The 72,089-nt window shown below is 31.0% G+C and overlaps 5 protein-coding genes and 1 long non-coding RNA gene across 7 annotated transcripts; 5 read left to right on the top strand and 1 right to left on the bottom strand.

Moving 5' to 3' along the window:
- Positions 1-1,043: 1,043 nt before the first annotated feature.
- On the top strand, positions 1,044-5,088 carry LOC112420364 (putative nuclease HARBI1). Of its 2 annotated transcripts, none has more exons than XM_024779266.2 (4): positions 1,044-1,188; positions 2,446-2,793; positions 2,885-4,436; positions 4,533-5,088. In XM_024779266.2, the coding sequence occupies exons 2-3, from the start codon at positions 2,449-2,451 to the stop codon at positions 3,467-3,469; spliced, it is 930 nt and encodes a 309-aa protein (XP_024635034.1). In that variant the 5' UTR covers positions 1,044-1,188; positions 2,446-2,448; the 3' UTR covers positions 3,470-4,436; positions 4,533-5,088. The 2 variants fall into 2 exon arrangements, with proteins under 2 accessions (XP_024635034.1, XP_039687297.1); XM_039831363.1 differs by having other exon boundaries at positions 4,528-5,088.
- Positions 5,089-29,075: 23,987 nt separating this feature from the next.
- LOC11445828 (agamous-like MADS-box protein AGL62) lies at positions 29,076-29,474 on the top strand. The gene has a single exon (XM_003599203.2). The coding sequence runs from the start codon at positions 29,076-29,078 to the stop codon at positions 29,472-29,474; it is 399 nt and encodes a 132-aa protein (XP_003599251.2).
- A 3,377-nt stretch (positions 29,475-32,851) lies between these two features.
- On the top strand, positions 32,852-41,605 carry LOC11438274 (serum response factor homolog A). Its single transcript, XM_003599202.3, has 5 exons — positions 32,852-33,438; positions 38,115-38,210; positions 38,260-38,475; positions 38,988-39,038; positions 41,347-41,605. The coding sequence occupies exons 1-5, from the start codon at positions 32,852-32,854 to the stop codon at positions 41,603-41,605; spliced, it is 1,209 nt and encodes a 402-aa protein (XP_003599250.3).
- Positions 41,606-42,735: 1,130 nt separating this feature from the next.
- Positions 42,736-45,816, bottom strand: LOC11446792 (transcription factor ICE1). The gene is made up of 4 exons (XM_024778684.2): positions 45,145-45,816; positions 43,592-43,801; positions 43,258-43,428; positions 42,736-42,810 (listed from the first exon to the last, which is right to left on the bottom strand). Exons 1-4 carry the CDS (start codon positions 45,814-45,816, stop codon positions 42,736-42,738), a joined length of 1,128 nt encoding a protein of 375 aa, XP_024634452.2.
- An 8,205-nt stretch (positions 45,817-54,021) lies between these two features.
- On the top strand, positions 54,022-55,212 carry LOC112420506 (uncharacterized). Its single transcript, XR_003010676.2, has 3 exons — positions 54,022-54,289; positions 54,609-54,797; positions 54,892-55,212. It is a non-coding gene; the product is annotated as an uncharacterized lncRNA (long non-coding RNA).
- A 2,846-nt stretch (positions 55,213-58,058) lies between these two features.
- Positions 58,059-58,996, top strand: LOC11419623 (intracellular ribonuclease LX). The gene is made up of 2 exons (XM_003599194.3): positions 58,059-58,460; positions 58,577-58,996. Exons 1-2 carry the CDS (start codon positions 58,059-58,061, stop codon positions 58,994-58,996), a joined length of 822 nt encoding a protein of 273 aa, XP_003599242.2.
- Positions 58,997-72,089: the final 13,093 nt, after the last annotated feature.

The following is a 72,089-nucleotide window of genomic DNA, read 5'->3' as shown; positions in this document are numbered from 1 at the left end:
TTTTACCATAATACTACTATTTTTATATATTACTAATTTTAATTAAATCAAATTAATTTTAATCAAAATTTTATAAAAACTACTATTCGTAATTTACATCCATTAACACAGTAAGAAAGTGGACAGCCATGCACTTCGTTCCAATCTAAACGCTAGTAATATGTCCTCGTAAGCTTAACTCAGTTGTTTGGGACAATGCAAAAAATATACAAGATTCGGGGTTCAAACCTCCGGCCACATCGGAAAAAAAAATGCTAGTAATATATATATAAATAGTAGTATTTTATATAGTATTTCATTATTTTCTTTATCTTTGTCAAAATATGATATATTATTTTTTTAAAGAAATTTTAGTCAAAATAGTATATATTCTTTATATAATAAAATATATTATTTTTATTTTTTTACGTTAGTGAAAATAGTACATTTTTTTTTTGACAAGAGTCAAAATAGTACATATTCTTTATATAATAGAATATATTATTTTATAAAGTATTATATTTTTTGAAACAAATAAAAATATTATTTTCTCTATCTTAGTCAAAAAGTATATATTCTTTATATAGTAAAATATAATATAGTTTTATACCTTGGTTGTGCGTATATATATTATATATAAACACACGAACTGTGTAACATGTCCTTCACCGTTTCTCAATATTTTCTCCCTCACAAACAGACTTGTTTACTCTTAAATCAAATTTTAACTTCTGAACTTCGCGCTTTTGGCCAAGCTTTTTTGGGCTTCTCTTCTCCTTATAAGGAGAAAGTAGGGCCAAACACATTTCTAATAAAGCTATTTATCCTAAGAAGTAGCTTTTGTTCAATGTACAAAATTGAATAGATTGAGCTTCTACGAGAAGCTATAGAAATGAACTTTTGGAAAAAATTCGGAGCTTCTGTGCACTAGAACACACTTCGAAACTTGCTTGGCACTATTTTTAATATTTTTTTTTCATTTTTTATTTGCCTATATATATATATATATATATATATATATATTTATTTATTTATTTATTTATTTACGTGTTCCAGCATTTTCTTCTTAACTGTTCCCGCATTTTCTACATGCTTATCTTAATTGTTCCCGCATTTTTTATTTGCCTATATATATAAGTTATTCTTCTTAACCGTTCCCACATATCTTCAACCTAGCTGCTGCTGTTGTCAGACTTTTCAGATCTACAGGTACTATTTTTCACTGCATCTATTTTATTTTGTTTGTTTTTTCTTTTCGATTTTGTTGAATCATGTTATCAAATTAATATTCTATGCACTTCTGTTTTCTTTTTTTGTTTGTTATTCAATCAATACCATACTTTTTTATGCTTTTGTGATTGCAAGTTGCATGTTCCTTTATTCATGTCTGACATATGTTTGCTATATATGATATATGACCCAAAATCAACTAAATCAAAGTCAAAGTAATACAACATGTCAACATCGTAAGTATGTATATTAAGAATATTTAATACTACTAAATGCAATATATATGAATATATTCAACACGTCAATCAGAAGTGTACAAGAGTTATATTAACAAATACGAATATTTTTTGAACTAGATGTGTTTTGATGTCAGATATACGTTGGTATTTGATACATCGGTGTTCAATACCGACACATATAATTACATTAAATTATATTATTTTATAAAATTATTATCAATTTCGACGTATATGTGTTCGGTGTCTATGTTTATGTATGTTAGTTAACAATTGTTCTTGTTAAAAGATTTAAAAAAAGAAAGTTTTATAATAAAAATAATATTTTTTTTTACACTTTTAAAGAGTTGGTTAAGCACATCTCAATAAAATATTACTAAACTTATGCCAAACCTGAATACAATTCTTTCCAAGCATGAAGTCATTAACCATAGAACCATAGATATAGCTTGCTTGCCACTTGCAAAGAAAGAGCTTTTTAGAGTAAAGTAAGGATTTCTTAACATTAGCATTTTCCTATATACAATAGTACCAACATCAAAATTGCCAAGAGATTTTTCGTCAGAGAAAAAATGGTTTTAAAGAAATAAAAAGCTTATTCTTCCCTATGTGTGTATATATATACATTAACATGTTTGCTATATGCATAGTTGTGGCTCTCATTTGGACAGAATTTTGGTTGGAATTTGTCTCCTGGTTTGTGGTTAGAGACTTGACTTTGCTTTCTGCGTATGGTAGTTGTAGCAGTGTCTGAGTTATCCTAAGGGATTTAGTTAGCTTGCAGGACTGTCATTGTGTTTGTTTTGGCTTAGCCTTTGTTTGGGTTCTTTTAGCCTCTCTTTTTGTTTCATTGGGTTAAGGCTTTGAGTCCCCCCAATTGTTCTTTGTACCACTTTTTTCTGCAATTTAATTTTCTTTGCCTTTATTAAAAAAAAAATGCTTGCTTACATATTTATGATTCATAAATATACACAAGTTTCTAATATATGTATTGTTGCAGTTCATGGCTTCTAAAGAAAGCCTTTCAAATAGTTCTGAAAATTTAGGAAAAGCAAAGTGGGATACATTTAGTACCAAAATGTTACTTGACATTTGTATGGTTGAGATTCGTAAATGCGGAAAACCAGGTATTGCTTTTAGAAATAAAAAATGGGAAGAAATACGTGACGAGTACAACAAGCGTGCTAATAAAAACTATACTCAAAAACAGCTGAAGAATAGGATGGACACTTTAAGAGGTGAGTGGACTATATGGAAACAATTACTAGGAAAAGAAACTGGTTTAGGATGGAATCATCAGATAGGAAATATTGATGCTGATTCTGCTTGGTGGGATGCTAAGATAAGGGTTAGTACTACGAACTTTAAATTTTATTCATTGAAAATAAATAGGAGAATTTAGATAGCCTAAATTTTATTTATTTTTATTGGTTACACAGGAGAATGTGAAATATGCAAAATTTCGATTTCAAGGTTTGGAATTTCGTGATGAATTGGAATTCATATTTGGAGAGATTGTGGCAACTAGTCAATGTGCATGGGCACCAGCTATGGGTGTGCCATTAGAGTCTATTAGAAAAAATACTACTGCAGATGTGGCTCATGAAATTATTGAATCTGATGATGAACTCAACATTGATGAGTTAAGCCCTGTGGAAAACACTCAATCAAAAAATAAAAGAAAGGTTTCACCAAATATGGATGAGAAAGCAACAAAGAGTAAGACAAAGGTTGGGACTGCACCAGCTATGAGAAAAACATTAGAACGATTAGTCCAAGTAGCAGAAAATCATAATGAACTTGAAAAGGCTGAAATTGAAGCAACATCTCATGTCAATGGAAAATATTCTATTCCAACATGTGTTTCAATATTAAAAAGTGCAAAGGAAGAAGGACTTTTGGATGGGAAACAATTTAGTTATGCTTTAGAAATGGTTAAGGATGAGCAAAACAGAGTCTTACTAATGACCCTGAAAGATTCCATGAAGGATTTGATAGAGTGGGTTCTATACAAGTATAAGTGATAGAGTCTATGGTTTAGGTTAAGATTAAGTTTTATAATTTTTATGTCAGTTGATTTAATGCTTTGGTTGAATTTTAAGGTTTTTTTTTTTATGTATTTGCATTCCATCATTTTAGTTTTTGGATTATATGTTTATGGTTGAGAAATTTATGCATTTGAACTACTATAATGAATATTTATTTGTATTTGATTATGTTGTTGTTTATAAATTGTTCTATAGATGCATTCTAATGAAATCAATGGGCATTCAAGAAAAGTTAAAAAAAGACGATGCTCATTTTACAAAATATATTACGCTGCTGCAGCAATTGCAATTGATTATCATATGAAGTATTTACTAAAGCAAGGTAACAGATTTCTTTATTCACATGGATGGAATTGGGTTCGAGAAACTCTTAACACTCCAGGCGAAAGTTATAACATGTTTAGGATGGAATCTAATGCTGTGCTGAAACTTGAAAAATTATTAGTTAGTAAGGGATGGTTACATCCATCTAATGAAATGACATCGTTGGAGGCTTTGACTATGTTTCTTTGGAGTTGTGCACACAGTGAGACTAATCGAAATGTCCAAAATAAATTTGGAAAATCAGGAGAGACTGTAAGTAGGAAGTTTGGTGAAGTTCTGGATAGTTTATGTTTATTAGCTACCGAAATTGTCAAACCTCCTGATTTTAACTTTGTAGAAATTCCATCCAAAATTAGAGATGATAATAGGTATTGGCCTCATTTTCAAGGATGCATTGGAGCTATAGATGGAACTCATATTCCTGCCATTGTTCCTACTAAAGAACAAATTCGTTATATCGGCAGAAAAGGATTTCCAACACAAAATGTTATGTTAGTTTGCAACTTAGACATGTTATTTACTTTTGTTGTTGTTGGCTGGCCTGGTACTGCACATGATACACGTATTCTTTCAACTACGATTGAAGAAATGAAAGATGTGTTTCCTCATCCTCCTGAAGGTAAGGATATTCTCACTGTTGTAATAAATTATTATATTTTTTAAATTAAAATTTTCATATATATTAACAAAAATTGTTTTATTATTTTTAGGAAAGTACTATCTAGTTGATGCTGGATATCCAAATATGAAAGGGTATCTAGCACCATACAAGGGTGAAAGGTATCACATTCCAGATTTTAGAGCAGGAAGTCAAGCAGAAGGCATACATGAAGTATTCAACCATGCACATTCTTCACTAAGAAATGTAATTGAGCGAACTATTGGGGTTTGGAAGAAAAGATGGCATATATTATCTGATATGAGACCATTTCCATTGATGAAACAACAAAAGATCATAGTTGCAACAACGGCACTTCATAATTTTATTCGAAAGTGTGGTATTGAAGATGAAGAATTTAACAAATGTGACCATATTCCAGGATATATGATTGACCATAGAGAAGAAAGAATCAATCACGAAGACATGGATTCATTTAATCCAAGAAGACTACAAGATGGAGGCTATATGGACAGAGCTCGAAATCGAATAGTAGCCGGGTTGGTTGGAAATAGAAATCGTTAGAGTTTTTGATAATTTAAATTTCTAATCATGAATTATTTTCTAAAGTCTTTTAATATTGTTTATGGTATTTTTTTTTTTTTTACAAGGATATTGTTTATGGTACTGTTAAGCTCTTGTTGGATGATTTACGTTTTATAAAAATATTTTGAGAGATACTTTCATATGACAGTTTATGAAATTTTATTCACATTTGTCTTTTATTTTTAAATATTCACTCATTTATATCTCATATATAGTTTGTCCTAAAACATTAAGCTTTTAAATATGTATTTTACCAAACAACTTTTAGCTTAAAAATCACTTTGAAGTTAAAAAAAATGACACTTACCAAACAACTTTTAGCTTTGCTTCTAAAGCACTTATTATTAGCTTTGGCTTCCAAAAAGCTTATAAGCCCTAAAAAAGCTTGGCCAAACATAGCTAATCTCTTCGGTACGTTACGTTCATTGCTTCTCACTTTAATTTAGTTTTTTTTTTTTATTTTTTTTTTATGATCGTTGAGATCTCAAAGGCTATGAAATATCGACACAAACAAGATACCGAGACCACACTTTGACACCACTAATAATTTGAAAAAATGATAATTTAATGTAGGTGTCGAACAATGACATTATCAAACACGTTTTCGATTAAAAGTGTCGGTCTTCCGAAGCTGAAAAGTTAAAACCACTGTTATTTTTGATTTATTTATTGTTTATGAATTAGAATTAGTTTCTTGAAATTAATTTGAAAATTTGGTGCATGAATTTTGGTTATTGTTTACGCTTTACTACTGTTTGATTTTGAGAAATGGAAACTAGAAATTGTGATTTTTCGGGTACATTGCTTGCTTAGGAGGAATACCAGCCGTATGTTGGTATTCATGTTGGATTGTTTGTAAGTAAAAGTTTTGATAACTTGTTTTTTGATTGTCTTTTTTTAGAATATTGTAGCTAGTTTTGTTTGGAAGTTTTATTTTGGTTCTAGAAATGAAAAATGAAAAAAGTTTAAATGAAAATTTAATAAAGAAGTTAAATGATATTCTACTTAGCTTGAATTATCTTTTGATTTGTTGTATTCATCAAATTTGATGATGTATTTTTGAAGTTGTATGGAAGTCTTAACTTATTCTTGTTTTCAGGTTATTGGATGCATAAATGTGTCTGAACACTCTCATCCTTTAAACTAATTTTGTTAGATAAGATTTAAACGCATATAAAATATTTGGTTTGTAACTTACAAGAAGACATCAAAAGTTTATAGAAAGGGTGGGAATGTGACAAGTTGGGACATATTATACTTCCCCCTTACTTAGCACTAAATGTTTATCGGTTTATTATGTAGATCTAAAACTGTCCCCATAATTGAATTGACTTGTTGCTCGACGGGTTAAATTAAGACCAGATAATCTATAAGACAAGAGAGGGTTGTCAAGGATAATTTGAACAAAATTATAAGTATATACCTCATTAATATTGCTAATAGAATAGTCTCTTTTAATAATCTAATTGAATAATCACTTTTAAAAAAATTAACCTCATTAACTTGTCATTGTTTTACATAATGCATTCATTAACACACACCGGCCACACACTTCAATGGTAAATTAACATTAGAAATGAGAACAATTGACTGCACTTTTGCTGAGACATTGAAAATTGAAGCTAAAGTCATTAAGAGGTAGGAGATGAGATCAACAATGTTCTATATAAAGACACAACTAGCTGCTCAATTTCTTATTCATACCCCCCTTGAAACACAAACCTTGTTTATTATTGATCTAATCTAAATCTAATTATATTTCTTTGATCATTTTGAACTATGGACGGCAAAGGAAATGGCAATGTTGGTTCTGCTGCAAACAATCCAAAGGACAACGTTGGCAGTACCACTAAGGTTGATCCAATGAAAGCACCTGGAGGAGATGGATCCAACATTTCAAGGGAGGAATTTGAGAAAAATCCTAAGGGCTATTTTGCTGATTTGCATGCTGCTCAAAAGGATAGGAAGAAGAATTAGCTAGCTAGTTTATTTCCTTTTTTTTAATATTGTTATGGCTATGGTTTTATATGTTCTATAGAATATATATATTTTGTCATGTGCTAAGGAATAAATAATAATTAATCTCTAAGTTTGTTAGGAGAGTTTGCAATATAACTATTAAATTTGGAAGACATATCACTAAGTTTCGATATTGAGGAGGAAGAGAGTTTTGAAAATGATCCTCGTTATACAATCTCCCTCTCTTATTGCATTTGTCTAATCCTTTTTAACCCTATTGTTGAGTTTCGTTTAGTACACTTTAATCGAAGCCACCAAAAAGGTTGAAAAAAAAGACATTTTGGTTGTTTTTTTATGCCGTGAAATAAGTTTATCAATTTTGTGAAAAATACTTTAGTGTTTTTATCAATTTTGTAAAAAATACTTTATAGTGTTTGTAATCATAAATCAATAGCACTATAAAAGAAACAAACAATAAATACATAAAATCACCAAAGAATTGATCTATTCTCTCCGTTCCAAATTGTATGTCACTTTAGAAAAAATATTTGTCCCAAATTGTATGTCGCTTATTAATGTTACTTTTCCTAATATATCCTTAACTATTTATTATTCTCTCTTCTTTCAATTCCTTCCTTTATCTTTTCCATATCATTTATTGAGAACAATTTTGTAAAACAACTCATAATATCTCTTTCCCGCACAATATTAGTTACATTTCTTAATATGTGTGAAATACCCAAGACGTCATACAATTTGAGACAGAGGGAGTAGGACGGCAATAATTAATAACCAAACATGAGAACTGCTATTTGGTACGGGAGTTTCACCACGAATTTTTACGGACACGTGCTGAAAATTATAAACAATCTTAAACAAACGAGTCACAACCTCTCATTCGGTTGATGACTCTGTGAGTCATAGACTCACCCACCTTCTATTCTCACATTCAGTTCAAACCTTTTTTCCTCTTATAACAACACTGTCCATATCTTCCCATGTCACCTTCATCTTCTTCATAACCTTCACATTCAGTTCAATCCTTATCCTATCTCATTAACAATTCTAATTCTTCGTCCATCTATGTCTCAAATTTCATCTGCTTGCATGTGTTGATAACAATGTTTCATCTAATCCAATGTTATGTCCTCTCTCTTCTAACCTATTACCCATATATGACCTCATTTTTCTACTTTCCCATTTCTTCCACACAGGGTTAATTTATATGAAAATAATTACTCATTGTTAAACCCAGATTATGAATAATTCTCATTGTAAAGTAAAATTCACTTGAATTGAAATTATTTGTTGTGTTGAGGGGAGAATTTAAATTATTTGTTGTGTTTGATCCGATGACTACAGTAATGTTAAAATGGATTTCATTTTTTGGAAAAAAATAATAATTAAGTAACTTTTATGTTTTTTTTGTTGTGAATGAAGATTGTGAAAACTGAAGTTGAGAAAAGAAAGGGAGTAATTTGGACAATTGAGAGAAATTCAACAATAGAGAAGATGTGTCTGTAAAAAGAACATATCAAAGGAGAGAGATGAAGAGAAGACATAGAAAAAACAATAAAGTGGTGATGTACATGATAAGTCAATGTGTTGGATGGTGTTACCATTTTTGCAGCGCGTGGATAACGTATAGATCCACGCGTCCGTGAAAATTCGTGGCAATACTTCGTACTAAAAAGCATTTCTCAACCAGACATATTCAATTTAAAAAAAAAAAAAAAAAAAAAAACATATGAATGATTTTTTTTTTGTGGTCGGAGTTTAAACCCTAAACCTTGCATATGAATGAATTGTAAAAAAAAAATCATAGGCAGTGAACTTCTCTATCTTTTTTTTTATAGAAATAATTCTCAATCTCTATGTTCAAGCCATTCCTCACGAATCTATAATCCCTCTCATATCTCTTTATCTATGTTGCTGGTATTTTAAATTCACAGTGTTGTTACCTTTTATTATTGAAATATATTATAACCAACTTCAAATTCCAACCGGTCGATGTTATTGTATATTTGATCAATGCATAAATTTTTCTTGAAGTGTGCAAACATTCAATAATATGTTATTTTAACGGTGTAGAGAATAAGTGATACTTCTCATCAATTCTTCCTTTGTCTATCTTGCTGAGTAAGCAATTATATGTATGTGCGAGTTTTGATATGTCCGTTGAGAACGATTGAGTAGCAACGGTGGTAGAGAATGCTCCGATGCCTGCAGGCACAACACTCAAATCAGTAATGTAACTGAAAAAGAGTGTGTAAGAAGTGTTGTGAAAAGTGATGTGTGTAACACCCTAAACTCTTCAAACGATAAGTCACACAAATAATATAATAATACAAAGGATTTAGATGTTACTTCTTAAATAAGTCCAAACATTCTCTCAGTAGTTCTATAAACAGGCATTCCTATCAGCGTTTACCTTATCAAGGGTTTAAGAGAATGGTCCTACTAGGCTACAACTTATTTCCTTCAAGCAAGCACTTGTTCCCTTAATTATAACTAATTACCTTTTAGGTTCAACATATTTTACTCGGTATTAGTAATGTCACCTCCTAAGTACTTACTACTAGAGCCAACTCGCTTTCGGTATCTTTCGCTAGCTATAACTAATTAATTCCTAGACAGTTATATATTAATATCAACATATAAGCATCAGGAAAGTAATATCAATATTAGGCCATGTCACAGCCTAAATATCTAGTCTAGTATCGCACTACTACAAAAATAAAGTAAATTCCTAATAAAACTAATTAGCGAAGAAAAAGTAAATAAATATAAACGACATTAAAATTAAATAAATATCCAACAAAAATAAATAGAGGTTCATCTTAGAACTCTAACCTAAAAAGAATTAGTTACATATGGTAACTAAAAATAAATTACTAAAGCTAAAAACATACCCTAGAAAATCAAGGAGAAGATGGAATCCCCTGCAAGTCCCGAAATCATGAAGAACATTTTGTTAGTTTTTTAGTATCATTTGATTATTTTTTTAAATTAAATTTTAGTTATTGAATGTCATTTATTTTCATGCTACTTTTTCTATTTAACCTCCATTATTTTAAATATCTTCAGTACTTTTGGTTTTTTTGGTGAAATGTGACAATAGAATAATTAATGTAGATGTGTTATGTTGAGTTAACAAAATGCATGCTTATTAAGAGTGGCGTTACCAGAAGCTTGGCTTAGGGGGTGCAAACTTTTAAATTATGATTAATAATTACTTGTAGTATATCTTTGTGTCATTTCGTATTTATAAACTAGTTCAACCGTTAATTTTACCAAACATTACAAATCCAATCAGTTAACTTATCAACTATCAGGTAAAAATTAAGTTATTTACTATCCACTATACATTCATTTGCTATAATCTAATTTACTTGATATCCACTATTTTTCACGAAACAGAGTCTAAACAATTATTGTCAAACTATAACATAGTTATTGTATAATAAATAAATAAATAAATGTGGTGAGAATCAAACACATCCACCACTCTATTTTAGTCATAAAGAAATGTTACTCTCTCCGTCCCTAATTATAAGACCCTTTTGAAAAAAAAAAATTTGTCCCTTTTTATAAGACTCCTTTGTTATTTCCAACTACATTAATTATTTCTTTACATACATGCCCCTATTTATTATACATATTTTTCTTCAATCAGAAATAAATAGCATATGGAAAACATAAACTAACTCTCTCTCTTAAGGATAATATTGTAAAAACAATAATAATTACAAACAACTTTAATACAAATATTCACTTTCTTAATTCCCGTGATTTTAGCAAAAGGGTCTTATAATTAGGGACGGAGGGAGTAATATGTAAACCAAGTTACATGTTCATTCCTCCTGTGCCCCTTTTATTTGTTGAAAACAATTAAGGTACATGTGGAAAACAGTTAACAATCAAAAAAATTGAAAAAGAAGTGACTGCAAGCGAAAAAAACAAGAGATGGTGAGAGAATTTGGTTATACAACCTTTGAATGAAGTGTGACAAAATGTGAGAAATTGAGCTGAACTGGTGCAATGGTAATTATCCAGGCTATGCAAATTAGAAATAAGTAAAAAATTTGGTATAATGTTCAAGAAGTCAGGGTGTGCAGCTGCACCCTCTCAAGTACATGTGGCTCCGTCACTTCTTATTAAAATATTTAAAAGATGAATCATGTTTTTATTGAGTCTAATTTTTTTGGTAAAATAATTACCTCAAAATCTCTAACTCCATCAACAAAATTGTAAAATTATCAGCAACTCACTATATTTTTTTATATTCTCATAGATAGAACACACCGTCCTTTTTTTCTTTATCATATCTTTCTTCTTAAAATTCTTTTTTCATCTTCTTTCTATTTATAATTTGTTTTCTCTCCTTTATTATAAGAAAGAAACATAAACCTTTATCCATAAAACCACTATCAACCCACATGTTTTATCATGTAGTGATCCAATCTGATATTAGTTGCCAATGTCAACAAATCACACATGCGGAGAATCCCACACTTGAGAGAGATATTCTAATGTGTCATATGTGAATTTATATTACTATCTATTGGATGCAAGATTAGATGGTGAGAAAAATATAAGTGAAAAGACTCGTATACATAATGTCAAAAGATTTTTTGGTGAATTAGAGTGGTGGCAATTTATATCTTAATTTTATTTTTTGAATGCGCTATTTATTTTTATTCAACCTCCATTATTTTAAAAAGTTTCAATTTTGAACTTTCATCTCTTTTTTAATAAAGAGCAAGAACAACATTGTGTATGTTTGGATTTACAATGTGTTTGATTGAATCATAGTGCGCAATTGTGTTTTTGTTAAAATCCTAGCTTAATAAAATAACAATTTCAACGTAATTTTGTTAAACTCACTACAATTATTTTTTTAAGGAGCTTGCTGTGAATCTAAATACTATTGAATATGTTTTCGTGAGCTTAACTCAGTTGATTAGGACAATGCATAATATACGCAAGGTCCGGAGTTTAAATTCCAGATAAAAAAAAAAAAAAAAACTATTGAATATCATAATGTGTGTGTTTGGTTTTTCTTTTGTTAGCTTATACATTGATAGCACCAGTGTAACTAATTTCACATGTACTAATAAGTTAGTTTAATGACCTTGAGTTTATGTATGTAAAAATAAATAAATTATAATGACTAAATATTTCTCTTACTTGTAAATATTAACCCGTCTCGCTATATTTAACCTAATTTTTTCAATATTTTCACACGTGATTCATTCATATCCATAATGCATTAGTTAACACACACCGGCCACACACTTCATTGGTAAATTAACATTAGAAATGAGAACAATTGACTGCACTTTTGCTGAGACATTGAAAATTGAAGCTAAAGTCATTAAGAGGTAGGAGATGAGATCAACAATGTTCTATATAAAGACACAACTAGCTGCTCAATTTCTTATTCATACCCCCCTTGAAACACAAACCTTGTTTATTATTGATCTAATCTAAATCTAATTATATTTCTTTGATCATTTTGAACTATGGACGGCAAAGGAAATGGCAATGTTGGTGCTGCTGCAAACAATCCAAAGGACAACGTTGGCAGTACCACTAAGGTTGATCCAATGAAAGCACCTGGAGGAGATGGATCCAACATTTCAAGGGAGGAATTTGAGAAAAATCCTAAGGGCTATTTTGCTGATTTGCATGCTGCTCAAAAGGATAACAAGAAGAATTAGCTAGCTAGTTTATTTCCTTTTTTAATAATGTTATGGCTATGGTTTTATATGTTCTGTAGAATATATATATTTTGTCATGTGCTAAGGAATAAATAATAATTAATCTCTAAGTTTGTTTCCTACATTACCTGCACTGCTGATCTATAATAAAACACTTTTCTTTCTTGGTCACTCTTCTATACTTGTTTTGTCTCAAACTATTAGTTTTTATGTTGAATTGATACTTTGCAAGCGTAATGATAATTTTTATCTTCTCTAATCAAGAACAAGAATAACTATCCAATTTCAAGCTGTTACTTTTGAATTAGATGCCTAGCTTATGGTAGTGTATATGCATATTGTGATTCCAAATATTAAAATGTAATTTAATTGAAGGTCAATAAAATTATGGTTAATAGTTCTTTACTCCATGTAATATAGGTCATTTTCGGTTTTCCTCCTGGTAATTTTTTTTTGAAATCTAACCCCCTGTAATCTCCCTGTAATATCGGATATTTTACTATTTTTATTCAACTAAGATTTTTTTTGATAAAGTTTTTTTCTTAGTAACGTTTTAATGATACATATTATCGATGGACATCCTAGCGGGAGCGTTATGAATAATAAAATTAGTGGATGTCCATCCTTAATCTTCCATATTCTTATAACTTCAACTTGTAAATGAATTGTTAGTGGTTCATGAAATTAGTAGCTTTGCAACCTAAAGGATAAATTACAATGTGATTCTCTGTGAAATTATGAACAATTATATGTGATGGATATGGAGTGTATACAAAAAAATCTATGCTCAATGATTGATGAGATTTGAGAAATTGAGTGGCAAGTGATTTTGTGCATTTGATAAACAATGAAGCTTATCTTATGGATCTGGGTATGTATGTGTTGCTGGATTTTTTTTCTTCTTCTTATGGGGATGAAGTTGGAAGAAAAGGAGAGATGATGAAGATTGTTGGTGATTTTTAATTTTAGGAAATTTAAGACAAACAGAGAAAGATAATATAAATTATCATATGTTGTGAATCCATTGTAAATTTGTGTGTGCTTTCAAATCCAACCTTTGATCAACAATCCTAAATGACATGTGGCAAGGGTTAACAGATGTAGCAAAAAAACTAACACAGAGGACTAACTTGATTGACAGAAGTAGAGATAAGGGACCAAATTGAGACGTTTTCAAGTTATGTGACTATTTTGAAATAAAGAATTAAGTTAAGGGACTGGGTGATGAATTAAGCCTTACATTTCATCATTTACTTATTTATTTGCATCATATATACCATTTACTCTTCTCCATGTTTAATCTTGTACTATAGCATCTTATTTTATTAACAAAATTGTTAAATAATACTTACTTCAGTTGACTCTGTTACATATATCAATGAATAATTTTTATCTTTAATATCTTCAATTATCTATTAGAAAAAATAATGAAAATTTGATTTTTTGTAAATATATTCAGCGAGACAAATCAAAGACAACTTATATGATACCTTTTATTTTTACATATTAGTAGAAAAATATGATGAAAGATTGTTAACTCTATAATCCACATTAAGAGATATGTCATCTAATATGGGGCGACCAATCTTAATTTGTCCACACAATGAATCAAATAGTCACCAAGGCATTGGAATGAACCAAAGGAAAAACACAGTAGTTCTTGAAATTCGGGAGCATTTATTTTGAGACTTTTCTGATTTGCATTAATGTAGTGCGGCCCTCAAATTCCAATCTCTCTTTTTAACCGGCGGTTTTCTTTCAACCGTAGCACCCTCGTCGGCGCTCTTTGCACTCTCTCTAACCGGCATTCTTCTACTCAGATGTATTCATTCATATCCCTCTCGTTTGATTTAGTTATTCAATCTCGTAATTTTTTTTTTTAATATGAGGATCAAAATGAGGGACCAAAATTTCTTTTTCTTTTTTAAATACTGAGAATCAAAAATGCATTGAGGCAAAAAAAGAAGAAAATAAAAAGTGAATCCTATGTTCCCACTGGTGCTTTGAATTTAAAATTAAATGATTTGTATTTCTTTTTGGGAAATGCTAACTTGTGTCGATAAGGCACAAGTTAATGTGTCAAAAATAAAAATATTTTATTGTAGTTAATGCATTTGAATTTAATTTTTTTTACTTTTGATTAATTGAATGCACATAATTAAAAAAAAAAAAAATTCTATTTTTACGTTGCTTAATTGAATACACAGTAGCTCAGTCAAACACAATGATATCCACTCATAAAGAATTCAGTTAACAGAGATTGGGAGGGATACATATGCAATTGCATTTTTGTAACAAATTGAGATTCAGGAGAACAAAGAGTGAGTGAGAACCTTTTGAGCACCGATTCAGTGAGGGAGTGAGAAGATTCTGAGATTGGGTGAGTTGAGTTCCGTGTGAGCACCGTTTGAGTTCCGATTCGACCGTTTGAGTGAGTGAATTCAAAACACGATTGAGTGAGCAACGATTGAGTGAATCCAAAACACGATTCAGTCCTTGTGATTGTTGGGGGTTTTGGGGGTTAGGTTTTGTGAATCTCATGTTAGGTTTTGTGAATCTGTCATTCTGAGATTGAGTGAGCAACGATTGGGAGTGAGCAACGAGTGGGAAAGATTTGGGGGAATCTGTGAATCTGTCGTTAGATTTGGGGGAAAGATTTGTGGGAATGAATATTTGGGGGAAAGATTTGTGGGAATGAAGATTTTGGGGAAAGAATAATGGAAACGATAGTTTTTTTTTTAGAAAGATTTGGGGGTTTTGGGAAAGTGAGAAAGGGGGGAGTGAAATTTTGGTTAAGCGGGGAATGAAAAATTATAACGCGCCTTCTAATTAATCATCAAATAAAACTCGCGACGGTTCATCAAACAGCCGCAACAACTATTGCAAAAATGCATTTTGAGGCGGTTGTAAGTTAAGGGTCGCAGATGAAGTGTCGCAAAATGCAGTTTTCTTGTAGTGATGTGCCCTAAGGATATAAGTTAGCATGACCACAAACAAATATCTTTTTTAACAGTAAGTACGCAAAAATATGATAGAATTCGAAGAATCTACCATATTCACTTGTATTTCTTTAATAAAGACAAGAATATGAATGTAGTAATGCAAATCCTGAAAATATTTAGGCACATACAACCTAAGTGAATCTATTTTCAAAGTTATTTCACCGTTTTTCAAATGAAATAACAAGTATTAATCGAAGGACCGAAATGTGAAGTTTAATAGTTTTATTTCATCCTCACAAATATCAAGCGAATGATCGAAAGATAAAATTTGATATTGGAACAAGTGAAATTAGATAAGGATTGTGAAACATGAGAATAGTCTAGTAAACCTTGATGACATTAAGGTTTCATTCTTAAAGAGTTTCAATAGCAATCAACCATGAGAATAAGTGTGGGTTCTATTGAAATACATTCATTGAGGCCGAAAGGAGATATGAAAAGCCAAAGAGAAACTTGTCTTTAGAAAATAGATCCAACGTAAGATTTAGGTTTAGGGTTTGGTTTGTAAAGGATTTGTCACCAAGATGAACCAATACTCCCAAGACGTTTTTATTATTATTATTTTCTATAAAAAAAAAATCCAACTTTTTACCTTTGAAACTTTAATTTAATCATTGTTAAAAGTGAATCAAATTCATAACTCCCTGTCGGAACGATAATCGTTATTACTACAGCGGTAAACCGTGCACTTGTGAATTTACGACATCATTACACCACCAAAAAAATATATTACAATTAGAGGATTGTTAGTGAGACTCACTTCACTCTCTCAAACATCTATTCTTTTATTGATTTAAATTAAGGTGGGTCTCACATTTTGAAAATTGGTTCCACTTAAAGTGGTGGGACGTACATTAATTTCATCCAATAAAAAAATAATGTTAGAAAGAGAGTGTCTCTAGCATTCTTCTTACAATTATTACACATGACATACTTTTTAGAGGACACCTGACACACAATTGTTCACTTATGATTTTCCATAATAAATTGAAAGAAAAATTGTTAAACAAAGAAAACAAAATTGAAGGATTTTTCAAAAACAAAAATAAGGGTATATATTTTGTCGTCAACCAAAATTTGTTTAAGTGTATAATTGAAATAACTAAAAAACCAGGCCAAAATCTTCCAAAATATGAGCTATTTTCTTTATATATAGTATAGATAATATATACATACATCTAGAGAACAAAATAATACAACTATTGTAGCCTTCAGGCTGTTCCTTTCTCCTGAAGGATGTGGTTTTGGAATCATGCTACTATATATATACATGTAACGAACTAATTCAGACCGTTAGGAATCAGTTTAGGCTGTTCAGGATTTGGTTTGGTTCTCGTGTTTCCCTATCCAACCCTCGCACACATATATATCCTACAAAAAAAATCAACAAATGTCAGGTTATTTGGACACTTGGGCATTGTTTGGGGTTTGGAGGGAAGGGGAAGGAAATACTTTGGGAGGGAGAGAAATATAGGGGAAAATTGAGAATTTTTCACATCTTTTTGAAAGAGTGTTTTTATGGAGTGATAAATTAATGCTTATGATTAATATTTTTAATTTGGGTTAATAGTGTTTTTCGCCCCTGTAATATAGGTCGTTTTTGGTTTTCACCCCTCTAAAATTTTCGGTTTGGATTCCGTCCTCATAATTTTAACAAGTTTTCACCGTTTAATCATTAATTCTACAATTTTGACCTAGTTTTCAAATTCTCTAAAACTCATCCTACATCATGTTAAACCTAACCATTGAATCACAGACTTAATAGAATTGCAAAGTTAGTCTCACCCTTACCTTATAACTCAAAATCGCAGCCTCTAGGTCTTCTTGCTCTTCTCTTGGCTTTTTCTCCCTTTTTCCAAAAATTGATCTTACGTACGTTTTATTTTTCTAATGAGGTCTTTCCTATTTATATCTCTTCCATCTATCTTATCTTATTTCTCTTTCTCCCCCAAAACTCTCTAAAATCTCAAAACAGCCCCTAAACTCAATATTTATTTTATTTTCAAATCTTATTTTATTAAACAATAAAATAAGTCACAACTCCTCATAAAATCACATATCATCACTTCAATCACATAAACCTCTTAAATCACACATATATCATATAAATATAATATAAACTCATCATAATAAATTCTAGACTCAATTAAATAATTAAATAATTCAAAGAGGGCATTACAAATAATCGTTAACTCGTCTCGCTATATCTAATTTTAACCTAATTTTTCCCTCCAAACTTTTGCATTTAATGTTTATCTAAAGTAAAATAAAATTATGTTTCTAATTAGATGCTATTTTTTGAAAAGAAATAACCGTTAACCCGTCTTGTAACACCCCGTTACCCAAAAGCAATTAAATAACAAATATTCATCAGAGTGATTCCACAACGGGCTTGCTACACTACATTTCAAAAATTCTTAAATAGAAAATGAAACTATTTAATTCAACATCTTTCATAACTTCAAAATCATGCAGCGGAAAGTTTGCATTTCAAATAACAACAACAACGGTTAAATTCTCCAAATAACAACTTGGCATAAAGCCTAACACAAATCCAACCATCATAGGGCCATAACAACAAGTTCCAAAATGAGATACATAGGAAAGAAAACAATAATAAGAATATTTCTCATCCCACGTATCAGAGCCCTAGACACGACATTGAGCCACCACCAACTACTCAGGATCACCTGCAAGTCACCCATAGGAAGGGCAACATTTTCAAGCAGAAGGGGTGAGATTCACAACAATAAATATAGATATTAAAATCTTCAATTGAATCTAACACCCTAATCAACAAACACTTCATCTTGCAAATATAAATATATAATTCACAAGCAACAACAACATCATCAATATACATCCATCACAATAAGTATATAAATACATATTCATCAACAACATCAATCATCAAGTGGCAACTACAACCAACAACCAAGACTCATGCAAACGACATGACGACACTACTAAGACAACACCTCAGACTCCTCAAATATGCAATATGCATGTGGTACCAAACAGGACCGAAGCCCTCACCGCTTTTGAATGGTTAAAACATTCATCAGGGCCGAAGCCCTCATCGCTGTTGAGCAACTAGTACTCCAGGACATGAGTCCTCTCCGCTGTTTTATGCATATGCAATGGACCTACTTGTGTATATCTACATACAACTGACCATGCAATGCAAACTCCATGTGACTCCACTTAAACAACATGTATGATAAATAGTTAAAACATACATTTCAGTCCTCAACATCAATCAACAGAGATTCAACCATCCAGAAATATGCACAATTAAATATAATTATGCTTAAACAACCACACTCAATCATAACCATTCATGCAAGCAAAACAACACTCAGGAGCTGTGCAACTCGCCTCGCGAGCACATCTACTCGCGATGGCGAGTTCACAAAACTACTTGCTCGCCATGGCGAGTTCAAGGCGAACTCGAGGCGAGTGAAAATTAGGTGCTCTCGGGAAAAATGACATTTTCTCACTCAAATCCCAATTCTAAGTTCCCTATTCATCTTTTTAACCTAAAACTTGTTCCAGTCTTCATTAATATCATCTGGGTACCTTAAACCATCCCCAAAACATCTTATAACAACTTTTCAAAAATCAAGTTTTGATCTGGGCTACTCGCCATGGCGAGTTGGTATGCTCGCGAGGCGAGCTATGAAGTTGCTCACTCGCCATGGCGAGCAAGGCTACTCGCGAGGCGAGCGATGAACTTCTGTACGGGCAGAAAACTGGTTTTTCCCAAAAATCTCATTTTTCTTCCAATCACTCCCCAAATCAGTTTACAGATACATACTTAAGTGTTCTATGCAACCAGAAACTAATTCTAACATCAAAATCATGCTTACAACTTCAAAATCCTCATTTTATCATAAAACCCCAAAATCCCCAATTCCTCACCAAAACCTGTTAAACTCAAAATCAGAAATCAATAACAACACTATTGAAGTAAACCTCACCCTTACCTTAGAATTGCAGAAAGAAATGCACAACAATTTGGTTTCTTGAGTTCTACTTGCTCTTCCCTCCTTTCTCCCAAAACTGTCAGTTTCACGTAAAAGTGTTTCTGACTCTATTCTTTCTATCTTAACTGCCTTCTCAACTCCCCATTATTACACTTAACTCCCTTTAATTTTAATAAATTCTATTAATTCCCCAAACACCAAAATAATTATTATTTCATACTTATTCTAATTATTATTAAATAAACCATATAATAAAATGATACACCACATAAATCACCCAAAAATCACACACACACACACACACACACACATATATATATATATATATATATATATACACACACATACACACTCCACATAAATCAACATAATTAAATATAACAACTAGGGCGTTACACGTCTCGCTATATCTCTTACTTATAAATGTTAACCTGTTTTGCTATACTTAATCTAAGTAAGAGATTAGGTTAATTATACTGAACCTAAATATTTTGTTACCTATTACCGTTAAATATCACCTTGAATGGTCTAGTTTTCCTAAATTACTTATAACATTGCCAACAAGGCAATAGAAGAGTTGAAAACATAAATCTCCTTAAAAAAAGAATTTTGATTGATCATCTAAATTGTCCATTTCGAAGGAAGCCTAAACCCTAATGTTAAAACTAAGCAAATGTGTCTAAGTCAAGGTGATAGCTTCGGGACACCTACAAAGGAAGAATTGGTTACCATCTTAATTAGGCTAAAATTTAAAAAATAGGAATCCAAATGGAAGCATCAATACAATTTTAACCATCTAAAAATTATAATTAAAAAAAATAATAATCTATTTTCTCAATATTTTCGCACGTGATTCATTCATATCCATAATGCATTAGTTAACACACACCGGCCACACACTTCATTGGTAAATTAACATTAGAAATGAGAACAATTGACTGCACTTTTGCTGAGACATTGAAAATTGAAGCTAAAGTCATTAAGAGGTAGGAGATGAGATCAACAATGTTCTATATAAAGACACAACTAGCTGCTCAATTTCTTATTCATACCCCCCTTGAAACACAAACCTTGTTTATTATTGATCTAATCTAAATCTAATTATATTTCTTTGATCATTTTGAACTATGGACGGCAAAGGAAATGGCAATGTTGGTTCTGCTGCAAACAATCCAAAGGACAACGTTGGCAGTACCACTAAGGTTGATCCAATGAAAGCACCTGGAGGAGATGGATCCAACATTTCAAGGGAGGAATTTGAGAAAAATCCTAAGGGCTATTTTGCTGATTTGCATGCTGCTCAAAAGGATAGGAAGAAGAATTAGCTAGCTAGTTTATTTCCTTTTTTTTAATATTGTTATGGCTATGGTTTTATATGTTCTATAGAATATATATATTTTGTCATGTGCTAAGGAATAAATAAGAATTAATCTCAAAGTTAGTGGTTTTTAGTGGTTTTTAATTACATTTCAGGCTTAATTGACCACCCGGTCCCTTAACTTAATTCTTTATTTTAAAATGGTCCCATAACTTTAAAACGTCTTAATTTGATCCCTTAACTCTACTTCAGTCAATCAAGTTAGTCCTCTCCGTTAATGTTTTTGCTAAAACTGTTAACACTCGCCACGTGTCACTTAGGATTGGTGATGAGAGGTTGGATTTGAAAACCAGACAAAAATTTACAATTGACTCACAACATATGATAATTTATATTATCTTTCTTTATTTATCTTGAATTTCTTAAAATTAAAAATTACCAACAAACTTCATCTTCTTCCCTCTTCATTTTCTAACTTGATCCTCATAACAAAAAATAAAACCAGGAACACATGCATGCCCAGATCCAGCTAAATACAATAAGAAGCGTGACAAAACTGGAAAAGCATAACGCCACTGCCCACTACGTCCAGCTTAATACACGGATGAAACCACACTCACACCAAAACATTATATTCAACAAGTAGCACATATGAGTTATAATTTATTGTTAATCAAATTTTTCAAACTCAAAATGGAATCGAATTTCAACAACAACAATTTGGTTTCTTACAATTATTACACATGACATACTTTTTAGAGGACGTACCTGACACACAATTGTTCACTTATGATTTTCCATAATAAATTGAAAGAAAAATTGTTAAACAAAGAAAACAAAATTGAAGGATTTTTCAAAAACAAAAATAAGGGTATATATTTTGTCGTCAACCAAAATTTGTGTAAGTGTATAATTGAAATAACTAAAAAATCTGGCCAAAATCTTCCAAAAAATGAGTTATTTTCTTTATATATATAGTATAGATAATATATACATACATCTAGAGAACAAAATAATACAACTATTGTAGCCTTCAGGCTGTTCCTTTCTCCGGAAGGATTTGGTTTGGAATCATGCTACTATATATATATATATATATATGTAACGAACTAATTCAGACCGTTAGGAATCAGTTTAGGCTGTTCAGGATTTGGTTTGGTTCTTGTGATCTCTTCTTCACCGGACTTCACTTTCCCTTTTCATCTACTTTATGGTTTTGGCCAATTTGTTAGCTGGGAAGTGTTGTCCAGCCGTGAGAGGACGTTGTGCTCGTGTTTCCCTTTCAAACCCTCGCACACAGATATATCCTACAAAAAAAAATCAACAAATGTCAGGTTATTTGGACACTTGGGCATTGTTTGGAGGGGAGGGGAAGCAAAGACTTTGGGAAGGAGAGAAATATAGGGGAAAATTGAGAATTTTTCACATCTTTTTGAAAGAGTGTTTTTTTAGAGTGATAAATTAATGCTTATGATTAATATTTTTAATTTGGGTTAATAGTGTTTTTCACCCCTGTAATATAGGTCGTTTCCGGTTTTCACCCTTATAAAATTTTCGGTTTGGATTCCGTCCTCATAAAATATTTTTTTTCCCGGAAAACCTCCCTCCCTCATATAAATGTGCATATTTCCTGACGTGACACACTGTGTGGCATGCTGACTATACATATATGCATTTGTGGCGCGCTACTGTATAATTTTTATTTTTTTTTTATTTTTTTAGGGGTACACGTGGCATTTGTGCTTATTTTTTTAAAAAAAATAATAAAAAATAAAAATGAATTTATATTAACTAGCGTCCAGACGGGCACTCCCGTGCCCGTCTGTCCGCTCTTTCTACTGCGCTAACGTATATAACTCATAAACAATACGTTTTTGTTTAATGTTGGTTTACTTTTTATTGATATATATCATGGACAAAATTGGAGACAATGTTCTTGATATTAAAAAATTGTACTTGATTAAAAAGTAAAATGATACATGGCCACTTTCAATGCATTGTAATAATGCCCTATTGAATTTTGATTAATCAACACTAAAAATAATTGTGTGTTTCCAAAAAAAATAGCAATAGAAAGCCCATATTGTGATGAATCAGAACTTTCAATATGTTGTAGTAATCTTAATCATATTTTCATGCCATTGTCTTTAGGTCTTTATCTCTCACCATGTGTTTGTCTTCCTGTTATTCAGACCTTTTCTTGAAAATTTCAACTATCTAATGCCTCATTTCTCAAGTTTACTCTGAGTAAAGAAAACTACAACTCTTTAGTTAACGAAATCAAATACCTTTAATACATCCAATAAAGAAGAAAACAATCAGACAAAAAGGAACATGACAATAATTATAGGACCTCGATGATTATTTCAATGAACATCTCACACTCACACTCACTATTTTGCAAAATTAAGAGAAAGCAGAAAACTGGTTAGAAAAAAGTAGAGGAATATAACCTTCATGTTTTCGAAAGAAAGTAAATATTGTGGCAACATTCAACGTTGGTAAGTTGATTGAAAACAATAAGGAAACCCTTATCTCAGTCGTTGGCACAACTTACTCCCTTCCATCATCTTTGTGTGATTGCAATGGAGGTCTACATTTATACAACAGTTGGAGGATGGTCTCAATGGTCCTCTATTTTCTTACCATTTTCCTTACCTTACTCTCTTCTTTTCTTTACTTCCTTCCATTTTCCTTGACTAAACATTTCCTTCACAAACTTTTTTGAGAAACACAAAAATTGGTAACATTTCCTAATTCATATGAAGGAAACCAACTTATAAAGTAAAAATCCTTAACGACTTAAAATCAAGCATAAAGGGTCATGAAATGAAATTAATTTTTTGTAATCTATAACCATAGTTTTTCTATATTCAAGTACCATGTGTCAAACTATAAAGTAGAAGTACATTACACAATTACCATTTTATAGAGAAATATTTATAATTAACGTTATTGGTGTTGTTGAATGTGTGTAAAAACAAATATGGTTTCCAACAAAATTAAGATTTATTTAATCATAAAGAAATATTGGTTATGCTAAGACTATTAAGTGAAAGTATAAATGAATGTAATTCATATTATTATTATTTTTTTTTAAAAAAGAATGTAAATCATACTCTTGAAATGGTGGAGTCCACTTCATCAACGCAACCACTCTTGAATGTAAATCATACTATTTGATATAAGAGATTTGAGTTTTGTGCCATCATTTTTGAATAGTAAATTGGGTATTTGATTGGGATACTTTCTATTAAGAGTATAATCACCAAAAAAAAAAAAAAACTATAAGTAGAACCACATAGATAGATAGTAGAATCACCCTTAAAATTACACAACAACCTGATTAAAGGAAATCATTTTAATCTAATAGGTAACAATTACACAACATTATTTTAGAATAACTGCATTTTTTTCAAATTAAACATCACTATTTATCAAAATATAAATCAACGACAAATATCAAAATCAAGCGTGAAAAGAGGGAATCGAAACTTGTGGTTATCAAAGTCGTGGAATTCTTTCTAATAATACCTTCAACTTATTTGTGTTTTTGGATTTCCAAATTGAGAACAAAGCTATATACTACTACACTGTGAACTTTTAGAAAAATAAATATTGGAATGGGTTAAATATGTTTTTAGTATCTATAAAATTAGAAACTTTTAAGTTTATTTTCTAGAAAATTTTAATGATAATTTTAGTCCTCTACAATATTGTAGTTTGTAAGAATTGACCAATAAAATCACAAACTAAATTATCCATTCATACTAAAATTGAAATTAAAAAATAAGAAGTGTCAAATGGATGAAATGTATCTCTCTTTGTTCTGAAATCATTGGATCATAGAAGAGATAAGAAATATAGATCTTCGGTGAAACCTGTCATGTTTCCTCTCTATCTTTGGATGAAATGTCTCTTGCAATTGTAATTTGGACGTCCCTGCTCCCAGTTTGTTGATTCTTTGTCTTGCAAAGAAAAACATTAGAATTGTTCAATCCTCAATTCTCAATAGCAATTGGCAAATATAGATAGAGAACCTGTCATAAATCAGTTACTTAGAGTTATTAGAGGTTACTTTGAGAAACTGTCATAAATCATAAAAGTGTGCAATTTGGATTAACAATTCATGATGGTACAAAATATCAAAAATTAATTAGGAAACAAAATTTTATGAAAGTATATTTCCTTAAAAAAAAAAAATCATTTCATAGAAGGATATAAGGAGTACTATTAGTTTTACATTTTTCTCACCCAATCATTATCACAACATAAATTTCCTTTATGATTATCAAGAAACCTCCAATCTGCAAGGCATTTGTGGTTGCAAACTGGTGTAAATGTTGACTTAAGCATCACTTTACCATGAATCCTTCACTACTATAGAAAAAAAACTCAGCATCAATAGCAAATAGAAACCCCTTTTTATTAAAAAAAAAATAGCAAATTATAAGTGTGAAATGGATTCGAGCACTGTCGCATCGAATAGAAAGACAATACTCCATATATCATTTGTCTGCATGAAGAAATCCAAAGTTCAAACCAATAAACCATAACACAATTCTAGAAAATGAAAAAGTGAAATTATTTAACTGTTTATTTTCTACGAATACATCATTTAATTTTTTGTACCGTTTATCTCTATGTTCCTTTATCATCACTATTTTCTAATACAATCTTTCTAACGGGAGAAGTTTATTTTTAATAATCATATCCTCTAAAATAGAAACAGAATGTATGAAAGGCATTAAAAAAGCATATGCAGTAAATAGAATTGTAGAAATAAACAATTGTTGAAGAAAAATTAAAAAAATGTAAAACTATAATCAAAAGTAATAGTTGATACGTACAATTCAAAAGAACAATTGTTAGCTTATACATTGATAGCACCAGTGTAACTAATTTCACCTGTACTAATAAGTTAGTTTAATGACCTTGAGTTTATGCATGTAAAAAAAAATAAAAATTATAATGACTAAATATTTCTCTTATAAATGTTAACCCGTCTCGCTATATTTAACCTAATTTTTCTCTCCACACTTTTGCATTAATGTTTATCTAAAGTAAAATAAAATTATGTTCCTAATTAGATGTAATTTTTTGAAAAGGAATAATCGTTAACCTGTCTCGCTATATCTAATTTTAACCTAATTTTTCCCTCCACACTTTTGCATTTAATGTTTATCTAAAGTAAAATAAAATTATGTTCCTAATTAGATGCTATTTTTTTTTGTTGAAAAGGAATAACCGTTAACTCGTCTCGCTATATCTTTTGCTTATAAATGTTAACCCGCCTCGCTATACTTAACCTAAATAAGAGATTATGTTCATTATATTTAACCTAAATATTTTGTTACCTATTACCGTCAAATATTACCTTCGATGGTCTAGTTTTCCTAAATTACTTATAACATTGCAATAGAAGATTGAAAACATAAATCTCCTTAAAAAAGAATTTTGATTGATTATCTGAATTGTCCATTTCGAAGGAAGCCTAAACCCTAATGTAAAAACTAAGCAAAGGTTCCGCTTCCAACTTGTGGGGTTAGTCTCTTAATTAGGCTAAAATTTAAAGAATAGGGATCCAAATGGAAGCATCAATACAATTTTAACCATCTAAAAATTATAATTAAAAAAAATAATAATCTATTTTCTCAATATTTTCACACGTGATTCATTCATATCCATAATGCACTAATTAACACACACCGGCCACACACTTCATTGGTAAATTAACATTAGAAATGAGAACAATTGACTGCACTTTTGCTGAGACATTGAAAATTGAAGCTAAAGTCATTAAGAGGTAGGAGATGAGATCAACAATGTTCTATATAAAGACACAACTAGCTGCTCAATTTCTTATTCATACCCCCCTTGAAACACAAACCTTGTTTATTATTGATCTAATCTAAATCTAATTATATTTCTTTGATCATTTTGAACTATGGACGGCAAAGGAAATGGCAATGTTGGTGCTGCTGCAAACAATCCAAAGGACAACGTTGGCAGTACCACTAAGGTTGATCCAATGAAAGCACCTGGAGGAGATGGATCCAACATTTCAAGGGAGGAATTTGAGAAAAATCCTAAGGGCTATTTTGCTGATTTGCATGCTGCTCAAAAGGATAACAAGAAGAATTAGCTAGCTAGTTTATTTCCTTTTTTAATAATGTTATGGCTATGGTTTTATATGTTCTGTAGAATATATTTTGTCATGTGTTAAGGAATAAATAAGAATTAATCTCTAAGTTTGTTTCCTACATTACCTGCACTGCTGATCTATAATAAATCACTTTTCTTTGTGCTAAGCTAAGGCATATGATTTATAAATTGAACGTCTACAAAAGCTTCTAGGCATATGATTTTCATACAAAATGACTTGTTAATTAAAGTAAGTGGTGCCAAACTTGGCTTCTTAAAATCTGAGAGGTTATTATGTGAAGAACGATAACTGTCGATAAGGAGTATGAAGATTAAGAAATATTGCCACACTCACACACTACTATGAGATCATAGAGAATCAAAACTATTGTGAGACTACAAAGCATAGTGTATACCTTCAATTCACATTCTCTAAAATTTCCACTCATATTTTATATTGGGGTCATCTTCGTTGATGTGACTTATTTGCTAATAATATTGAAGTGTTGTAGTCTAATCTATGTCAGATCAACAAAAATAACTCTAACATATGATAGGGTGGAAATTCTAAACAAAGTTAAAGTAGATAATCAAAATTTTAGTTTATAAAATGAGGGACCAAGTATTTTTTTTTTTTTTTTTTAATATGAGAATCAAAATGAGGGACCAAAATTTCTTTTTCTTTTTCAAATACGAGAATCAAAAGTCCATTGAGGCAAAAAAGAAGAAAATAAAAAGTGAATCCTATGTTACCACTGGTGCTTTGAATTTAAAATTAAATGATTTGTATTTCTTTTTGGGAAATGCTAACTTGTGTCGATAAGGCACAAATTAATGAGTCAAAAGTAGAAATATTTTATTGTAATTAATGCATTTGAATTTAATTTTTTTTTTACTTTTGATTAATTGAATGCACATAATTTTAAAAAAAAGTATTCTATTTTTACACTGCTTAATTAACATGTGCCCTAAGGACATAAGTTAGCATGACCACAAACAAATATCTTTTTTAACAATAAGTACACAAAAATATGATAGATTTCGAAGAATCTACCATATTCACTTGTATTTCTTTAATAAAGTCAAGAATATGAATGTAGTATAATGCAAATCCAGAAAATATTTAGGCACATACAACCTAAGTAAATCTATTTCAAAGTTATTTCACCGTTTTTCTAATGAAATAACAAGTATTAATCGAAGAACCGAAATGTGAAGTTTAATAGTTTTATTTCATCCTCACAAATATCAAGCGAATGATCGAAAGATGAAATTTGATATTGGAACAAATGAAATTAGATAAGGATTGTGAAACATGAGAATAGTCTAGTAAACCTTGATGACATTAAGGTTTCGTTCTTAAAGGGTTTCAATAGCAATCAACCATGAGAATAAGTGTGGGTTCTATTGAAATACATTCATTGAGACCGAAAGGAGATATGAAAAGCCAAAGAGAAACTTGTCTTTAGAAAATAAGTATGCGAAAATATGATAGATTTTGAAGAATGTACCATATTCACTTGTATTCTTTAATAAAGACAAGAATATGAATGCAATTATTGCGAATTCCTGAAAATATTTAAGCACATACAACCTAAGTTTTATACAAATTAAATTGATAAAAGAGCGCCATTTTTTTTTGCATTGAATATGATATCATATTAGCCATGCAAAAAGAGATTTGATGAGAATCTCTCAATCCGGTAAATATTTTAATGAAAAACCGTAGCGTTTGAAAAAGATAAATACATATTGATTTTTTAAAGTCAAATCATAACGCGGGAGTTGAAATATACACAACAAAAGGGGCTATAAAATGACTCCTTCACATCCGATTTTAATATATCATTTCTCAGTCTAAAGTAACAAACACACCCACTTAACCTTTTCAGATTTTTCTTTTATCGTTTTGTACTTCAACCATGTCAAGCGGAAGGAAAGTTCGTGGTCGCCAAAAGATTGAGATGAAAAAAATGAATAACGAGAGAAACCTCCAAGTGACTTTCTCAAAGTGTCGTAGCGGGCTCTTCAAGAAAGTCAGTGAGTTTTGCACCCTTTGTGGTGTAGATGTTGCTCTAGTTGTATTCTCACCTAGTCAAAAGGTATTTTCTTTCGGTCATCCAAATGTTGATACAATCATAGATCGCTATCTCTTTCGGGTCCCACCGCAAAACAATAGCACCATAGAGTTCATTGAGCCTCATCGTAGCGCCAAAGTGTGTGCGCTCAATGCTGAGTTGATTCAAATCAACAACACACTGAACGAGAAGAAAAAGCTTGGTGATGAGTTGAGTCTTTTGTGCAAGGCGTTCAATGCTTAATTTTGGTGGGCTTGTCCGATTAATGGGATGAATAGGGCTCGACTTGAATTATTCAAGAAGATTGTGATGGAGCTTAAGAAACTTGTTGCTCATCATGTTCATAGGAATGCAATTCAGGGTACTTTTGCTCAAACTTTTCCATTTTCTGTTGGTAATGATTTATCCTCTAACATTCCTCTCCATTATCAGCCAATCCTCAACAAACTAAGATGCTTTCGCCACAAATTTTTTATAACCCTATGTTGCAATCTCATTTAATTGGCTTCAACAATATGGAAATCCCGAATTCTATTGAAGTTTTGGAGTCATTAAGTTCAGCTTCGCCACTTTACTTGTGTTGTATGAAAATCCATAACCAATTCAATTTATCATATATGCCCTCTCTTGAAACTCAAACTTTTGTTTACGAATCTAATCATATCTCCGTTATCAATTTGAACTATATTAGATGGCAGAGGAAAGGGTAGTTATTGTTAGCAAATTTCATAAGCAGTTCAATATATATAATTTAATTTATCAATCAACAGCGGAAGCAATTATTGAACAAGTTTATGATCAGATAAAACATGTTTGATTTACTGAAATTTAAAGCTCAAGGTAAAGTCAGCGGCGGCTGGTTTGGTTCTTTCTCAAACGTCCATTTGCCAAGGCTTTCTGCATTTTGCCAGGGCTTCTGCCCCTGGCAAATTACCAGATTTCTTGTAGTGTAATGCACTTCAGATGGGGAGAAGAGCGGTTTTACTATGTACGGTATATTGGGGACCATATCCTCTTTATATTGGATGACCATTAGGGTTTCCTATTATTCCTTTAATGGACCATCCAGACATCCACCCGATCCAAGTCCATATCACTTAAATAATTAATTATTATTTTAATAGAAATCTAATAAGCCTTTTTTTTTTTTTCATTATATGATCAGTAATCAATTAAGACCCTTAAAGATAAATAGCTAATATAATTAAAATAGATATATATACCCATATAATAATTATTGGAATATTATAATTAAATAAATTATAACTAAATATTCCAACAATAAGTTTGTTGCCTAAAGTATATGCACCGTTGATCTATATAATAAATCACTTTTCTTTGTTGAATCCTCTTCTATACTTGTTTTGTCTAGTAAACCAGTAATTTTTATGCTAATTTGATACTTCGTGTGCTTAATGAGATTTCATCTCCTTTTTTATTAAACAAAAATAACTATATGTATGTTTGAATTGACATCATGTTTGAAAGAATCCTAGTACGCCATTGTGATTTTGTTAAAATTGCAATTTAGAGTTCAATAAAAAATCACAAGAATCTAAATATTGAATACCATAACATGTCTGGTTTTTCTTTTGTCTAGTTATATATTGCTGGTTTTTTTCTTCTTATGAAATTAGTAATAATTTTGGTTTCTCTCTCTCCTACCATTTTGGTTTCTATCTCTCTCGTCATTTCTCTCTCTCCTACCATTTTGGTTTCTATCTCTCTCGTCATTTCTCTCTCTCATCCTCATCTCTTCATTTTTTCATTTGTCTCTCCTCACTCAAAAAAATTGCATGGACTGCATTCATGTGGCTAGCAACTGATCCAATTTCAAGTGATAATTTTGGACATCTATTAAGGTCAAGACCCTAGTTATACTGGATTACAAAAAATTATCACATTAAATTTTAATTGACGCTATAAATCTATCAATGTGCATAAAGGAATTTGTAAAATACTTACTTCCTCATTCCGCATGTATAAATAATCATTTGTTTTGCTTTTTTTCATCCTAAAAAGTTGATGATGTAGTTGATGTTTCATTTTATGTGTGAATATCTAAACTACCATTTGTATATGTATGTAGCAATGTTTTAAAATATGGACCGGTGTCCGACCCGGTCAAGGTATGGTCATTGGTCGGATCACATGACTATTGATCCGGTCTATATAAAAATATTTATGATCAAAAATTACATTATGAATGAAACCTAATTCAAATGAACTCATACATTAAACAATAGTCTTTATATATGCACAATTCAATTTCAAGCTAATTCCAATCCAAATTCAAATGAACTCATACATTAAACAATAGTACTACATAAAAAAACCTCACAAATAAGTTCTAATTCAGATTCCATCTTTAAAACTTAAAACAAAGTATGTTCTAAACGTTGTTGGAAATCAAAATATAACAGACTTATAAACTCAAGTAAGTTCTGAACATAGTCAACAAAAAATAATAGACTTACAAACATAAGTAAGTTCTAAACATAGTAAACAAAAAACAAAAACACATATAAGTTATAACAATTCAATAATCAATAAACTATTTATGCCCGTGGAGTCAAATTGCCATAGTCTTTATATATGCCTTGCATTTTCATTTTTTTTTTCAAAAAAAAAAGGAAACGGGTCGGGTGAGTTAATCTGGTTCAGCGGTCCACCCACTGATTCGGCCGGGTCACATGGGTTTCAGCGGACTAATTTCATATCCGGTCCAGCAGCATGCCTGAACCGCTGCATCCTTCGATTCCCGGTTCGATCGGCCGGATCGGTCTTGGTTTTAAAACAATGGTATGTAGTAAACTACCCTTATTAGTTTATTTGGAAAAGAAGCAATAAATAATGCATTTAAAAATTTGAAAAAGTATTTATATTTAAGTTAGGGACAAATTTTTATTCAAAGTGATGCTTATATTTAGGGAAAGAGAGAATATTATTAACGAATGTAGTGTACTAATTTGATTTCAATTAGTTGGTTGAAAAAAATAAGAATGCAAAGCAGTTCTTATAAAACAAAATGCAAGGCAGTTACCAAACAGGAGTATAAAATACATTTCATCAGATAAAATTAGGGTACAATAATTTGATGCAGGTTTTGGACATTAATTTTTTGACCTATGCAAGACTTGGTAAAGGGATAATCAATGAGCATATGAGCAAATAATTCAACACATGAATACAAAGTTAATCGAAGTTGATAAAGACTAACCAATGTGCAAAGAATTCAAGAACATATTGCAAATTTCTAGAAATATCCAGGTACAAATCATATCCAATAGTTTGCTGAATAAGGTAAGATATACAAATTTGTAAAATGGCGCCATTTTTTTCATTGAATTTCTTGCCATAAAAGGCATGCAAAAGAGATTTGATAAGAATCTCCTAATCTTGTAAATTATCAATATGAATAGATGCAACATTTGAAAAAGATAGCCACGGTTGGTATTCAAAGAAAAATCATAATACAATACTTAAAACACATACATACAAAATTGACTATATAAAATGACCCCTTCACACCCAACTTCAATGTCTCATTTCTTACTCTAAGATAACAAACACACTCACCCACCCTTTTCTTTTCTTTGTTCTCTCTTTGTGTGTCAGCCATGTCGAGTGGAAAGAAAGGCCGAGGTCGCCAAAAGATCGAGATGAAAAAGATGAGCAACGAGAGCAACCTGCAAGTGACTTTCTCAAAGCGTCGTAGCGGACTCTTCAAGAAAGCTAGCGAGCTTTGCACCCTTTGCGGTGCAGATGCTGCTCTCGTTGTATTCTCACCTAGTGGAAAGGTATTTTCCTTTGGTCACCCCAATCTTGATACGGTCATAGACCGCTATCTTTCTCTTGTACCACCACAAAACAACGGCACGATGCAACTCATTGAGGCTCACCGCAATGCCAACGTTCGTGAACTCAATGCTCGGATGACTCAAATCAACAACACACTGGATGCTGAGAAGAAGATTGACGATGAGCTGAGCCATTTGCTCAAGGAAACGGAGGCAAATTTTTGGTGGGCTTGTCCGGTTGATGGAATGAATAAGGATCAACTTGAATTATTCAAAAAGGCATTGGAGGAGCTTAAGAAACTTCTAATTCAACATGCTACAACTCGAACTCTTCCATTTTTTGTTGGCAATGCTTCTTCCTCGAACATTTATCTCCATCATCAGCCAAATACTCAACAATCTGAAATGTTTCCATCACATTTTTTTCAAAATCCTATGTTGCAATTGCAGCCTCATTTGTTTGATGGATCAATGATGCCTCACCATGGCTTCAATAATATGGTGTAATAATAATGTTCTGTAGAATATATTGCCAGAGACTATGGAATAAATAAGAATTAATTCTTTAAGTTTGTGCCTAATTTACTTTGTTGGTCCATCTGCTATGCTTGTTTTTGTCTACTATTTTTTGTTTGTTCTTTTGATACTTTTCATGGGTCATGATAATTTTTATCATCTTTAATCAATGATAAATACCAATATGTTTGATTTTTCTTCTGTCTAGTTATGCATAGCTGATATGATGGCACAAGGGTGTGTGTCTAGAATTATCAGCATAGGCAGCAAAATAATTAGTAGTCAGAAATTTAAAATCAAACACAGTGAATGGTTTACTGTTGGAACTCTATCCATTGAATTTACTGTCTGATTTCATGCCAACAATAAAATCCACCTATTATATTAATAGTTGGTGATATAGAACACTCATATAATATGCTACTCTCTGACATTAATTATAAATAAAAATAGATCTAAAAAAATTTATGTATTTGATTTAAAATTTGAACCAAATACATCCATTTTCCTCTAAGCTTGGTCCATGAGTTGTACGTAAATGAAAGATTACTTCTTTGCAATTTTAAAGGGTGGCCTTGTATGATATACAAAACTGGTCCTACTGTGATGATCGGACCGGACTTTAGCTAACATTTGGTGGCTGAGCCGTTCATTGGTGGCGACGTTAAATTCTTGGTGGAGAGTGAATGTGAGTTGTTGCTAGTGGATAGATATTTAAGTAATGGTGACGATGATGATGTAAAGATTGATGTGTATAGGCTTGATGAGAAAGAGAAAAGGTGGGTCAAGTTGGTGAATTTGGGGGATAGGGTTTTGTTTTTCGGGGAAGGCTGTTCATTCTCTGCATCTGCATCGGATTTGGGTTTGGAAAATGGGAATTTGGTGATCTATTGTAAAGGCAATGTTAGATAGTTTGAAATCGGTGTTTTTCGCTTGGACCAAGGTCGGGTTTCACTTTTGTCTGATTATCCTGACTACTTCAAGTTGTTCTTGCCACCTCCGGAGTGGATCAGAACGCTGCTTTTATAGTAGAGTATGTTATCTTGCTTGCATTTGAAGTCTCTAATGTGATAATGATTGATATTGCATTATCGTGCTTCCATTTCCTTTGTTACCGTGTGTAAACTTTTCAATAAGTAGTTATATAAATAGGAATATTAAATCATCTTACATTTTGAATGAGTTTTTCTAACCAATACCTTCTTGTATAAGTTTGAATTGATATCTGGACTTCTATTTTTTATTAAGTTCCTTCACTTAACTTTTTCATATACAACTTGCTTCGTTTTTTCCTAACCGAGGAACTGAATACTTAACTCGCTTTAGTAGCTAACTAGGGCCTACTACTTATATGTAAGGGATTGACACATGCAACATGAGATTTAATATAAGGACTATAGGTCTTCCATGTTGTTCATACATTAGAATTTAGTAGAGGTTTACTAGCTATTAGCGAATGTTATAAACCTGAAGTGTGTAATTATGGGTTGTCTCGTTATGCCGACCCTTCAACAATAGAAAAATATCCCAGAGTAGTGGAAGACTCCGCCATCTGCCTTAGAGAAATGCTAGGGTCAGTCGCTCATAGACTTTTGCACAAATACTCTCTCAATGTATGGTGCCACATTTTCACTTTTATCAATGTTTTACTTGTTTAATGATTTTTAAAGTTGGGAAATCTTTTAATACTTTCTTTTTGTTATTGGCGACTGAAAGGTCGTCTCTGTAAATGCTTGCACATCAACGCCGTAACTTTGTAATCCTCACCTCTCTGAATAATCTATCTAATTAGGCCTTAAAAGACTACGATTTCATGTATTGAAAAAATCATTGTATGGAAGCCATGAACAGTCAAATTCTCACTCATAAGCCAAGCAACGTGTCTAAGGGAGAGTGTGTGAGCAAGTGTTAGTAGCATTTCTCGTCTGTTTTAACCTGTTTTTTGGCATAAAGCTTATGTCAAAATTAGTAGTGCATCCTGCCACTAAGACAACAATGTCCATACTTGTAATAAGAAGAGGGAAATCGGAAAGCTATATTGAGTTTGTATGGAGATTTCCGCAAATTGGTTTTGGGTTAGATGTTCTGGTTTTGAGGGAAGAGTGGAGTCAGACGTAGTTGCAAAGTTTTTAAAAGAAAGTAGACGTAGTTGTTGCTTAATAGGCCAAAAGGGAGAAACTTTTGAACAAAATATTATGCTTTTTGGAAACATTTTTTCCGTCAATACAAGTCAGTTTTACAATAAAATACCGGAAAAATACAGCGCAAAAAAATGGCCGATGGGTTGCTTCCTAATTCCGAAATGAAATACTTAATTATGCTTGGTGATCCATACAATGATTCTGTTTGTATCTAATTTCTATAGAATGGTCCTATTAGTCCTGTGATATTTGTTATATTACACCTTCAGTTTATTTACTGTATCCATAAGTTGTCATGGTGAAAATGCTAATAGTACCGGTTTGCTTACTCCCATCATGGTTTTAAATTTCCTACTTGTGTACTAAATTAGCCCAATTAGTGTTCATTGTCCTTGTGATATTTTTGTACAATGGTGTTATACTAATAGTCTTGGAGAATTTAAACCTATAAAGAATTTAAAATGACACATAAAAGCTTAGAATTTCAAATTTCTTCATTCTTATAATTGTTTCAATTTTTGCATTTTGGTCCTCACATGTTTCCAAATCTCCAAAATGACCCCAATAATTTAATTTTTTTTTACAAATTGACCCCTATTTTAGCTGCCAGGGAACTATATGAGATGACTTGATAGCCAAGGTAGCTAATCTAGAGTCAGTCTCAATCCACAAATTATTCCAGTTTCTCTCAGATGCAAACTTCACAGCTAGAATGATTCCAAAAATCTCAGCATACACTGCATTAGCAATTCCAATGTTGAAAGTAAAGCAACCAATGTTTTCACCTCTTATGTTTCTAAATATTCCTGCACAAGCTGTGTTGCATTTCACTCAATTTAGGATTGGAGGGTGCTACAAAACTTCAATGATTAAAAGAGCTCTTCTATGATTACAATTCACTTTGGAAGCTTTTAAAATATTGGTGAAAATGTCAATTGTATTATGATTTTGATTATAAATGACATGACATAACATATATTTTGTCTACATGATATATTCTTGAAGTCCTAACACCTTTTGAAAATTGGATTCCAAGAGGTACTTCTTGCCTCATTTTGAAATTAAATTTGTTAGACTAGAACATGCATAAATATACATTTGGAAGCATAATAAAACATTATGAGAAGTGTATTTTTGTGTAGTAAATGAAATACAAATAACATCTAAAATTGTATTTCTATAATTATAAATTCTAAAAACATGTATGAATTTGTTTAAAATATATAGTACTATACATAATTCCAAAATCAATTTCTTTTAAAAATGTAAATAATTTTTTTTTTTCCGAAGAGATGTAGTCAAATTATTAAAAAAATATTTTAAAAAAATATTTTAAAAAAATATTACGGAGAATTCTTTAATACTCTGGAGTTTAGTTGAATAATGATGCCTTGTAGATAAAACTAATTTAAAATTTAAATTAGTTGAATAATGATGCCTTGTAGATAAAACTAATTTAAAATTTAAATTTATTATAATAATTAAATATGAAAAATGAAATAATAGTAAATGGTTATATGATATACTGATATCCAACCAAACTTTAATATATGGAAATGATCAAAGTATTGTAGAAGAGTTGTGTTGTTTGAACATTCATTTGTATAACAACTTTTGATACAATCATAGATTTACAAAAAGAAAATGTGGTATTGACACAAAAACCAAAGTAATAGAGAGATAAAGTAAAAACAATAAGAGGAGTGTTATTTGAACAATCATTTTTGTTGACAACTTGTGGGACAACCTAAATATACAAAGATATATGAGTGTTGACACAAAAACCAAAACAATAGATAGAGAAAATAAAAACACAATGTGAGTATGAGAGATAAAATTGTCACAAAATGATTGTTCAAATATCATTTCTCAAAACATAATGTGAATATGAAAGAGAAAGTTGTCAAAATATAATTGTACAAATATCATTTCTCATCGTAGAAAAAATATTATTTGTGGAGGGGACGTATGATAAAAAAAAAAACTAAAGATGCAAAAAACACCTCCTTAAAATTAGATGATAAAATCATTATAGATATGAACTATGAAGGCCTTTTACTATGGTCCTGTAAAATAGGCCATAAAACCCAACTTTTCATATCAAAAGATATTGGTCCCACTCGAAACTACATGGAGATCCCAAAACACTATCCACACTAATAAGGTGATGTCTAACTTGCCAATGTAAGAGAGTCAAGAAATGTGTGTGAGCTTTTAATAAACATTGAAATTTAGGATGATGTAAAAAGACCACTCCTTAATATTTGCATTTGTTGGTTTCAATTCCCTGTGCATGTCATGTCATGGCAAAAGATCATATCAGGAAGTGTAGTTAATGCTTAACGGACATTTATTGTAATTTCTTTTGTGAGGTTTATCTACTTTACCTATTGCCAAAACCATATTATTCATTGTGTTTGCATCAGGGACTATGTTGAAAACACAATAGAAACTCCAGATAAGTTGTTGCAAAGGGAGATAGATGAGGCACTGAAGAGAAGCAAATTCTTCTTAGAGGAAAGGTCAATATCCTATTTTGCAAGAAATAGAGTTAGTGGAGAACCTTAACAGGTTTAGTGCGTTCGAGGTACAAGACGTGGAGGATAGTGGAAATGATTTAGGGCAACAACACAATGTAGAAGACACTTCCTCTCAAAACACTAAATTTGTGGATGCAACACAAATTGGAGATTTGAATAATATTGCTGGTGAGGAAGAGGAAGTTCAACAGGAGACCTCGGAAGATAAAGTCAGGAGGAATTCAGAATTTTTGAAGAAGTCTTGGGGGTAACAATGTTGAGAATGAAGAAGCTGAAGCCAGGTTGCTAGAGAATTTCGAGAAGGAACCGATTAAAGATCAACCAGTTAAAGATCAACCACAAAGTTTCGATAAGCCATCATTCAAGCAGGTGTCTCACAAATTAAAGAACAAGTCTCAAAAACCAAAAAATACACAAAAAAATACACCAAAAAATCTTTATGCTACCATATCAAAGGTTGTAAACCCCAATCCTTTCAGATGAAGTGCATGTACTAGAACTTGATAGGCTTAGCTAATCACCCTAAAAGATTGGCACTCAAGAATCTTATTCTAAATGATAAACCTGGTATTGTCCTCATTGCTGAACCTTAGATGAAAATAGAAGATTTAACAAGAAACATGTTTGCTAGATTGAACTTCAAATTGTTTTTAAGAAGATTTTGTTTAACTCACCTTAACCCTAAGATAATACTTATTGATGACCAACATGTTTCTTTTTCTTTGATTGATAATGGTAAGGAGTTTGCAATGGTTGCAGTCTATGCATCAACTTGTTACTTGAAGAGAAGGCGTCTGTGGGAAACACTAGGTAATATGTTGACTCAATTTAACCTTCCATGGAACTTTTTTGGTGACTTAAGCACTATACTTAGGAGCTGTGAACATCAGGGCACCCATTCTCCCTCTAGAACTCATATGAATGACTTTCAAATCTGGACAAATGATTATGATCTGCCGCTAAGAATTCATTTTTTCTTGTTGGCAAACTAGAGTAGTATGTTGCCCAATTTATATCCTCACAAAGAAGCGGAAACTGTTAAAAGATAGATTGAAAATTTGGAACAAGAATGTGTTTGGGAATGTGCATCAATATCTCAGAGAAGATGAACAAACCCTTCATCATATCCAAAACCAAATCCAAACGACCAACCCCTAGGACTCTTTACTAAACCATGAGAAAATGGCTAAGTGTGGATTAGACAAAGCTTTAGAAGGACAGGAGTGTTTTTGGCATGAAAAATCAAGTTTGTCATCACTGCATTTTTCCACAAAATAACCAAAATTATCAGTGATCTTCAAGATATTTCTAAAATAAAAAATGATGTGTTTAGTTTGAATAAAGAAAGTGCCCCTAGTCTAGATGGATTTCGAGCATTCTTCTATCAAACTTATAGTACACAAAGAAGTCGTTGATGGTATCTTACAATTCTTTATTTCTGAATGGATCTTTACAAACTATAATGCCAATACATTGATCCTCATTCCAAAATCAAATAATGCAGATACTGTAGAGAAATACATGCCTATTTCAATGACCAACTTCAAATTCAAAGTGATATAAAAAATACATGATGACAGGTTAGCACATACCTTAACATCTCCTGTCCCTAAGAATCAAAAAGGCTTTATTCAGGGAAGAGATATAAAAGACTGATTTTGTTTAGCTTCAGAAGCCATAAACCATCTTCATAAGAAGACTTATGCAGGGAACATAGTTCTGAAAATTGTCATTACCAAAGCTTTTGAATAGTTCTAGATTGGAAACTTTTGTTAAAAGTTATAGATTGGAAATTTTTGTTAAAAGTTCTAGATTGGTTTGGTTTTAATAGTACTTTCTGCAATTGGATGACATCAATCTTATCTTCATCTACTTTATCAATAACCCTAAATGGAGTACAACAAGGATATTTTTCTTGTTCAAGGGGTATCAGGCAGAGAGACCCCTTGGATCCCTTTTTCTTTGTTTGGCAGAAGAAGCTCTTAGCATAGGGATAACAAAGTTGGTGGATGATGGAAAGGTGAAGCAAATTACAGGATCTAAAAACAGCCAATTTCCATCCCATTATTTCAAGGGGAACTTTGAGAGCCTAGAAGCTTTGTGAGATTTATTTACAAAGTATGCTAATAGTGTTGGTTAAGTGATAAATAGCATGAAGTCAACTATTTATGCAGGAGGAATCTCACCAACAAGACTCCAAAATATCATCAACTTACTAGGATTCTATATTGACTCTTTACCACTTAACTATTTGGGGGAGCCAATTTTTAAAGGAATACCAAAAGCTTGCCATGTTCAACCAATAGCAGAGTAACTATCGGCTTGGAAGGCATCATTGCTTTCAATTGCAGGAAGAGTACAAGTGCCAAAGTCTGTGGTTACTAGAATGCTAGCTCATACATTATCTATTTATTCATGGCTTATTTCTCTCTTGAAGGGCATGGAAAATGCATCATCTACTTTATTCGGAGTGGAGACACATCAAAAAGGAAGTTGGTAATTCTGGCATGGAAGAAGATTCGCAACTTCTATGAAGAAGGGGGGCCTGGGGATACAATCTTTGATTTGTTTGAATGAAGCCTTCAATCTGAAACTATAATATATGGTGATTGTGGAGAATTCAACATGGCTCATTGGAAATGGGAAATATATCATATTATGGCAAGACTATTGGTGTGGGCACCCTTTGGAGGTAGGTCTAAATCTCAATGTGAATGACATACACCACCTACCACAGCTTGTTAGTGACTATATCTTAAATAAACCATTTGAATATTCCCCATGATTTATTATCGCAATACCCACAGCTGAGGTTACTTGTGATTCAAGTTATCATACATGTTGAAGACACAGAAGATCAGCTAGTTTGGAAGCATGTTTCAAATGGTCAGCTAAACCTCAAAGATACCCAATATTTCAAGAAACGCCTTGCTATAAAAAAACACTGGGCATCAACAATTTGGTGTAAGGATATACCCCCATAAAAATCTCTTCTAGCTTGGAGATTAATGCATGATAAAGTACTCATCGATGAAAAACTCATGGAAATGGGTTGCAACATTCCATCTATGTACTCCCTTTGTTATGTGCACACTGAAACTTTCAATTCTTTTGTCAGGGACCTGATCATCCTTAAAAAATCCAGTGTCAACATTCATGCTCCAAAGGCACCAATCATCAAAGAGATTATATGGAAACCTCCCTATCATAATTGGAGGAAATGTAATATTGATGGAGCTTCTAATCCCACAAATTCTTCTTGTGGGAGCATTTTCAGAGATAGTGATGCAATCTTCAAAATGAAATTTGCTGAGAATATTGGTGGGGGACTGCATTCCATGTTAAACTACCATGAGTACTTAGAGCTATTGAGTTGACACATGAGAGGAATTGGAGGAATCTATGAATTGAAACTGATTCAGCTCTGGTGGTCATTGCCTTCAAATCTGTGTCTCTTATTCCTTGCATCTTAAGAAAACAAGTGGAAAAATTGCAAAGTTTTAATAGATAGCTTGAATTTCATAGTTACAAACATCTACGGAGAGGGGAACCAGTGTGCTGATATCTTGGCTTCCTAGGGTTTGACTTCTACCAGGGTTTGCCTCAGTTTCTTAGAGAATATTATGTTAAGAATAGACTAGGTATGCCTAACTTTAGGTTTATCAATTTTTACAAGGCTTGGTTTTATGTCCCTCTCCTTTGTTATTCTCTTTATCTTGAATATATTTTGTGGTTGCAGCACTTTGCTGCTCCTCTCTTTTTTGGTTAAAAAACATATTACTATTATTTTGATTATATCGGGGATCAACTATCTTTAATTTCAAGTACTTTAATTTAATTTAGATCAATTCATTATCCTCCTCTACCTAAATGATTCTTATCTCTTACCAGCAAAGATTTTCTATAAGATTGGATAGAATGTAAAAAAAAATTGAAAACAAAAGTGTGAAATTTAATCACGTTTCCATAGAGCATTTTTCTGTGAACTAGTAAAGAATTCATACAAGATTGCATAAAATTGGCAAAAAAAAAAATATCAAATAACAAAAATTTGAATGTTTTCATGTGTTGTTGGGAGAAAGACATTTCTTAAAACACAAATAGATTTAAAGAGGCCAATAAGTTATTTCTCTCATAAAAAACAATAGAAGTAACTTCAACGTGAATAATCAATTCAAGCTATTTTACCATACCACCTCAAGTTTATGAACTTTGATTTATTTATTTTTTCCAATGATGAGACCAATTAAGAAACAAAAATTAGCACAACTTATCAAGACAAATGACAATTTATTTCATGACTTCAAAGTAATAAAAGTATGATGTGTTCAAATTAAAACAGAAAATACAAAACCATAAACTTAATACTAGTTTGATATTGGTTTGGGCATAATAACTTTCAATACAAAATAATGAGAAGTAAAAGCATTTAGAAACCTCATGCTACAACAGAGGCAACTAATGTATTTGGAAAGATATAATTTGTCTATAACTTAAATCACACCATTTAATGGGAATCTAATGCCTTCAACAATACCGCTTTTATTTTCCCGGGGGCCAACTCCTGGTCTTTATTGTGTTGCTGAAAAGAAACAAGAAAAGCCAAAATCAATATAAAAAAGTATTATGAAAATATCATCTCATTAAAATTGATATTTTTTCTCATTTAAAAGATAAATTTTATTGTAAAAGTAAAAGGCTTTAACATCCATTCATAAAAGATAATGAAAATGAAAGACAAGAATAAATCTTGAACTTACACTCACCATAGGATCACTTAACTTGACAAATTATTGCAAAAAAACATAAATGTAAGTGCAACTCTGAACTAAATAATCGTCGGTATGCTTTAAAAAATCAAGTTAGTATATATCATACAACATTCATTACATTTTTACCATGATCACATATTGGCATCTAAAATTAATTTTAAAATAATAATTAATAGAAATTATAAAATAAATGACAGGGTAATTAAATAAGATAATTTTCTATAAAGTATGGCAGTGAAAAATATATAAATGTATACCTCAACTTTGAACACATCTAGAGAAAAATCATTAAAACAACTTATGTTAGCCTGATGAACATCCAATCCAAGGCTATCTAATGCCATCATAGTCGAGACCAAAACACCTGGTTTGGAAGCACAAGTTATATGTATGTTGACAATCCCCCCTTCCTTTACCCTAACCTCTACCTGCAAATCAATCATATTATTATCTACACTTACATATCTATTTTATACCTATATATAAAGTGAATAAATATTTTTGGGTGGTTTTTTCTTTCATTTTTACCCTTCGTTTAAACTGTTTTATCCTTTTTAGGAATAAGAATTTTGTTTTAAAGTAAATAAATACCTTTGCTGGTTGGTTTTTAAGGCTTGATACATTGTTTTGAAATAATTGTTCTTTAAGTTGAACCGGAAGGGTTGACATGGTAGATGTCATAGGCAATGGCATAAATGATTTATGAGAGCTTGATTTTATCTCACTTTGAAGATCATTAATTTGTTGTTTTAACTCCTTCAAGTAGTCAACAGCATCCCCAAGTATTGAAACTTTATCCATCTGTAAAAGAAATGAAATACATAAATTTGTATTAAGGAGTGTTGGATAACACAAATTGTTTGAGTTAAGAAAAAAGGATTAAGAGGTTGTGGGTTTAAACAAGGGAAAAATAGTAAATATTAGTCTTACAACTAAATACTAACATTTCTTATTATAAAAACATAAACTTATTATCTCATACACAAATTAAGGGACAAAATATTGTTAATAACCTATGTAGTAAGACCAACTAAAAACACGCGTTAAATTTTAGAGTGATAAAATTCTCATATAGAAATAAGTAAAAACAAAAATCATGTTCTTAAATCATAAATGTTTTTTCATTTCACATTATAGAAATACCTAACATAATTTAAGAGAGACTGGTGCTAGTCACACCCCAAAAAAAACAAGTTACACTCCAGAATGACTAATATACCCCTAAATTGAACATAAGTAAACTTAATTTACATTAACCTAGATTGAAAGTAAGTAAACTGAATTTACATTAACCTAGATTGAACATAAGTAAACTAAATTTACATTAACCTAGATTGAACTGAACGTAACTAAACTGAATTTACATTAACCTAGATTGAACATAAGTAAATTTAATTTACATTAACCTAGATTGAACATAAGTAAACTAAATTTACATTAACCTAAATTGAACATAAGTAAACTTAATTTACATTGACATAAGTAAACTAAATTTACATTAACCTAAATTGAACATAAGTAAACTTAATTTACACTAACCTAAATTGAACATATCTCATACCAAAACAAACAATAAACAAATAGAAACTCATCGAAAATAAAATTCATGAAATTCACTAACCTTTATGAATATAGTACAGATCAATAACAAAGATGTTGATTCAGATATTGGTTGCACATCTATGGTGATTTGTGGATAAAAGGGGGTAAGGGTTCAGAATGATCATAAAAGATGGGTTTTTAAAAATTTACATGAAGAGGGCAATTTTAGTATTATTGTAAAATTTAAATAAATTCGGGTGTAACTTATTTTTTTGGGGTGTGACTAGCACCAGTCTTTAAGAGATTGCTTCAAATATTAGTTTGAAAAATGGGGAGTAAAGAAGCAAAAGATGTATTAGTTATTATTTCTCCAGATAAAAAAAAATTCATACACATATGAATAAATATACATAAATTATATTTGGATTTGAATGGAAAATGTTTTATGTGCTTAAATTATAGGCATGATAAATAATTTCATTTTGTTTTTACATATGAATAAATATGCATGAATTATCATATGATGTTGATCGTGATGAATGGAGGCGTTAGCACGACAAAAAAAAAAAAAAAGATGGATACATGAGTTATGAATACGATACCTTGCTAATCTTTGGCACAACAGAACGAAGCTTGTGCATATTATTCTTGAGTTTCTTCCTTCGCTTCCTCTCAGCGATGAGACTCTTTGATGGATTTTCCTTCTTCTTCCCTTTTCGGTCACCCTCACTAACACAATTTTCATCATCAAAATTATCTATGATGGTGTTTGAGTTATAATTATTGTCCGCATTTTTCTCGTGGTTCCTCATCTTCCCAGCATCAACGCTCTCATTAGAGTTGTAATTCAATCCTTTCTCAACCTCTCCATTTTCATCTTTTCTCATCTTCTTCTCAAATCCGTTCAACCATGTCAAGGTTAATCGCGGAATTGACAATGGAGTTTGAGAAAAACCTTGGGATTCTAAATTGAAGACACTACCGAATGGGTTGTTGTTGTCATTTTTGTTGTTGGTGGTGGAGCCATTTATATTGATGTTGTCATTAATATTTAGTAGATTTGAGAAATTGGATTTAGGTGATGGCAAAGAAAACGAGGAACCTAAATGGTGCTTAAAAACAGAAGTGTTTGGATCTGAAGGACCGACATTGTTTTGTTGTTGAGTGTGGTTTTGAAGATTTGGGATAAGTTCTTCAGTATGAGGCGGTATACTGTTCATGTACCACTCTTCTTCGATTTGAGGTTTCAACCAAGGTGCCATGTCTTCCTCCATTGAGAAAGAGATAAAGATTTGATTGTTTTGGTTATGGTTAATGAGAAAAGTTTAAGAGCTTTTAAGCTTAAATTTTTAGTTCTAGAAGAAAAGTATTGTTTTGACCATCATTGTTAAAATAATAAAATGTAAAGTCAAATTATTTTTATGTAAGAAAAACGAGAGGAGCGTGAGTGATGTGTATGAGAGGTGTGAAATAAAGTGTGCTCTATTTTTCTCTCTATGTGCGTGCTTGACTGCGTTACATTTTTTCAATCCCAATATTCTAAAGAATATGACCTTTATGGTATGAAATTATAATGTTTACTAAATTTACAGTTGATTAAATTATTTCATTTTCACATTATTAAAACAATGGATATATCTTAAAAATAATACTAACCACTTATAATGATTATCATTAGTATATCAATATTTGATTTAAAGTTTTATATTTAAACTTTGTTACATTTTTTATCCCTTTTATTTTAATTTTCTCATAGGATTGATCCCCTATTTTAAAATCTATCAGTTTTGATCCCTTACTCAAATTTTTAGGTTAAAATATTACGATATAATAAGTTTCCCATGACGTAATATACAATCCGGTGATGCATAACCATTTATACAAATTAAATTTGTACATGTTATTATTTACATTGTAAAAGTTTTTTTCCGCTAAATCAGGAGAAATGACAGACATCAAGGGGAAGCATCGACATAAAAGTTGAAACTTAAGTTTTTTAAACTATTTTCTTATAATTTAATGGGTGTTGGTCATTCCATATCACATCACAACTTTTTAGTCCAAAACTTTGATTGAAGGACTAAATTTGGTGGGTTTTTAGATGAAGGGACCAATTGCACCAGGGTTAAAAAAGAGGAATTAAATTTGTAATTAAGTCTTATATTTATTTGAAAAAAAAATGAGTAATCAATATATTATACATTATATTATTCAAAAAAGTAAATAATATTATATGCTATAAATTAATAAACAATGATACTAGTGTTAAATATAATAATACTTATTAATATTTATAAATAACTTATGTCAAACAAAATATATATACATTTAAAACTCATACTTCAAATGAGTAGATATTATAATACAATATTAAAATAATATTTCAAATAAAAAATATTTGTTTATTTTCTAATGTTTTTGACCAAAGTGTAAAATCCAGAATACTTGTCATAAAACAACAACAAAAAATTTTGGAAAAAATCCTAATTTGTTTTAAAAAATCAATAGAATTAAATTATATATAGATGGGAAATTTCAAGTTTTTTGTTTTCAATCACGCATACTTTTTTTTAGGAAAGAAATTGAAAGAGAAAAAATAAATATAAGCTATATATGCAACTTGCGGCGGAGCCAGGAATTTTATATAGTCTGGGCAAAATTTTGACCGCAAATTCACATGTTACATTGTATATAAATAGTCATAAATCGAAATCAAATAAACTCGTCATTTTGTCAATAAAAGTACAAATTGAAATAAGAGAGATGAAACATAACCTACCAATAGTGTGCTAAATAAAATTACGAGGTAAATACTCTCTCCGAGACTTCCTTTGTTGATGTGGTAATAACTTTGGTGCACCCGCTATTATTATTATTTTCTTTTTTATAAAGCTAGAAAAATTCAATAAAAGAAAAAAGGGAACAGTACAAAATTGGGGGGACTAAGCCAATACCCAATTCGACAAAAAAAGACAGTAAAGCAAAGTCACTTCCTTAGTAACCTTAAACCACTTCTAAGGAGGCATAAGATGAAAAACACACCCTGCTACTGAGGTTACATTGAAATGACACAAACACAAAGAAGCAAAGCAATAGAGAACAAAACGAAAGCCTAAACCAATGCATACACATCATGTTTTATATACTTTAGATATGCCACTCTTAGCACGGGTTTGAATGCACTCATTTTCCGACCTCTAGTACTAATATGGAATCTGGTATTAACAATGTCTTTACCATGCTCAGGAAAGTTGTGATGTTGTGCAGGGACATCAGTTGCAGTTTTAGGGCTCTTTTGTTTCTTAGTCCTGCCCCTTTTGGTTTTCTTGACCTTGTCAGTAGGAGATACCAGGTAAATGTCAGACTGTGGAAAATTAGAGGTGATTTTATGAGTTTCATTGTCTGTGTCATGGTCAACAGCAGTAGTATATGTATCTTCATCTCCCCAAAAATTGCTCAAAGTTTTGCCATCTTTTAAACATGCAACATTTAGATTTCTAGGGCCAGCAAGTACTTACACTTTACTTTTGTCTGGCCTCAATAATTCATCATTGGTAGTAATGGGAACAATGATGGGCTGCAATAAGGAAGATTCATCAAATATAGGGCCCTTAGCAAAACCAGGTGACACAGAAGTAACTTTGGGGAATGCCCTCCTCCCAATGGTCCTAGTTTGTTCTATAGAGTTGTTTGAGCTTAAAGCAGCATGTTGAAAGTTCTCTTTTACCAAGTTACAAGGGTGCTCTAAGTTTGTGCTATGAGTCAAGGCAACCTTCCCTGATAGAGCTTGCCCTATGACATGCTCCACCTGCTCAGGACCAGATTCCAACAACTCAAAGGAGTTGTGCAGTTTGAGATTATCTCCATTAGGCTTGTGATGAACAGTAGTAAGATGTTCTATGTTGTGAACTCCAGTTTCATTCACATCTTGAACTGAACAGTCCCCTTCGTCAAAAGCTGGATCCAAAGTGTTTTCATTGAAATCAATGTTAGCAGGTGTGTTTGCAGTCTTATAGACAGGTGTTGGTACCTAATCAACACCAGTTGCATCGGCCACTTTGTTAACGGGCAATCGAGTAACTTTTTTGGCCTGAATTTGTGAAAAACCTTGTTAACTTGCTTCAGGACACTGGTATCTGCATTCATTTTGGAGCATGATTGAACGCTATGGCCTATAGTTTTGTAGTGGGCACAGAACAAAGGGTGTTTTTCATATTGAACCTTTATGGTCAAAGCATGACCTTCTCTTTCAACAATGATAGATTCAAATAATTTCTCAGCCATATTGACATCAATCAGAATTCTAGCAAAGAGGCCAAAGCGCTTATGTTGAGTTGCCTCATCAAATGGTGAGAGGTGTTCCCAGACCAGAAGCAATCTCAAACAGAATTTGCATGCACTAGTATTCTTGTGGCAATTGCATCAACCTGACCCAAACCTGAGCATGTGTTTGTGCTTGTGCTTTGGGAACAAAATCTTTTGTCCAACCATAGAATCTCAAAAATTCAGATTTCAAGTTAACTACACCAAGAGCCCAAATATGGTTCAAGTCTTCAATAGAATTGAAATGGAATTCGAAAAAACCCTTACCAAGTGGAATCAAGCTCCAATTTCTCAATCGAGGCCAGAGATTGTTGAGCTTAGATTTCAGAGCCTATGTAGTTAGAGGAGAATCCCCCTTGTGCAATGTTAAACGGCCATGGAGGAGAATCCCCTTTGTGCACCCGCTATTGTTGAAGATCCACAAATTAAAGTTAAAATCTGATTTATTAGCCCTGGTGTAGAAGTGATTACAATTCTTTTTAGGTATGAAGTGATTGTAGAAGTTATTGTAAGTTATTTTGTGTAATAAGCTATTATGAATAGTGATTCAAATTTTGTTATCATAAATTGAATGAACAATAGAGTATATATAGATTTTGATTTTTGTGAGTATTGAGTATTGGTTTGCATAAATCGTATAATATTTCATAGTTAGTGAGAATTATTCTAGTTAAGTTACTTTAAAAATTTATTCTAAAAATTAATTATAGCAATCTATTTCAAATTCCAATAATATTGGTTATAATATTTTATTATATTGATAAACTAATTTTAGTGGTAATTTTATGAATTATATATTTTTAGAATTTATAATAGAATAGAAAATATAAAAAATCAAATATAACAATGATAAGTTTTAGTGACAGTCGTAACCGTAGGTAGAGGTCCATAATGTTTTTAAAATGGTCTCCTTAGAAATTACCTACGGTTTTGTCCTTAGGTAAAAGTGGAAAACATGCAGTGTGATGGATTTTTCTACGGAAATTTGCCTCTTAGTAACAGATTTTGGCCGTCATTATAAATCAAATTTCTTGTAGTGATAGAAAAAAGTATCGGTTGAACCCGGGCATATGCCCAGGACCGCCGGCAGGTAAAACCGCCCCTATATGCAAGCATCAGATTTCTGTCTACTGACCAATCGACTTATGCTTTTCTTATTTTATATTGTTGGTTGTTGCAATCAAATACCATTGATTTAATGTCATCAAAGAAAAGAGAAATCAAGCCATATCATACGTTTTTTTTTTTCATCTTGAAGATGAACAGTTCAGTTAAAATAAATGTTGGATTTATTTACAACATGATATATTTCAAGATATATATTTCTTTTACAACATGAAATATTTGGATCTTGATCCTCTCCTGCCTTCTATTATCTGCAGCCCCTCCTGCGCAATCCTGAGCCGTTGGATTAATCCAATGATTTTTTGATTAAATGAAAAAAATGACATAATTAAAGGAGAGAGAAAATATCACATTTCTTCATTTTTCTGGGTTTTCTTCTTCATTGATGTCGTTTTTCTCTTGGGATTTTTTTACAGTGAGAGTGTTGATTTTAGTAACCCAAAATACAAATTAATTGAATCAATCTTTACCACTTTCAGACAAAACATCAAAACAACATCTGAACCCTTTTTTCTATCAACAAAAATAGTAAAGGAAAAGAACAATAGATGAGAAACAAGTTGGGCATAGGTGAAATCATGATTCCCCTCTTTCAATGGCTTTTCAAATGCAAAAATGGTGAATTGTTATTTTGGATGTTATGCTTTTCTATTCAAAATTAATATTTTAAAAGAAAAAATCAATCCTGCTAAAACCCAGTTGTTAATTCCTCCATGGTAGGTGAAATTGGGATTGATTATGCTTTCTAACAATGATTTTGACAAAGAGATGATGCGATAAAGAAATCTCACAGCAACAACAACAAGAGAATAAGGCAGGAGAGATGATGAAAAAAAATTGATTTACCCATCCGTTTCTCTTTCCTGTGATGTCACCGCTTTTATTTTCCTTTTCTCTCAGCCGTTGGATCTGTGCAGGAGAGATGGCAGGAGACAATAAGGCAGCAGAGGATCCAGGTCCGACATATGTTCTCCTAATTATTGGCAGCCGAGCACAAGGTGTTAGGATAATCCAAAAAATGATATATTATATATCTTTCTTTGCATGTATTCATATATATATATATATATATATATATATATATATATCATTACATGATGAGTCAATATACTTACTTATTTTGATAGATACGAAGCTTTTTGGCTTATGAGTACTCTTCGACTCTCATCTGGAAAATTCATATTTGCTTTCTCTCAATATATTTGGTTTAAAACCAATAAACTCTATTCATTAGAACGGTGCACATTTATCAATTCTTTGTTTTTTTTTCTTCAATTTAACACATCCTTTTTATCAACAAATTAATATTACAAAATGATCGTATCATTTTTTTTATACCCATCATGAAATCTTTGCTTTGATCTTCTGTAAAAATAAGGTTATGATCGTATCGTTCAATTTTATAAACACGACACTGTTTGAAAACAAGAGGCGTTCAATGTAGCGATCGATGTGGGATGTGTGAGAGGTCGTACGAAAATGATTGATATGTTTTCTTTGGCTGTGATGAATTGGAAGCAGTATGGAAAGCAGCAAATCTTTGGCACATCATCAAGGAGAATTTTGAAATTACAGATGGTTTTGTATCTCTATTTTTCCAGCTACTCGAACAACTACCTCAACAATTTCTCACTTTTATCACGACTTTATGCTATATATGGAAGTGAAGAAACGACAAGCTCTAGAACGATATTGACACTAGCCCTCGTATGTCTGCCCATATGGCACGCATAACCCTATTGCAATGGTAGCCAGCTTGCGCAAAGGAGGGCCACGGCGAAGGAGAAGAGCTAAATAACAGCGGGACTTCTCGTCATGAACAAAGTAAATGGAGGAAACTGGCAGAGGGGGAGGTAAAGTGCATTATTGGCACGACAATTTTCAAGGAGGAAGGTTGTTATGGCATTGGTATGTGTCTTAGAGGAAGGCACACATAAAAGCTAGGACTTAGCACATATTCCTTGTTCGGCTCTATTCTAGAGATTTGCAAAGCTTCATTGAGAATTAACCAAAACTTTAAGATATTTTTTCATTAGGTGACAACCAAATAATGTTGCTCATTTGTTAGCTAGAGCGTCATTATCTTATGTTAGTTCTCAAATTCATCATCATGCTATCTTGTATTTAGACCATTATTATTAATTAAATGAGTTGATTTTTCTTTTGTAAAAAAAAAAAGTCCTTTCAAAAAATATTGCTTGTAATATAAGAAGTGACCGTGCATATTTATTCGAGTGTCGTAATTTTTTTTTGTCAAGTAATCTAGCGGCTAAAGAAATTCACCTTAAAGATGAATAAGTGGAGTGTCGTTTTTTTAAAGGTACTGAAGTGCCATCATTTTTATTTTTATTAAAGGATATGACTGTGTATTAAAATTAAAATCATTTTTGTTTGAGTATTTTAAAATATTTATTAATTTATTTGGATGAACCGGGGACATATTTTAAAAGAATAATTTTGTATTAACATCGAGCGTAATAAGGATTAAACATATATTTTCTTCAAAAAGGATTAAACATATATTGAAATGATATATATTTATATTAAATCAAAATTTTATAAAAATTAGACCAAACAATTTTAGGTTTTAAAGCAACTTCTAAGATAAACAAAAATTAAAAATACCAGACACCTTTAACTTTAGTGTTTTATTTTTGTTTTTTTTTAAGTAACCTTTAACTTTAATGTTAAAACTTTAGAATTTAAAATTACCTGCACTAGACCCGATAATTTTCATTTATTCAAAATTGCTACATGATTATATATAATTTTCCACTATGAAAATGGGTTCAAGAGGATTTTTAAATAATTTAATTTAAATTTTAATGAAATGATTAATAGTCATTGAAATAAATTTAAATTATATTTTATTCTACCGTAATTTAAGTGAATCACTTAGAAGAAACAAAACCATAACTTTACTCAGAATAAATTTATATACAATGAGTATTTTTACAAGAGTAGTGCTATTAAGCATGACACATTAAAGTACATGAATTTGTTATTGTGTTGGCGTTCAACTTTTTTTTTTTTTTTTTTGTCCCGTAGATGTAGCTCAGTTGGTAGCTACCAGAGATATTATGTGCAGGGGTCAGGGTTCGAACCTCGAATTTTCTATTTCTCTACACATAATGTGTGTGAATATAACCACTAGGCTAATTGACCAAAAAAAGTTCAATTTTTGAATTTCAAAATTTGGATTCAGATTTGTTAGGGATGGTTTGAGGTTTGGAGTTCGCAAATGTTTACGTATATCTCATTTTATGCAATTTGGTTTCATGGTTGTACATAAGTGCACTTGGTTGTGTTGTGGGTGTGAGTTTGATTCAGTTTTTGATTATTTGTTAGGGGTGTTTGTTTGACGGTTGAAAATTTTATTTTTAGGAATAAACTTTTCTGAAGAAATAATAATAGGCATCTTATTCCTGGGTATTTTTAAAAAAATATGTTTTGTAAATAATTGTCAGATTTATGGGCATTATTTGTGATAGTGGGTATATATGGGTAGTTATTTCAATTTTATCATCCACTTTATTTGAGAATAAAATCATGGATAAGTGAAAGTTATTATTTTTCAAGAAATTTTTAATTCCCAAAAGTTAATTTTTTAACTTTGTAACAAACATAGGAATTTATAAATCACACAAGTGAATATCCGACCCACCAATAAATCACTTTGTGCAATTTGGTAAAAAGCACTAAAATTTCCTTTATCATTGTCTCCTCATATATATGTTAATTTCTGTACTTACCCATGTGCATTATTAAATGTAAATAAGAATCACCTCACCCACACCATGTGCAATTGTGCATTATTAAAAATTCTTTCACCTTCATTTTCATGCATGATATCCACGTTGGTCACGAGTTGGAGAGCATCGCACTCTCACACATAATTCAACCACATTGGACAAAAAAAAATCACATGACTCAACCACACTTTCTTTTTCTTGCTATAATAACTAAACCACACTAGACAAAAATAAAACACATAACTCAAGTACTCAACCACGGTTTCTTTTTCTTGCTTTATAAGACAACAATGTATACAATCTAATCGACTCAAACTCCTTCTCCATCTCTCAAATCAAACAACTCCATTTTAAATTCATCATTCTCTCCTTCAATCAATATTGTTGCCAGTGGTTTCAAAAGTAAATTTAAATTATTTTCTTTCAGATATGCACTGTTACTACTGACTTCAGAAGCAAAAAAAACCAACACAAACAACCAAGTACATGTTTGGTTCATTAGCAATAAATTATCTACTTTAATAACCGTGATTTCCTTGATTAACAGGTATATATATATTTTATCTTTAAACAATAATTTACACTTACAATTCCATATCATTTGGTTTTTTTAGCTTCTCCCATATGTCTTTAGTTGGTTCAACTTATGCGAAAAAAAAAAATGAATACTTTAAATTTTCAAGCTAATAAGGCTACTAAGTATTACTGAATAAGGGTATACTTATAAAGTGCTCTGATTGGAAATGTTGAAGTTGTGTCAAATAAAATGTATCATATGCATCACAAATATCACATTAGAGGATTGTCACCCAGTAAAATCTCTGCTCCATCTGTGATCTAATATTTGGTTGGGGGGTTAACTGCAGGCGGAGGTATGATAGCAGGAGTAGCAATAGCTGCCAAAGCTATTAACTCGGCTATTTGTATTTTGGTTGCTGAGCATAAAGGAGCTGATGATATGCATCGCAATCTAAGACAACAAGGAGGATAATAAAATTGCCTGAGATAAATATTATAGCAGACAGGCTTCGAGCATTTCTCGGAGACCACACATGGTAAAAACAAATCCTTAGCAATCATGTATATTATGAACTAAAATAAAGTGTTTTGCTCTTTTTCGATTAATTTGTCGAGTTTTCTGTGACACAGGCCTATTGTACAAGATCTTGTTGAAGATATAATCACAGTGGAAGACTTTGAAATCATCAAAGCAATGAAACTGTGTTTTAAACTTTTTAAGATTGTTTTAGAATCATGTGGAGCTGCTGGCCTTGTTGTTGTGCTATCTGAAACTTTTCAGAAAAATCCTGCATAAGAGTAGTAGTTTAAGGAGGAAATGTTGATATGGATGTGATTTAGGAGTCTTTGAACAGATGAAAATGACTCTATTGCAGATGAATATTATTATTAAATCACTGATGTAACATTTTGTGTGAATTATCTCAATAACTAGTTGACTTTTGGATTGAAGCTGTTATTTATTAGTTATTTAATCAACATTTGTATACCCTCAAATCGAGAAATACTTACACAGGGACAAACCTAAATATAAAAAGTTTAGGTACATTCGCAATGAATGCCTTTTTTTTTTGAAGAAAAATTGGTTTGATAATATTGAAGGATGTGACTAATTTATTTATCATTTAATTTTTTTTATTGTTATATATATACCTAAATAATTTTATTTGTGATTGTGTCTAAGTAAGACTTTCTCCCTCAAATGATAGAACACTTGCTTGCATGCGTGAGGCACATGGTTTGATGTGGTTTGGTCCCTTACATCTCCACTTATTTTATGGAATTTTAGGTTTTTTCGTAAACATGTTTGGTAAAACCAATAACATGGAACCATGCATGAAATGAAACAAGAGTGCTTATACATAGACACACATAGGTGGCATACACCCCTTAAACCTCCATATATAAATGCAACATGTGGCAATGTGGGTTCAAAATAACTACTTATCATTTGTTTCACATTATCAAAATAACCTCCCACTTAGGTGTATACAAGAGTGGTATGAAAAAAAGGATGTCTATCTATATTTTCCCATGAAACAAATACATACATCCATCAATTTCGCATGATTGCTGATAAGAAGAATTAATAACAATAAACTATAATTTATAGAGTCTTGTTAAACTAGTGTCCTCGTCCCCATGAGCTTAGCTCAGTTGGTAAAGACAAATAAGGTGGGTCTTGGTATGTGTATTTGAGACTCGGATGGGAACCATTTTCGTTCTAAAACTATGTGGTTTACTCCAGTTTGCTCAGTGGATGTTGGGGAGGCTCTTGCATTATACCATGCGATTAGGTGGATCCATGAACTTCAACTCTCAAATGTTGATTTCGAGGTTGACTCTAAAAGAGTAGCTGACTATTTCAACAATGGTCATGGAGATGTCACCGAGTTTGGCTCTATCATGGATAATAGTGTCCAATTCTGTAATACCAATTTAACAAACTCTCATGTCGAGTTTATTAGGAGGCAAGCAAATGAGGTTGCACATGCTTTAGCTAAGGCAGCCACATCTAGTACTAGCTTCCAGGTCTTTGATGATATTCCTACATATATTACCAATCTGATTTCTAATGAAATGATATGATTTTATTTCTCTCAAAAAAAAAAAAAAAACTTTTGTCAATATAGAGAATAAAATAAATAAATCAAGCTACATCCTTTTTAAAGAACAATTCACGACCATTAATATTAAATTGGCATGGCACACTAACTAGTTTTCATTATGGAACTCAAGTTATAATCCACACAAGACCACAGTAATAGTAATCCACAAATTAAATCGAAGTAGGTACATCAACAGTGAATGGTTACGGCAATTAAATTGAATGAACTAGAATCTAGGTGTTAGTAGCGATGGAAAATAACAAGAATAATTTCTCACAAGCCAAAAAAATAAATAATAGTGTAACTTATAGCAGCAAACCAAAGGTAATATAAACATTAATGACTTAATAAATTGATTATAAAATTACCAATTTAAAACCATATAAAGTTTAGAAGTAATCAGAATCCGATTGCAAGTAGTCATGGTTTTATTCTCTTAAAAAAAAAACAGAACATCACAATATTTCAATCCCAAATTTAACATGAAAACATCACAACTTTAGAAACAAAAATCTACAAATAATAACAGCAACAAAAAAACAAGAACACGAATTTAATCATAGATCATCGAAGGAATAAGAAAATAATGAAAATTAACAACCCTTCACTATCCACATGAGTACACAACCCTTACAATGAATAAAACTCCACCCTTACTAGTTCGAAGAATTTGATGAATTCCTACTGTGAAATCTCTCTCTAGATTCTTCTCGGTGTGCCTCCTTGACTCTTTTCTCCACAACCCTAGTTTTTCTTTTGCCGCTTTGTTTCTCTCTTTCTAAGTAACCCTTCTTCTCTAATTCTTTTCTCTATTTATAAACTCTAATTGAGTATGTTACCAATCTTTTTAGATTACTATATGTCCTCCAGGTTTGTTACTAATCTTTTCAAATTACTATCTGCACCTCTATATATTGTTACTATTATTTCTGTAGCTACACCGCCTTGCTATTCACACTCCCATCTACTTAAATCATTAAAGTACTACTCGTCTCACTAATTACACCTATTTTCATCCCAACTTTACTGATCCTCCCGTCCGCACTCTAATTTCTTATTTTCTCTAAAAAAAACTCTATTTTCTTTCTAATTATTATTTTCTCTCACTCTTTAAACGACTAATCAACCCATCTATTTTCTCATTACCTATTCTTCCAATAAATATGAATATTTAAATTAATACTACCTAAAAACATATACTAATACTAACATTAATACTAATTTATCTAAAAATAATATTAATAAACTAATATTAAAAATCGGGGTGTTACATGTAGAGGTAACATATACAATTTTGATTATGCTAGAAAGTAAATGAACACATAATTCATGGTTTACTGCCCAACCCTAAAATAATTACAGTTTTTCAATTTTGATTTGAAGTCTCCAATTACAAATAAAATAGATGAAGTGGTTGCTTATATTTACTGTTTTTGTTTAAAGATCTAATGATATATTATAGATGGTATACTGATGAGGGACTTAATTGCTCCTATATATGAGTGGATAATTAAGGTGTGAGCTGAAAGGCATTATTATCACATATTTGGATTGTATGAAAAATTTAAACAACGACAATAAGTAGAAAAAAATGCAATGGGTTCACACTTATACCTTCTGTTGTTATAAATAAGGTATCTGGTGGACTTAGAAATTCACTTAGGAAACATTTGATTTTTTGATATCATAATGTCACTCAATATGATTCCAATTATCATCATATTTGTGGGTCTATTACTGGCTTCTTCTTCATGCTCTTATTCAACACCAAATAACACCAGCTATTATAAAACTCTAACTCCAACATCTCCTTCTCTATCTCATGATTCTCCATCACCTTATTATTCCCCACTTCTTAATAAAGGGAAGAAAAAACCTCCACCAACTCCTCCTTTACCACCACCACAGCCAATTGTTACTCCATTTGAGTACCTCAAGATAGTTCAAACATGGCCAACATCATTCTGCAAGTTTAAAAAATGCATCATTCCACCACCTACAACATGGTTTACTATTCACGGCGTGTGGCCGTCAAACATCAGCGATCCTCAGCCACGTTTGTGCACCAAGGAAAAGATAGATTGGTCCACTGTAAGTTCATTTTACTGAAATGTTTTCTGTTGTTAATGTTTGCTATTTGTTATGATTATCATTGTTACATATATATTCTTGAAAAATAACATTTTTGTTGCTGTTTATTTTATCAGTTTTCTAGTTTGGTAAGCATGACAGATCTCCGTAAGTATTGGCCACGATTGGACACTGCTGTGAGAAACGATGATCTATTTTTCTGGTCAGAACAATGGGATAATCACGGTACTTGTTCGTCGATGCATCCACCGGACTTTTTTAATTTGGCTTTCAAAATTTACCATAAAAAAGAACTGAAAACTATCCTTCAGAACGAGGGTATTATACCTGGTGGTATAAAGCCTGAAACAAGCCAGAAAATATTTGATACCATAGAGACTGGTATTGGCGGTTTTAAACCACAAATTGAATGTCTAAGGGTGCAAAATAAGGATTATTTATATCAAATTAAACTTTGCTTAGATAAAACAGGTGACAAGTACAAAGATTGTCCTGGCCCTTTGATTAAATGTCCAATGGACGTGTACTTTCCATGATGATGATTAAAATTTGCAATAAATAAATTAAGTTATAATAATATTATTATTTATTATTATTATTATTATGTGCATGTTATAATTTTATTTTTTAGGGGATGTTATGATATAAATTGTTTAATAACTAGCACAAACATAAATATGAGTTTAGATAATAACTCACTGCATAAATTAAATTTATTGTTTACATCTCTATATCTTCATAATTTTCTTTTCAATAATAAATCTGAATGTTGCCCAAAAAAATATAAATTAATGAATTGGTTCATAATGGTGTTTTTGAATTTCTTTATGATACATGTTCAATATGCAATTTTCAGTTTTAAAGTTGGAAGGCATTTGTTCTTATTTTCGAATTCACGTCAAGTTTTATAGAGAATATTTCATCAACAATATTATATAATACATTTATAAATTATAGTTTTGAAAACGATGAATTTTGACTTATCAACTTAACATTAAACGTCAATATAAATATTTTTAATTGAGTTCGATGAAAACAAGACAATATCACAAATATTTTATGACTTTAATGATCAAGTTCTAACAAAAAAAAACTGAAAGAGTTGATTTGTTATAAGCATCTAACTTTAAAGTTTGTGTGAGATATTTGACCTACTATTTTTTTAAATGCCAACGAGTATCCTCGTGACATTCTTTAAAGACTTTAAATAGTAAAATTAATAAAAATTTGTGTATCAATACATTGAAAATTGAAGTATTTAATTTTCTTAAAAAATATTTTTTTTTAATTTAGAATCTTTAAAAAATGTCTCGAAAGAATTCATTATTTTTAATTTCGAACGTGTTGTTTATACATATACGGTGTTTTAAAAAAGTTTCATTTTTAATAAACTTAAAATACATATACGGTGTTTTAAAAAAGTATCATTTTTAGGAAGAAAAAAATATGTCAAAAAAAAGTATCATTTTTAATAAACTTCAAAAAAATGTCATGTCATTTTTTGTTAGAAAAACGGGGAAATGAATTGTGAATGTAGCTGTTTAGGGTACATTACATTCCAACAGTTTAAACAGGCTACAGTCATAAATTGTTGGAATATTCCTCATTGCATCTTGCAAGCCTATCTTGATCTTATCCAAGAGATACTTTTTTTTTTTTCCTAGAGAAAATCCAAGAGATACTTAAAATTACACTAAAAAGTGGTACGTGCATAAAAAAAATTGGTAAGTGGCACCTAGTATCATTTTACAATTGTTTTTGAAAAAAAATAAATTGTTATGAATATTACAAGTGGATGTCCATATAGCAATTGGGTTATTGGATCATATTGTTAGCTTATTGGGCCATATTGTGCTTGCTCCCCAAATCATTGTATTTCTCTATAAATAGAGCTCATATGTAATCTAATTATACATGACAAGAGAATAATATAATCCTCTTTCTTCTCTCTCTATTCTCTCTTCTTCTCTTTAATCTTGTTCTTGTTCTTCTTATTCTAATAGTTTCATAACACGTTATCAGCACGAGACTCTAACCAACTGAGGTATGTAATTCTTTTTAATCTATTTATATGAAAATAAGTTTTAATTTTCATATCGATGATTATAGACTATACTATTATAATTCAATCAATTGGAATCAGTTTCTTAGAGATACATTGAACCACTATTATGTGAATTGTATTATATTATTGTGTTTATTTATTCCATATGTAATCATGAAGTATTGCATAAGAATTAATCTCATATTATAAAATCAAAGAGATCTATTATATCGTTCCTGAAAAACTCAATATTACTCCATGTGAATTTTGGAAGAATTCAAAGGTGTGGTTCCTGAAGAACTCACTATTATTCTTTGTGAATTCCTGAAGAATTCAAAACTGTAGTTCCTGAAGAACTAAATATTATTCTATGTGAATTTCTAAAGAATTCAACAACGTAGTTCCTGAAGAACTTAATATTTTTCTCTTTGAATTCCTGAAGAATTCAAAAGCGTTAATCTATGAAGGAATGATTGCTTGGAGAATTATTTTATGGTTTAAATTTATTGCATAGTTCTTGAAGAACTTAAAAATCAATCTTTATCCTCCACGAATTCCTGAAGAATTCAGTAGTGATACATCCATGAAGGATCGTACAAATAACAGATTAGATCTGTTATATAGTTCTTGAAAAGCTTAAAAAACTTAAAAATCAACCAATTTTATTCTCCATGAATTCCTGAAGAATTCAATAGTGATGCATGGATTGCACAAATAATCGATTTGATTGTGAGTAGTTCGTGAAAAAGTTCTTGAAAAAAAAAACTCATTTTCTTTTGTGAATTGGTGTGTATTTTTTTCACCAAATTTCCATGTTTTATTTATTTAAGATTCAGTTGAAATTATCCCTTGATTTAATTATTATTTTATCTTTTTGGTTTGATTTTAAAACAAATCTCTATTTGATTGAGATTGTTTCCCTTAATTGTGGATTATTTCCAACTTTTTTGCTGAAACCAATTTTGTTGGGTTTAAAATAAACCAACTAGTTTTTATTTGGATCTAAGTTAAATATATATATATATATATATATATATATATATATATATATATATATTATAATTGATTTGAAACATATCTTTACGTTTGAGTTTGTTTCAAATATAATATGAAATTAAATATCTATTTTTTCTTCCTAAAATTAAGTATTCAAATTGTATCAATTTTTTTTAAGATTTGATCTAAAATTATTTTCTAAATTCTATATATTTAAAAAAAAAAAACGATAATGTAACTAATTCCGTTTTTTTTACTGACTTTATGGCTCTTGTTTGTTATGGATTTATTGTCAATTTGATTGATAGACACCAATTAGAATCATGTATTTTGTTTTAGTTGATTGTCACAATTTTTTGTTTTGAAATAAAAATTGGATAAAATCATTATTTTTAGAAGCAAATTGACTTCGCGATAGAAAATTTTGTTCATATGCAATTTTGGCAATTTCAATTTCTCAACCACCAAAATCGTGTTTGGCACCTAAATTATCATGTTTTAAGTTCTTGAATTTCAGCTCATATAGACTCTTTTCTAAATTATAGTAGGCCAAATTTTTTTTCGGTGTAGAAAATTTTCTATACTTTCGAAAAACTGAAGTTTCTTATAAGGAGATATGTACATCTATTTGTTCTATTCAATATTTGTGTTTTCTTTTGATGACAAATAAATATTTTATTTTTATGGTTGTGCTTTCATGTAATTTGGGAAATTTTTGTGTGGATTTTGATTTAAACTTATTTATGATCCATTATCGATATGCACATAAATGTCATGAATAAAAATATTTGTTTTGAATTATTGAGTATGGTTATTTGATCATTGTAACAACAAATGCAAATATGTTGTTAGCATCGAATTGAATTTGATTAATTGAATTTATTTGTTGTGAAAATATATTTTTATTTGGCAAAACATTTATATCCTACCTTTTAATTTCTAGTTTGAAATTAAAATTGATTCACATAATTTTTGTGTATAAACTTTGTATTTAGTTATAAAATAAATAAATAAAGAAATGCTATATAATTGGTTATGATATATATTTAGTTATGATATATATTTGTGGAAGATTTGTTGTATTTTAATAATGAATCTCAACTTTTGTGATTCAATTTGGTAGTACATTATACAAAGGTTTGATTATTTTGAGAAATATTGATTCTACAATATATGGGTAAATATTTATATTCACATGTAGTGAATCAATATTGACATGATTTTTTCTCTCGTATATATAAGATTCAAGTTTATTTCATTTGAAATTGAATATTTGATTTATAGCATGATTATGATAGTTGAATTTATTGTTATTAAATTTTCTACTATAAAGTGGTTTCAATCATGCATTTTGGGGGAGCCAAAAGTATATTTCATAATTTATGATGCAAGGAATCAATGTTAGCATTGCACTTCAAAATAAATAAATTATTGAAGGCTCCCAAAGAGTTAATTTATTGTTACATTACACATTGAGATTGCATTCTCATAAAATTTTAATGTTAAAAATCTCTATATTACGAGATATACTTTGGAGAAAATAAGTGTAGTGAAAATTTTATTTTGTCTCTTATTTATAATACACTTATATTAGTGCAATGGAAGCACATATTATTGTAAACCTGAAGTTTACATATTATATTATTTGTGCAATGGAAGCACATAATATCGTAAACCATAAGTTTACAAATCATGTTTCAAATTTCAAATAGATTAGAACCAATGAATCAAATATTATTATAAACCTGAAGTTTACATATTATATTATTAGTGCAATGAAAGCACATATTATTCTAAACCATAAGTTTACAAATCGATGGCAAGACCGGTTGGGTTATCCCGGATCTATTATGATGCATAAATTATTTGAAAAAAAAATGGATATATATTGAAGAACCATAAGATTCTTCAATCTAGTAACTATTGTGTGTTAATAGTTCCCAGATAGAGTTGACAATTTAAAAGAATGAGTCTCTCACCTATATAAGGTGTTATTTAAATTAATACATTGATCATGTGAATCACTTGGATATTATATGATTTGAATCGATGCATCAACTAAATGATCACATGTATATTCACAACCAGAAGTTTGTGAGATTATTTTCTCAACAAATTTGACTAAGAGTTTATTTTCTGAAATTTTCAGAAATCATTTGATAACTATCATTTTTCAATTGAAATTGATATTGAACAAGCATATGCTAATAAAATGGACTGGAAGATCCATTCTTTAGACGCCTAAAGTTAATTGTATGATTGATACTTATCAGAACATACCTTATATACTCTGTTTTGGTTATGAGATCATGCCTTATAGACTCAATTTTGGGAATCAATAATTTTGTATATTGAGATATTGATATGCATCAAGCCAACACATTACTATATGTAATTTCTCACCTTAATTTATCATTGGTTTAAGGTTAACAACCTGATATTTTTCATCCAAGTGAATTTTTGGATGTGTTATGTATGTCACAATTGCTCCAATATAATGCATTTTGATAAATCTTGAAAGAATATTGGGAAAATGTATTTGATATAAATCTCCATCTATCTTTAATTGTATTGAGCCAACTTGTTTACAGCCTAGTAGGCTGATTATCAATTGATGGTTTGGTTTTCCCAATATTAGGGGGAGATGGTAAGCAGCTAAAAATTGTGAACCTGAAGTTCAAATAAATTATTTGAAAGGAAATATTATTGTCTCTTCTTGATCCTTAAGATATAACTCATTTGCAAAGGTAAACAAATCTTATTAGCTGCTATAGATGTCCATATCGGATAATCTAATATTGCAAATGAGTCTTCATCGTGCCTGAAGCATGATAGATCAATCGGTTCCAAATATAAAAAGCTTTGTATAAGAAAAGGAGCTTAAAGGAAAGATAACCCAAACGAGGATATAGAAACTCAAAAAGAGTTTTCTGACATAATTGATTTTTCAGTTCCAGAAGAACTAATCAGGTACCTGAAACTTATAAAATATTGGTAAATTATGTCATGAATACAAGATCTCAATGGAATGAGATGGAACCGAAATGAAGTCAACGTTGATGTGTTTTTGCATATAATATAGCACTATGTGATAAGTAATAATGAGGATCATGTGTTAAAGTCAACTAAAGATTATAGATAAAGAAAATATCTACAGAATGGAAAGAGACAATTCTACTGAAATCAAACTCGTTTCATGAAGCAGACTTTGTTTGGACTTGTAGTCTGCACATTTGAAGGTGTGAAGGTAAATGACTATATATGATTTTTCGCGCGAAAAAGGAACTAGTATGGTAAATTACATATATACAGAGTTTGATATGTTCACCTGAAGTGAATTGGTAAATGTCTACCATTTATTTTAAAAGACATATTCACCAGAAGTGAATCCAAGAACTTTTTCATACTTGATTAAGTTCAGTAGCACATGAAAGGCTCAAATTATATGAAAATGTGCTACAATTTATTTGTATTATATGAAACTACTTGAAGGATTTCATTTGAGTGAAACGTACTATCAAATCTATTGGAAAGATGACATCATTTGTCCATTTTAAGGATTTGAAATGAATTTGTTATAATCGTATATATATTAGAACTCCTGAAGAGATTCTAAATTTTGTTATATAAATGTTTTTATGGACAAATCTAATTGATTATGTACTAGAATGATTGTGATGTCACTTGATGTGAGTAAAGATCATGTCCTCAAGAAAATCATGAACAATTTGAATTGGTCAGGTGAGGACACGAACGCATTTTGCTTATTATATATATATATATATATATATATATATATATATATATATATATATATATATATATATATATATATCGTGGTATTTTTTTTGTCAATATTAGTAAATACAGATATTGCAGCAAAGTCAAACATACAATTTGTATCTTAGAGAAACAACGATATCATCTGATCATTTGAAAATGTTAGCACTACGTCAAGGAAATGGAGAATGCTCTTTATTAAGGATTATGATTTCACACATACAAGAAACTTGTGGTTTTCTAATTTTAAAAGGAGGTTCTTTCAACAACTCAATATGAAGATATCACAAGAACTGCTAATTTGGAGAAGAGTATGGAGATATATCATATCTTTCTACAGAGTCACCGTCAAGTAAAGATTTTGAGTAACTAACATAAAAGATTGTTTAAACTTCTTCATCTCATATATAATTGTCTTTATGAGGGGGAGACAAAGATGTGTTCTGCACTCTTTTTCCCTTAACCATGGTTTTATCCCATTTGGTTTTCCTGGTAAGGTTTTTAACGAGGCAGATTATAACACAAAAGGATGTTGTACTCTTTTTCCTTCACTAGAATTTTTTCCCACTGGGTTTTTCTCTAGTAAGGTTTTAATGAGGCATATCCGAGATGGACATCCAAGGGGGAGTGTTATGAATATTACTAGTGGATGTCCATATAGCAATTGGGTTATTGGATCATATTGTTAGCTTTTTGGCCATATTGTGCTTGCTCCCCAAGTCATTGTATTTCTCTATAAATAAATGTTATACCCTGATTTTGGACCTAAAAATACTCATTCAAATTTCTTTTTTTAAACACTGATATTTGCCAATTCTCTGTTGTTTTACTCTGAATCTTTACTCTCTTTTCATATGCATATTTTACTGTCTCTGTCTCAAAGTATGTTCAATCATGATTTTCTTGCATAAAGCTATCCAAAATGTCTTTCTTGCATTACAAGTCATTTGAAAAAAAACTCTCTGAATCATTGCATTACTTTTCTTGCATTTTATTTCAAAAAAATCATGCAAAAGGGTATTTTGGTCATTTCCTGCAGTGGAACCCATTTTAGTCCCTGTGTTTGCCTCTGAGTCTTTTCAACTTGTCTGTATGAATTATTGTTGAGTCTTTGTTTAAAAAATCATTTCAAAAATTGCATCTGAGTCAGTCTGAGTCAGTTTAGTCCCTAGGGGCATTTTGGTCTTTTCCTGTCAAAATTTCGGCAGAGAGGTATTTTGAAATACCTCATTTTTGTAGCTGGTTCATTTTAGTCCTTTTGTTGATTTTATTTTTGGTTTCACTTTACGTTTTTTTCAAATTACCAATTTTAGTCCAATTTTATTTTTAATTGCATTTTAGTCCAAAACATTTAAAAAAATTCCATTTCAGTTTTTTTTATTATTATTGCAGTTTAGTCCTTTTAGTTCCCTTTTTTGCAGGAAGGTCCTTGAATCAAATACAGTCCAGTCCAGGTGTCATCACCCCATTGGGTCTCAAAGTACACATGTCAGCTATAAAAACAACACAGTGTCAGATTTTCAGGATCAGATACACAATCATTGAAATCATCACAAACAGATTCTCACTTTCTCTCTCTTTTCTGTTAGATCAAAACAAAAAAAATTCTCAAGAACACAAAGAACCCTAACCGAAATTCATCATCAATTCTCAGAGATTCGTGTACGAATCTTCATCATTGAATCGATTCCACCGCAATACAAGGTGCGAATTCCTCACCGGAAGTGAAGAACTCAAGCACCGATCACGGTGGGAGAAGAAGAAGGGAAAATCGAATCTGTACAGAGGAAGGAGAAGAGGACAGAATCGGAAAAAACGCAAGCAATCGAAGCCAGCAACAGAAACGCAAGCACACGAAGCTGAAGCAACAGCAACGAAGCGCACACGCGAAGAACACGAAGCAACAACGCCAAGCCAAGGGCCACTGCAATCGTGAGTTCGAAGTGCCAAAGAGGTAACCGCCGTCGTTCTCCCTCTCTTCCTTTCCGTTTTCTTAATTTTTTTTTTTTCATCAAGGTTCAAGTTTAGATCTACTCCGATTCAAAACTCTTTTGAAAAATTTAAGCTCGGATTCGAGTAGTATACAAAAAAGGATGTTCAAAAACGTAAAAAGTTTTTGAATCGGAGAAGTTTCGAACTCCGGCGCGGAGGCGCCACCGCCGTCCGCCGCGCCGGAAAAGCCATGTGAACCGGAGAAGCTGACCGGAAATCCTAGAGAGAAGTGAGAGCTTCTCTCACTAGATTGAGGGAAGAGAGAGAAAGAGGAGGAAAAAATGAGACAAACCGGTTTTCACACCTATATATAGGCTGCTAAACCGAACCGGTTTATTCTTGGTTCTTTCCTTTCTTTCTCATCCGTTGGATCTAGATTTTGATCCCTGGATCGATCCAACGGTCTCTGTGCTCTCCACCTGATCCGTTTCCAGCAGCATGGGTTTGGGCCTAGTTTTTTTCGTTTTTTTGTTATTTTTTTGCCATCTGCACTCTGTTTCTTTACTAATTGAACCTCTGCATGTTTGAAAAATACTCTAAAAATTGCACAAAAAATATCACATGATTCTTGGTGGATTCTCATATTTTTGTGATGCTTTTCAACTAAAAAAAAAATGATAAAGATCACATGTGATGTTTTTGTTCAATTAGTGTATTTTTGGTCCATGTATGTGCATTTTTTAGTGCAATATTCCTCTTGAAGCGTTGACATGTGATATGACTTCTTGGAGTGTAACTTTGTGATGATTTTGCTGCCGATTATATGTGCAATTTGCTGCTTTTGTATATCAATTTTAATTCCCTCTTCACCTTGCAATTTGTATGCATTTTCATTAGTGAATAAAGTGTCAAAATGTTTTGAAAGTGCGCCATAAATTCTAGCATAAAATATGTCCCATCTTTTTTTCATTTTTTTTACACAAAGCAAGACCTCTAAAAACGCCAAAATAAAGGGATTATGGGTCATACATGTGCTAGAGTTTTATGTCCATTTTCACACACATTTTGCCACTTTATTTGCTTCTTTTATGTCTTTCCTTTCAATATTTTTTTTTTGTGCACTTCTATTATTCTATGCTTTATGATACTAACCATCTCATCTCACATTTCATTCATCCTATAGTTTTGGCATCATTTTTTCCCATTCATTTCTATATCAATTGGGTTTGTAATAATCTTAGATAGATTAGTTCCTTTTAAAATTCTTCACAAAGACCATAGCATGTATCTAGGACAATGTAAAGGACTATGGACATTATAAGGGATGTACACCGACACGAGCACCGACACTCGCACACACGTTGCATGATAATCGATTTAGGTGTATGTTAGGAATTCGACGCCTAGTGAAATTTCTTCTTCGAAATAGGCTAATTTTTTCAAACAAACTTTGGAGTCAAAACTCCAATGCCTTTTTGTGAAATAAAAATAAAGATCAAATTCGACATTTTTCTTCTATGCCTTACGGCTTCTCTCCTCCTTTTCAAAAACCATTTTCCAAATAAAAATGAGATCTCAATCATCTTCTCCCCTCATTCTTCACTCAAATAAAACTTCTTTTTTTAATAAGTAGGCAATAAAAATAAAGCGTAGAAATCAACTTAGAAGAACGGCTCTTATGGAATACCATAATCGTTCCGGGTGCCTAACACCTTCCCGTAGCGAAAACGACCCCCGAACTTAGAATCTAAGGGTTTTTTTTCTCAATTTTGCCCTTCCCAAGAAAAAATAGAGAATATCAAAGATTGAAAGGTCCAAGCCTAATTTATGACTTGACACCCGAAAATCGCGATAACAATAAAGCTCATATGTACTCTAATTATACATCACAAGAGAATAATATAATCCTCTTTCTTCTCTCTCTATTCTCTCTTCTTCTCTTTAATCTTGTTCTTGTTCTTCTTATTCTAATAGTTTCATAACATAAATAAACTTTTTCTCTACATATTACAGAATCCAACTCTTACCATTGAAACTTATCTCTCAGTCGAACATCTAAATTCTAATCAATATAATTATGTTTTCCTTAACGAAAATTAAGGTTAAGGAAAACAAGTAGAAAGCTGAAACAATTCATCTCTAGTTTGCTCGTCACAAAATTTAATGGCAAAATAAGAGGAAAATTTCATATTTTCTCTTTTGAAATTTCTCTCGCGTTTTTATATTATGATACTCCAAACTCCAATTTGAATAAAAATTGAAAAAGTAAACTATTTTCAAAAAGAGTGGAAATAAACGCCCCAGCAATAAACTTTAAAGTCTTTAGCTATGTTTGTTAGTGCATTGCAGTTACTAATGTGAACAGTTCTCACTATTTTCTTTCCTTTCAGAATACTCTAACTTCATTATTGTACTCTCTATTCTTACTATTTTGAGTCACCAAATGACAACTTTTTCATAAAGTTTATGATAATGTTTAGCCTAAAATGTTATATTCAAACAACATAGAGTTTTGTACCTGACTCGAAATATGATGTCTCTGCGGTCACTAATTAAAAGCGTGACAAGAGAGTTGATATGATTGTTAGAGTATATCATCAATAGGCCAATTGAGTATCCTGCAGTGTTGAGAAACTTTTTTGAATGATAAATGTTAGTGTATTAGTTGTTATGTTAGTATTTTTTCTCTCTTTCTAAGATTTGAATCCTAAATCTTTAACTTCTTAACTACTTATTCCTTAGCTAAACCAAATGTGCAACAGAACGCTCCACAATTGTGGGATAACTATACGTTTGGATGTAACACTAGGGAAAATATGATGCGATGCTATTTATATTTCCAAAAAAACGGGTGTCACAATATGCAAAAATTAAAGACTGTTACAGTAATATAACAAGAAGTTAATTTGTGTTCTGGAATGCTATAATTATCATTTCAATTAAGACAAGTCACCGTTGTTACAATCCCGATCAGAATACTGAAATCCTACGATTTTTCTCTGCCTTACCGATCTGAAAATTTAGTAGAATCCTAAACTATGAAAAATCCGTTTGAAGTCATCTATGTTTGATCTATTTTGTGATTTCACTCTGCTTTATAATTGGCATGTTTATGATGTGATGTAGTCTTGTAGCATCTAGGTTCTGAGTATTTCATGGACTTGGTTGTTCTTTATTTAAGATTTGAGACTTTGAGTCGTTTCCTTTTAACCTTTGCCACTAGTTTGTTTTATGTTTAAGATTTGAGACTCGGTTATTTTATGTTTGATTTAAGATTTCAAACTTTAAGTTGTTTATGCACTTTATAGTATATATTTAATATTATTTGAGTAGAATTTTTCGATTTTGATTGAGATATTTGATTTTACAATTTTGGTATCCCCTTTCGATTCTACAAAATCAATAGAATAGAATCCTTCGATTTTGGTTGCGATTTTATGTTTTACGATTTCGCTATCCTGTTTCAATCTGAAGCAAAATCTCGATTTTTACAACCTGGCAAGTTACACACAAGATCTGAAAATATCCTGAATGAAATATAATAGAAGGGAGAAAAAATGAGAGCATTCTAAAGTTTATCTTTTCATATAAAATGATTGAAATATGTATTTCTATGTTCGTTACAACTTTATTAAATTTTACTCCTAGAGTATAAAATGTTTGAGGGAATATAAAAAATTCCTAGAGAAAAGGATGAAAATAAAGTTCCTATGAAAATGAGAATAAATTGATACATTCTTTTCTTTTAACCTCACTACTATAAAGGTTCCTGAGAATATTATAATATTAACCAAACAACTTTTAAAAATTACTTAGGAATAAAACTTCGATCATTATATTCCAAAGAAAGTTATTAATGAGAATAAATCTACTAAACTTGAAACAAACACTCCCTAAAGCATAAATTGGAGTAGTGTCTTGCAGAATGGTTCCGTGTTACATTTGGAAGCATAAAAAATGAGAAATGATATTTGTACAACCACTTTTTGACAATTTTCCCTCTCATACTCACATTATGTCTTTACTTTCTCTCTCTCTATTGCTTTGATTTTCGTGTCCATACCTCTTTTTCTTTGTAAAATTATGGTTATCCCAAAAGTTGTCAATCAAATGGTTGTTCAAATAACACAACTCATAAAAAATACAGATATCCGACTTGAATATATGTCTCTGTTTTCTTCTAGTGATGGAAATGTTGTGGAAATGATTGTCTTCTTTTTTGATTTATTCTTAAGTCTTGAAAAAAATATTGTCTTTAGAAGATATTCAGAAATATTTTTTTATTAGTTGTATGTATAGTTAGACACATGATAATTTCCTCAACAAATTTTATTTATTAAAAAATAACAATTTGTTAAAAATATAAAAGACAGCAACACATGCAAAAAGATTGATATCAATCACATAATTCTATGTTTGTTAGGGCAAAGAATTTTGTCTTTCTCATTGTACTCAATTCTTACTACTTCCGAGTTATCAATTTGGGTCCACTGCAATCATGAAAGAATTTGAGTCACAAAATTACAACTTTTCATAAAGTTTGTGATAGTGATTAACCCGTAAGTAACGTTATATTCAAACAACATAAAGACTTTACCGATGTGCACAGAGTTTATTCTATTCATCAAAGGTCATAGCCTAGAATTCAACTCTAGGAATGCAACAATGTTAAATGTTGACTAAATAATCAATTTCGCCTCTGAAATTGTAAGTTTCATCAATTACCCTCTAAAATTAACAAAACTTCAATTACTCTTTTAAAATTTCACAACGTTAGTCAATTTACCCCCTCCGTTAAATTTTTCTGTTAGTAAACATGACGTTTTACAAATACCCCCCTGAAGTTTTGCACTTATGTGCAAAATGCCCCCCAAATT

The sequence above is a fragment of the Medicago truncatula genome, chromosome 3, assembly GCF_003473485.1.
Source record: "Medicago truncatula cultivar Jemalong A17 chromosome 3, MtrunA17r5.0-ANR, whole genome shotgun sequence".
In the NCBI taxonomy this organism is placed as follows: Eukaryota; Viridiplantae; Streptophyta; class Magnoliopsida; order Fabales; family Fabaceae; genus Medicago; species Medicago truncatula.
Note: the sequence above shows the minus strand (reverse complement) of the source record. Positions and strands in the feature narration are given on the sequence as shown.

Coding starts and splice junctions, on each gene's coding strand:
- LOC11438274 (XM_003599202.3), top strand. CDS start 32,852: ATGTCGAGTGGAAAGAAAGGCCGAGGTCGCCAAAAGATCGAGATGAAA. Junction 38,476..38,987: donor TTTTTGAAGAAGTCTTGGGG/GTAACAATGTTG, acceptor CAATGGTTGCAG/TCTATGCATCAACTTGTTAC. Junction 39,039..41,346: donor GCGTCTGTGGGAAACACTAG/GTAATATGTTGA, acceptor TTCTTTTGTCAG/GGACCTGATCATCCTTAAAA.
- LOC11419623 (XM_003599194.3), top strand. CDS start 58,059: ATGTCACTCAATATGATTCCAATTATCATCATATTTGTGGGTCTATTA. Junction 58,461..58,576: donor AAAAGATAGATTGGTCCACT/GTAAGTTCATTT, acceptor TTATTTTATCAG/TTTTCTAGTTTGGTAAGCAT.
- LOC112420364 (XM_039831363.1), top strand. CDS start 3,689: ATGCATTCTAATGAAATCAATGGGCATTCAAGAAAAGTTAAAAAAAGA. Junction 4,437..4,527: donor GTTTCCTCATCCTCCTGAAG/GTAAGGATATTC, acceptor TATTATTTTTAG/GAAAGTACTATCTAGTTGAT.
- LOC11446792 (XM_024778684.2), bottom strand. CDS start 45,816: ATGGAGGAAGACATGGCACCTTGGTTGAAACCTCAAATCGAAGAAGAG. Junction 43,802..45,144: donor TTGTGCCAAAGATTAGCAAG/GTATCGTATTCA, acceptor TTTCTTTTACAG/ATGGATAAAGTTTCAATACT. Junction 43,429..43,591: donor TTAAAAACCAACCAGCAAAG/GTATTTATTTAC, acceptor ATTGATTTGCAG/GTAGAGGTTAGGGTAAAGGA.
- LOC11445828 (XM_003599203.2), top strand. CDS start 29,076: ATGTCAAGCGGAAGGAAAGTTCGTGGTCGCCAAAAGATTGAGATGAAA.